Source organism: Ascaphus truei, chromosome 17, assembly GCF_040206685.1.
Source record: "Ascaphus truei isolate aAscTru1 chromosome 17, aAscTru1.hap1, whole genome shotgun sequence".
In the NCBI taxonomy this organism is placed as follows: Eukaryota; Metazoa; Chordata; class Amphibia; order Anura; family Ascaphidae; genus Ascaphus; species Ascaphus truei.
The window spans coordinates 18,851,385-18,912,602 of record NC_134499.1 but is presented as its reverse complement, the minus strand read 5'-3'; the positions used below and the strand labels follow the sequence as shown (position 1 = coordinate 18,912,602).

The 61,218-nt window shown below is 49.8% G+C and overlaps 1 protein-coding gene across 3 annotated transcripts; it reads right to left on the bottom strand.

The window, feature by feature from the left end:
* Positions 1-4,013: 4,013 nt before the first annotated feature.
* Positions 4,014-51,238, bottom strand: LOC142468065 (semaphorin-3F-like). Of its 3 annotated transcripts, none has more exons than XM_075574160.1 (15): positions 50,672-51,234; positions 44,479-44,617; positions 30,423-30,583; positions 28,412-28,474; positions 28,103-28,222; positions 25,227-25,320; positions 20,266-20,385; positions 20,031-20,170; positions 10,635-10,749; positions 9,873-9,942; positions 9,450-9,594; positions 8,148-8,370; positions 6,900-6,988; positions 5,686-5,727; positions 4,014-5,316 (listed from the first exon to the last, which is right to left on the bottom strand). In XM_075574160.1, exons 2-15 carry the CDS (start codon positions 44,585-44,587, stop codon positions 5,137-5,139), a joined length of 1,671 nt encoding a protein of 556 aa, XP_075430275.1. In that variant the 5' UTR covers positions 44,588-44,617; positions 50,672-51,234; the 3' UTR covers positions 4,014-5,136. The 3 variants fall into 3 exon arrangements, 2 of the variants coding, with proteins under 2 accessions (XP_075430275.1, XP_075430276.1); XM_075574161.1 differs by having other exon boundaries at positions 8,154-8,370; XR_012788574.1 differs by lacking the exon at positions 4,014-5,316 and having other exon boundaries at positions 8,167-8,370; positions 50,672-51,238.
* Positions 51,239-61,218: the final 9,980 nt, after the last annotated feature.

Sequence of the window (61,218 nt, the reverse complement as noted above, 5' to 3'; positions counted from 1 at the left end):
GGGGATTTCATTTCATGGACATTTAATTTCATTTTGCCCATCCCAGTAAGTGTTTATTTGTGATAATTTTGTAATTCAAGCTGTGTGTGTTCTTTATGTGAATAAATACAATTTATTTTATTTCATGCTTTATTCAATCAAAGGACCTAGATGGTAAAGTGTTAATAAGCTTGGTCTACCGTGACACTGATGACCCCCAAGATTGTGGGCCGTAGCCCAGTTGAGAAGCCGGACAAAATGCTTCACTTTACCTTGGGGCACCTGGTCCCATGCCCATGCCCATCATGCACCAGCGACCTCTGAGAAATCATGGGGCATGGGGTGTGCAGCAGCACTTGTGATTGGGGAAATGGGGCCACCAGCTATTAGTATACGACAAAAAAACAAAGAAGCTCAAGCTACATCAAATATGACAAAAATACACAGTGACATACCTATATATCTCTTGAAAAAGGGTAATTTAGTTAAACCCTTTGGTGAAAGCATTTTAAAACAGCGAGCCACATCAAGGCATGACCAAATATCACAGGTCCTCACACTAACTGATTGCAATTCTTTGTTACCTCTATAGTTAGAGGAAGAATGATCACATTGGATCTGTCTGAACCAGCTGCATGAAAAGACTTGTTAATTTGGGGAGGGGTGAGCTTAAACCTTGGAGGGGGGGCCACTGACCTCAAAAACAGCGGTCCATTCTGAAGGGGGAGGTGTTACAGAGGGGGCTGCCCAAGCCCGTCCCTCCCAGACCCCAGTACCTCCCTCCAAGAACCCAGCAACTCCCTTACCTCCTTCCCCCCTCCTCTCCCTGTGCAGACTCTGGGTTCTCGCGCCAGGGAGAGAGTTATTGTTTGTGAATCTGGGCCTTCCGATTGGCCCGCTATAAGCCCCGCTGCCTCCCGAATGATTGGCCCTGGAGCAGGGCTACGAGGTCAGCATGATACATGGTCCCCTGGTTGGCCTCCTCCCCTAGCAACAAGTACCTGGTTGTTCCATTTTGTGTACTGTACCCTCTAGATTAAACTCTTGGTTGATCGCTCTATTGTCGTGACTGAGTGTGAGCCCACAGGGTTTTGTGTAACTTGTGACCTACTCTATATGGTGATATTTGCTCAGACGCTACCCACTAGTGAGTTTAGCTATGGGTGTTACGGTATGTGCCTTGTGATTCGGTAACTTGCTGGGTGCTCTCTGGGAGTTTTAGAATTCTCTAGGTTAAGTGGAAATCCCAGTATCTCCAGAGACCACCAGGGTAATGGAGGTTGGGATCATTGTGATCTAGGTATCAGGGCAAGGTTGTGTAATCTGGCTCCCAGGCATAGGAGCGTGGCTCTTGGGGTTGGGCCCCAAGTCGTTCTGGGTGGTAACTACCCTCCTAGCAAAGTCAGGCTAGGAATCCAGTGTAGTAGAGTTTCTTCCGCCAGGGAGGTGATGGCCGTGCACTGCATACACTGAAGTGCCAAGGAGAGACTAATGCCTCTGGGTCAATTAAAAATCACGTTTATTGGAATCTGCAATCCATAGAACGCCGCCGCAAGTACCTCGAGGAGGACGCTCTGACACGTTTCGTGTTGACAGGCACTTTGTCAATGGCTAACCCTACATTAGAGCTTAATAGGATCAAGACCACTACGGATGAATTTATACTGGATTGTTTACACTTACCTTTGATGTCTGTCTTCACATCTAATTACTAGTGCATACTCACATGCTTACTAGCTCTGCTGTTGGGAGGTTCCCTCCACCTGTTTTTAGGAATCCAGTGTAAAGGGAGGATAATGTGGAATATGTCAATACATGAAACCCTTCTGTTACTTCGGGCAGTGCACTGCATTATTTTCCTACCTGTTCCTGCCATCACCTGGGAGATTGCACTATGCCTATGAAGATTCTGAGGTTGGATACTCCAGGAGAAACTGAGTGAGTTCACTTTGTGGGTCGCTGTAGCCCTTTTTTCTCTGATATATGGGACGTTGGTCTGTACTGTTTACTTATGGTGCCGCTGGCATTAGGTACTAGTCCCCTAACCCTATTAGGGCTTCGTTATGCTATATGCTTACATTGAAGGAGTTTATCCTAAACCTCAGTTTATTATGCCAAACAGGACTTGTTTTTTCTGATGCTCTGGCTTTCTACACAATACATGAAACCAGCCTCATATTTTTGTGCCTTTAACCCAAATAAGAAATATCAAATCAAACGTTTTATAAATTGCCATACACAATACGTGATTTATCTTTTGACATACGGATGTGGAAAGCACTATGGGGGCTATGCACTAAGCAGTGATAAGTCGTTTTAACAGCGCAAAGTGCTCTTAGAACGTGAAGTTCCGCCGAGCGCTATTCACTAAGCCGCACAAACAGGCACTTTGCGCTCTAAAACTGACCTTTTCCTGGAAATTTTTCAAAGTCCAACTTTGCTCGTACGATGAGCTGTTTGCGCTGAATCCTGCCCTTCTGCGGGATTCACTAAGCAATGCAAACTTATCGTACGTGAAAGTTGCGCTGAATAAAGCTCACCAGCTAAAGGCAGGTGATAAAAAAGCAGGACTTATAAAAAATTCTTTGTTTACCTTTTTGCAGGCGCAAAACCCATACAACAGGCCGCCGGGTGTCCCAGGCTGACCCCGCAGGGGTCCCCGAGGGAGGCCGGGGGTCGTGCGGGTGTCCCCGGCTGACCCCGCGGCCGTCCCGGGGTCCCGTGGGCCTGCGGTACCAATGTTGTGCCTACAAAAATGCTAAACACTATTTCTAACTAAATACACCCCCCTAACACATTATTATACTGTATATGTTAGGGCGGAGGGGGGGGGGGATCGTGTATTGATGTTTGTTAAATCTTTTTTTAATATACATGTGTTTCATGGTGTAGATGTGCAGGGGGTCTCCGGAGCTGAACTCCTACTTCAGGAGCGACAGGCCCCGTTATGGGGTGCCGGTATCCCCTGCACTTTGAAGCGTCCGCGTCACGTGACCGGGACATTGAAATTCTGCAGGGGATACCGGCACCCCATAACGGGGCCTGTATCTCCAGAAGTAGGGGGTCCTCGGACCTGAAACCAAAGCTGTTCAGCTACGGAGACCCCCTGCTCATATACACTATTATTCAAATGTATTTATTTAGTGTACGATCACCTGTAACAGCCTTGCATGGAGATGGCAAATCTCCATGCAAATGTTACATGCGGCTTTTTTTGCTATCAGCTAGCGAACGTGAAGTTTAAGAACGCTAGCAGGGGGGAAAAAAGCAACACGTACGCTGTGGGTGTTTTGAGCACGTACGTTAAAAAATGGGCTCAAGGCCTTAGTGAATCGCGTCCCTGGCCTCACTTTTCAACAGATGTGCTTTTTTTGAACATCAGAACGCAAAGCCATTGAGCTTAGTGCATAGCCCCCCATGTGGGGAGAACCACAAGAGCATTTAAAACCAGAGTGATGGAACATCTAAGGCTAATAAAGAAAGAAGATCTTCCCCATTCGCTTTCAAAACACTTCACTGAATGTAGTCAAGGTGGTGTAGGCAATTTTTCCTTTCTGGGCATTTGAGAGAGTAACCTTCAAAGAAAGAGGTGGTAACCAATTGGATCTTTAAGCCCGGAGGGAAGTCTATTGGATCTTTATGTTGGAGAGCCATGTCCCATGCGGTCTAAACGCGGAATGGAATTTAAGCCACTTTCTAAGCTAGTACTTCTTTACAATATAATATTTTCCAATTCCCAATTGTTAGTGAGAAGGGTTTTGTTATACCTCAAATGTTCGATATATCATTCTGATTTATAGTAGCCAATTCTATATATACAATATTAATTGCGTTGATTTTGACAGTATGCTTTTTATGCTATATTCATGTATCCGATCCACGTTATTATTATTTTTTATATGGTGACCGAATCAAATTCCTTTTTATATCTCTCTTCAGCCTCCCACTCCCCTCTCTCCTCCCGCTTCCCCCCTTTACTTATGATGTGTCCAAAATGAATCATCTTATTATTATAAGGATTTACTATGCACATGTTGAGTGTTTATAGTATCTTTATTATGTTGTTATTGTGCAATAGTACATTCATTCCTGGAAGTATGAGGAGGGGTAGATGGTGCGATTAACTTTGTGTGTCTTTGTCCTTCTTGAGCTGTCAACATGTCTGTTTTATGTGGCACTTTCTATCGGAGGTGGCACGGCTGTGTATCGGGAGCTCTCCACTTTGTTGTTAGCGGAGAGCTGGTGTGCGCGCAGGAGCCTCTGCGCATGTGCACGAGTGGCGTGGTGATGTCATCTTGGTTTGGCGCCAAATTTGGAAACACGGCACACGGCTCTACTCCTGCTTCCTGGCTATTTCGGGTGATGGCACCCTGGGACATGAACGCGCGTGGCGTCATGACATCATCGCACTCCTAGATGAATCACGTGAGGGTGCGAAACGCATTGGAGGGTTCCTTACACGTCCTTTGGGTGATGTTTCATCAATAAATAGATATTTTTTTATTATATTCTCAACCTGGCTTCCTTGGCTGTGCGCTGATGGTTTCTCATATTTCTCTACTTGGAATCCAGGGTGTAGTCTGGGTCAGAGACCCCAGACGTGCGGGGCCAGTGTCTCAGGCATAAGAGCGTGGCTCTTGGGGTACGACCCCTAGTTATTCTAGGGGAGTAACTACCCTTCTAGGAAGGTCAGGCTAGGATTCCCTGGGTGTACTCTGGGTCAGTGTTCCCAGGATTGGGTGGGGAGTATCCCGGGTATAGGAGCGTGGTTCTTGGAGTGGGCCCTCTAATGGTTCTGTTGGGTAATGTTACCATCCTAGCACAGTGAGGCTAGGGATGGTAGTGGATGTTTTGGGGCATATTTTTGTCCTAGCCCGAGCGGGTATACCTCGCTGTCAGTAGGACTGAGGCACGTCCCCAGCGAGCGGAGTCTGGATAGACTCAGTATAACGGTGACCCGCTGTTTGAGTTACCGACGGTCTGGCACTCAGGCATGATCAGACCTCTCCGTGACTTCCGACCGTCACAGGGATATTAGATTGTAAGCTCTCCGTATACTTCTCACACCTCCTCCCCTTCTCACACCTTCCCACAGGGTCCACACCATCTCACGGCTCCACCTCCTCGCACCTCCCATCAAACTCCTCCCTCTTTCCCTCAGGTCCCTCCCCCTGCGCACGTCTGAGAGGAGGCGGAGTAAGGGGAGCAGTTCTTCCCGTCCCAGGCGCAGTAGGGGTCTCTGGCCAGGCAGCAGTCTGCATGCACCTCTCCGTACTTGTCACAGCGATGCAGAGCAAGGCGCGTCACGCCAGACACGGAAGCCACGTAAAGCTGGTGCTGTGAGAGGAGAAAACGAGTTGTAATCTAATTAATCTCCAGTCTGTAGGGTAAATAAACCTTAACCTCTCCCCCAGTCTGCAGGGTAAATAACCCTTAACCCCTCCCCCAGTCTGTAAGGTAAATAACCATTAACCTCTCCCCCAGTCTGTAAGGCAAATACCCCTTAACCCCTCTTCCTGTCTGTAGGGTAAATACCCCTTAACCCCTCCCCCAGTCTGTAAGGTAAATACCCCATAACCCCTCTCCCTGTCTGTAGGGTAAATACCCCTTAACCCCTCTCCCTGTCTGTAGGGTAAATACCCCTTAACCCCTCTCCCTGTCTGTAGAGTAATTACCCCTTAACCCCTCCCCCAGTCTGCCACTTACTCGCTTTGATGAGATTTTCATGGTTTTGATGGATGCAGGAACCTGGGAGACAGAGAGGGAGATGTTACTCTGTTACTCACACAGGAGGGGGGTATGGGTGGCGGGGAGAGGGGCACCGTCTCGGGGGGAGGGGACAGGGGGACAGCGCCCGGCCGCGGGGACATACTCCATCCCTGTAACTGGCAAAGCTCATAAATTGACCATTGTACTGCAGGAGACTTCTGTGCAGGATACTGGGGACGGGCGGGGGGGAGGGGAGTAACGAGGCGGGAGACCCTAAACCCTCGAACTCAAGGGCTCAATGTAGGAGCGGGGTATAAGTACTGACACTGTCTTTGAAGTGGGAGGAACCCAGCGAATCATTACCTCCCTGTGCCTCAGTGTCAGGGTCACGCCCCCTCGGCACGTCATTCTGATCATCCACAGGGCTGCGCGCACCCCCGCCGCCACGCACCCCCCTTTACGCCAAGCGCTTCCCGCGCGTGCACCCCACTCTGCCATTAATGACGTGACCTCCCTCAGCTGCTTAACACCTGGATCTGAGGTCACTTCCTCCTTTTTACCTACTGCTAGTCCACTCCCCCTTGCCTCCTGGTCATTGGTTCACCTCCCTATTTATGTTCACCCACTCCTCTGTCTTGTTGCTGGGCATAGACAGCTGTTTCTGCGCCATGCTCATTGCAGCCTGACTATCTGTCTCTGTCTCGTCTTGATCTCTGCTGTGACCCTGCCCGTGCCTGACCCTGCCCGTGCCTGACCCTGCCCGTGCCTGACCCTGCCCGTGCCTGACCCTGCCCGTGCCTGACCCGTCTCTTCCTAATCCCTGGACTACAGCTTGTTATCGGATTTCTGCTCTCTCCATCCCACGACCTCGGCTACACGGACTACGGCGTTTCTACTCTCTCCAACCCCGGGCCACGGCAAGTACCCTCACCTACCCTGACCCGATTACACGTCACTGACCCTGCTATCCGGACCAGTCTCCGTGGTTTAGGGCGGTGGTTACATACTTCCCCACCTCAGCTCTGCGGTCTTGTCCAGGTTGTAGTGAGTATCCGTGACACTCAGGCAGCAACATATTAGGGTTGTATGACACACGCAAAAAGAAGTGGTTCCGAGTACAGCCAAACTGGCACGCTCCTATCCCCGCTCCCCCCCAACGCCCCCCACTTTATTAGCGCAGGCAGGACATAGCGCCAGGAAGTAGGTCTCACCTTAAAGACTTCCACCTCCTCCAGGATCAGCTCCTCCGTCTCCTTGTCGTCTTTGGGCAGAACGATCACTTTCTGTACGGTGCCCTGATCTGGGGCGGGCGGGGGAGGGGGGGACAGACGGTTACCATGGAGCGATGCTCTGCAGAAACTATGCTCTGTGGGGGCAGCGAGGGGCGACGCTCTGCGGGGGACGGATGGACAGACTGTTACTATGGAGCGATGCTCTGCAGAAACTATGCTATGCGAGGGCAGCGAGGGGTGATGCTCTACGGGGGGGGGCGGTTACTATGGAGCGATGCTCTGCAGGTCTCACTTGCATAGTTGGGATTGAGAAACTATATTCTCTGGGGGGAGGGCAGTGAAAAACTACACTGCGGGTGCCGGAGATCAGCAAGGGGCGACGCTCTGCAGGGGGCGGACGGGAAGCAAGGGGTGATGCTCTGTGGGGGAAGGGAGGGGCAATGCTCTGCAGGTGGAGGGCAGTGAGGGGCGATGCTCTGCAGAGGGAGGGCGATGCACTGCAGGGGGAGGGCCAACGCTCATCAGGGGGCGGGAGTGCTGCGAGGGGCAACGCTTTGCAGGAGGGCAGCAAGGGGCGACGCTCTGCAGGAGGGAGGGCAGCAAGGGGCGACGCTCTGTAGGGGACTTGAAGGCAGTGATTGCCCCGCTCTGCAGGGGGCGGGAGAGCAGCAAGGGGTGATGATCTGTGGGGGATGGGAGGGGCAACGCTCTGCAGGGGGAGGGCAGGGAGGGGCGATGCTCTGCAGAGGTGGCAGAAAGGGGTGATGCTCTGCAGGGGGAGGGTGATGCACTGCAGGGGGAGGGCCAACGCTCAACAAGGGGCGGGATTGCTGCGAGGGGTAACGCTCTTCAGGAGGGAGGGCAGCAAGGGTCAACGCTCTGAAGGGGGAAAAATCAGCAAGGGGGAGGGTGGGTAGGGGCGCCACTCTGCAGGGGGGAGGACGGTGAGAGGCGACACTGCAGGGGGGAGGTTGGCGATGGGCGCCGCTCTGCAGGGGGGAGGACGGTGAGAGGCGACACTGCAGGGGGGAGGGTGGCGATGGGCGCCGCTCTGCAGGGGGGAGGATGGTGAGAGGCGACACTGCAGGGGGGAGGGTGGCGATGGGCGATGCTCTGCAGGGGGGGAGGGCAGTGAGAGGCGACACTGCAGGGGGGAGGGTGGCGATGGGCGATGCTCTGCAGGGGGGAGGGGCAGCGATCTGCGGGGGGTTGAGAAGCCCATGTTACCTGTGCCCAGGAATAGCACCTCATATCGCACACCGAATGCGTCCACCTGGTCCACGGCGATGCTGGTGAACTTGTAGTTGACATTGGTCCGGACGAGCAGCGGATGACGATGCACGGGATACACCGCGTTGTACATCACCGGGTGCTTCTGTGTGAAATTTATCACCTCGTCTGGGTAATCCATGGTGGAATTCATAGAAGGGGTGAAGATGCCACCTGGACACTGGGGGGGAGCACAGGACGAGAGGTCAGAGCAGAAGAGGGAAAAGGTAACTCAAAGGGTGCGTTAGTGAAGTGCCATGAGCGGTAAAGGGGGGGGGGAGGTAATTGTGCCAGGTAGTAGCTGTAAGAAGGGGGTGGGCGGCTGGCTATGTCAGTCCGGGGATATAAAGAGAAAGGGGATGGGTGTTATCATGCCATTATTTGATCAAAGGATGTATACCAAAAGTCTCCTTTTTTCTTATAGATATTTACACCATACATATATATATATATATTCCCCATTGATTGCTATCCCTATGGGAGAAGCGCAGGGATTCACTTTCTGTTTTGCACATTTGTATGGCCATTTCCTTCACTAGCTGCATGCTCTTTACATGGAGAAGCGCAGTGATTATATTTGTTTTATGTTATCATGCCAGGCCAGGGTTATATTGAGGAGAGGGGGGTATATATAAGTAGGTGTTGTGGTGGTATAAGGTGGAGGAGTATATATATAAGGGGGTGCTCACTGTGCCAGGTATAAGGAGGGGGGGTAGAAGGTGTGTGGTGGGGTTCTCGCCGTGCCAGGCCGGGCGTATAGGGGGAGGCTATATATAAGGTGGTGTGGGGAGTAAATATAAAAGGTGGCCCGGGGGGAGGTATGATGGGGGTATAAGGTGTGTGGGGGGGGGTATAAGGTGTGGCGGTATAAGGAGGGGGGTTCTCACTGTGCAAGGACGGGGTATAAGGTGCGGCCGTATAATGAGGGGGGTATAAGGAAGGGGGGTTCTCATCGTGCCAGGCCAAGGGCATAAGTAGGGGGCTATAAGGTGTGGGGTTATAAGGAGGGGATTCTCACTGTGCCAGGCTGGGGATATAAGGTGCGGGGCTCTGAGGAGGGGGGGGGGATATCACTGTGCAAGGAGGGGGGTATAAGGTGTGGGGTTATAAGGTGTGGGTGTATAAGGAGGGGTTCTCACCGTGCCAGGGCAGGAATATAAGGTGTGGGGGTATCAGGAGGGGGTATAAGGAAAGGTTCTCATCATGCCAGGGCGGGAATATAAGGTGTGGGGGTATCATGAGGGGGGGGGGAGTACTCACCGTGCCAGGCCGGGGGTACGGGATTTTCCCAGAATATGGCACCCACTGGTAGTTTAGACCCTCCTTGTGAGCAAACGGCCCATTAAACACCAAGCGTATGTCAGCCATGGAGTACACACACACTGCGGAACCCTTAAACACCGAGCTGCAGAGGGGGGAGCGCAGCGTGAGGATAGAGCAGTACTGAGCATGGGGGGGTTGGGACAGGGTGGGGGGGGGGTTGGGACAGGGTGGGGGGGGGGTTGGGACAGGGTGGGGGGGGTTGGGACAGGGTGGGGGGGGTTGGGACAGGGTGGGGGGTTGGGACAGGGCGGGGGGGTTGGGACAGGGCGGGGGGGTTGGGACAGGGCGGGGGGGTTGGGACAGGGCGGGGGGGGGGGTTGGGACAGGACTACTGTACATGGCGGGGAAGACGTTACTCACCCAGAGGCGGAGAACACGGCGTATATCACAGGGTTTTTATTGTCTTGTGTCTGCTGGATGAAGACGTCCTCTGTTGGACAGACAGAGTGGGGTGAGCGGCAGCGACGGGGTTAACCCTATGCAGAGCAACGGGGTGCCCGACTCACTGGCAGGGAATGGGTTAACTTCCGAATTATAGCAGAGAAACCTTAAGCAATTAAAAGCTTATTCCCAACCCAAACACTCCCCCAGCACACACTCCCCCCCTCACACCCCACAATCACTCCCCCATCACACCCCACAAACACTCCCCTGCACACCCCACAAACACTCCCCCTGCACACCCCACAATCACTCCCCCAGCACACACTCCCAACCCAAACACTCCCCCAGCACACACTCCCCCCCCTCACACCCCACAATCACTCTCCCCCGCACACCCCACAATCACTCCCCCAGCACACACTCCCAACCCAAACACTCCCCCAGCACTCACTCCCCCCCTCACACCCCACAATCACTCTCCCCCGCACACCCCACAAACACTCCCCCTGCACACACCACAAACACTGCCCCAGCACACACTCCCCCCCTCATACCCCACAATCACTCCCCCCACCCCGGACACCCCAACCACTCCCCTCCGCACACGCCACAAATACCCCCCCCGCACACTCTTCCCCCCACACCTTACAAACCCTACCCCCTGCATCCTCCCTACAAACACCTCGTGCACCCCCACATGCAAACCCACTCCCCTGCACCTCCCCCCATGGTACGTACGCAATTCATCAAAATGCGTCTCGATTCCGTCAGCTCCGCGCACAGAGCAGACCAGTCTCGCTTTTAAGAATGTGCTCCATGTTTTATGCAGGCAACAGTTATGTCCGTCATCATTCTAAAGAGAGGGGGAGCGGTATAAGAGCGCTGGGTGAGGACAGAGCAGTGTAAGAGCGCTGGGTGTAGGGTGGAGCAGTGTAAGAGCGCTGGGTGAGGACAGAGCAGTGTAAGAGCGCTGGGTGCAGGGTGGAGCAGTGTAAGAGCGCTGGGTGAAGACAAAGCAGTGTAAGAGCGCTGAGTGTGGGGGGAGCAGAGTAAGAGCGCTGGGTGAGGACAGAGCAGTGTAAGAGCGCTAGGTGAGGACAGAGCAGTGTAAGAGCGCTGGGTGTGGGGGAGCAGTGTAAGAGCACCGAGTGTGGGGGGAGCAGTGTAAGAGCGCTGGGTGTGGGGGGGGGAGCAGTGTAAGAGCGCTGGGTGTGGGGGGAGCAGTGTAAGAGCGCTGGGTGTAGGGGGGAGCAGTGTAAGGGCGCTGGGTGGGGGGGAGCAGTGTAAGAGCGCTGGGTGCGGGGGGGGAACAGTATAAGAGCGCTGGGTGTGGGGGAGCAGTGTAAGAGCACCGAGTGTGGGGGGAGCAGTGTAAGAGCGCTGGGTGTGGGGGGGGGAGCAGTGTAAGAGCGCTGGGTGTGGGGGAGCAGTGTAAGAGCGCTGATTGCAGGGTGGAGCAGTGTAAGAGCGCTGGGTGCAGGGTGGAGCAGTGTAAGAGTGCTGATTGCAGGGTGGAGCAGTGTAACAGCGCAGGGTGCAGGGTGGAGCAGTGTAAGAGCGCTGGGTGCGAGGGGAGCAGTGTAAGAGCGCTGGGTGCAGGGGGAGCAGTGTAAGAGCGCTGGGTGCGAGGGGAGCAGTGTAAGAGCGCTGGGTGCAGGGTGGAGCAGTGTAAGAGCGCTGATTGCAGGGTGGAGCAGTGTAAGAGCGCTGGGTGCAGGGTGGAGCAGTGTAAGAGCGCTGGGTGCAGGGTGGAGCAGTGTAAGAGCGCTGGGTGTGGGGGGGGAGCAATGTAAGAGCGCTGGGTGCAGGGTGGAGCAGTGTAAGAGCGCTGATTGCAGGGTGGAGCAGTGTAAGAGCGCTGGGTGCAGGGTGGAGCAGTGTAAGAGCGCTGGGTGCAGGGTGGAGCAGTGTAAGAGCGCTGGGTGCAGGGTGGAGCAGTGTAAGAGCGCTGGGTGTGGGGGGGGAGCAATGTAAGAGCGCTGGGTGTGGTGGGAGCAGTGTAAGAGCGCTGGGTGCGGGCGGAGCAGTGTAAGAGCGCTGGGTGCGGGGGGAGCAGTGTAAGAGCGCTGGGTGCGGGGAGAGTAGTGTAAGAGCGCTGGGTGCGGGGGGGAGCAGTGTAAGAGCGCTGATTGCAGGGGGGAGCAGTGTAAGAGCGCTGGGTGTAGGGTGCAGCAGTGTAAGAGCGCTGGGTGCAGGGTGGAGCAGTGTAAGAGCGCTGCTTGCAGGGTGGAGCAGTGTAAGAGCGCTGGGTGCAGGGTGGAGCAGTGTAAGAGTGCTGATTGCAGGGTGGAGCAGTGTAACGGTGCAGGGTGGAGCAGTGTAAGAGCGCTGGGTGCGAGGGGAGCAGTGTAAGAGCGCTGGGTGCAGGGGGAGCAGTGTAAGAGCGCTGGGTGCGAGGGGAGCAGTGTAAGAGCGCTGGGTGCAGGGTGGAGCAGTGTAAGAGCGCTGATTGCAGGGTGGAGCAGTGTAAGAGCGCTGGGTGCAGGGTGGAGCAGTGTAAGAGTGCTGATTGCAGGGTGGAGCAGTGTAAGAGCGCAGGGTGGAGCAGTGTAAGAGCGCTGGGTGCGAGGGGAGCAGTGTAAGAGCGCTGGGTGCAGGGTGGAGCAGTGTAAGAGCGCTGATTGCAGGGTGGAGCAGTGTAAGAGCGCTGGGTGCAGGCTGGAGCAGTGTAAGAGCGCTGGGTGCAGGGTGGAGCAGTGTAAGAGCGCTGGGTGTGGGGGGGAAGCAATGTAAGTGCGCTGAGTGTGGTGGGAGCAGTGTAAGAGCGCTGGGTGCGGGGGGAGCAGTGTAAGAGCGCTGGGTGCGGGGGGAGTAGTGTAAGAGCGCTGGGTGCGGGGGGGAGCAGTGTAAGAGCGCTGATTGCAGGGGGGAGCAGTGTAAGAGCGCTGGGTGTAGGGTGGAGCAGTGTAAGAGTGCTGATTGCAGGGTGGAGCAGTGTAAGAGCGCTGGGTGCAGGGTGGAGCAGTGTAAGAGCGCTGATTGCAGGGTGGAGCAGTGTAAGAGCGCTGGGTGCAGGGTGGAGCAGTGTAAGAGTGCTGATTGCAGGGTGGAGCAGTGTAAGAGCGCAGGGTGCAGGGTGGAGCAGTGTAAGAGCGCTGGGTGCGAGGGGAGCAGTGTAAGAGCGCTGGGTGCAGGGGGAGCAGTGTAAGAGCGCTGGGTGCGAGGGGAGCAGTGTAAGAGCGCTGGGTGCAGGGTGGAGCAGTGTAAGAGCGCTGGGTGTGGGGGGGAGCAATGTAAGAGCGCTGGGTGTGGTGGGAGCAGTGTAAGAGCGCTGGGTGTGGGGGGGAGCAGTGTAAGAGCGCTGGGTGCAGGGGGAGCAGTGTAAGGGTGCTGGGTGTGGGGGGGGGAGCAGTGTAAGAGCGCTGGGTGCAGGGGGAGCAGTGTAAGAGCGCTGGGTGCGGGGGGAGCAGTGTAAGAGCGCTTGGTGCAGGGTGAAGCAGTGTAAGAGAGCAGGGTGCAGGGTGGAACAGTGTAAGAACGCTGGGTGTGGGGGGGGGAGCAGTGTAAGAGCGCTGGGTGCAGGGGGTACAGTGTAAGAGCGCTGGGTGTGGGGGGGGGGGAGCAGTGTAAAAGCGCTGGGTGCAGGGGGAGCAGTGTAAGAACGCTGGGTGTGGGGGGGGAGCAGTGTAAGAACGCTGGGTATGGGGGGGGAGCAGTGTAAGAACGCTGGGTGTGGGGGGAGCAGTGTAAGAGTGCTGGGTGCAGGGTGGAGCAGTGTAAGAGCGCTGGGTGCAGGGTGGAGCAGTGTAAGAGTGCTGGGTGCAGGGTGGAGCAGTGTAAGAGCACTGGGTGCAGGGTGGAGCAGTGTAAGAGCGCTGGGTGCGGGGGGAGCAGTGTAAGAGCACTGGGTGTAGGGTGGAGCAGTGTAAGAGCGCTGGGTGCAGGGTGGAGCAGTGTAAGAGAGCTGGGTGCAGGGTGGAGCAGTAAGAATGCTGGGTGTGGGGGGGGAGCAGTGTAAGAGCACTGGGTGCGGGGGGAGCAGTGTAAGAGCGCTGGGTGCGGGGGGGAGCAGTGTAAGAACGCTGGGTGTGGGGGGGGAGCAGTGTAAGAGCGCTGGGTGCGGGGGGAGCAGTGTAAGAGCACTGGGTGTAGGGTGGAGCAGTGTAAGAGCGCTGATTGCAGGGTGGAGCAGTGTAAGAGCGCTGGGTGCAGGGTGGAGCAGTGTAAGAGCGCTGGGTGCAGGGTGGAGCAGTGTAAGAGCGCTGGGTGCAGGGTGGAGCAGTGTAAGAGCGCTGGGTGCAGGGTGGAGTAGTGTAAGAGCGCTGGGTGCAGGGTGGAGCAGTGTAAGAGCGCTGGGTGCAGGGGGGCAGTGTAAGAGTGCTGGGTGTGCGAGGGGAGCAGTGTAAGAGCGCTGGATGCAGGGTGGAGCAGTGTAAGAGCGCTGGGTGCAGGGTGGAGTAGTGTAAGAGTGCTGGATGCAGGGTGGAGCAGTGTAAGAGCACTTGATGCAGGGTGGAGCAGTGTAAGAGCGCTGGGTGCAGGGGGGCAGTGTAAGAGCGCTGGGTGTGCGAGGGGAGCAGTGTAAGAGCGCTGGGTGTGCGAGGGGAGCAGTGTAAGAGCGCTGGGTGCAGTGGGGCAGTGTAAGAGTGCTGGGTGTGCGAGGGGAGCAGTGTAAGAGTGCTGGGTGCAGGGGGGCAGTGTAAGAGCGCTGGGTGCAGGGGGGGTAGTGTAAGAGCGCTGGATGCAGGGTGGAGCAGTGTAAGAGCGCTGGGTGCAGGGTGGAGCAGTGTAAGAGCGCAGGGTGCAGGGTGGAGCAGTGTAAGAGCGCTGGGTGCGAGGGGAGCAGTGTAAGAGCGCTGGGTGCAGGGGGAGCAGTGTAAGAGCGCTGGGTGCGAGGGGAGCAGTGTAAGAGCGCTGGGTGCAGGGTGGAGCAGTGTAAGAGCGCTGATTGCAGGGTGGAGCAGTGTAAGAGCGCTGGGTGCAGGGTGGAGCAGTGTAAGAGCGCTGGGTGCAAGGTGGAGCAGTGTAAGAGCGCTGGGTGTGGGGGGGGAGCAATGTAAGAGCGCTGGGTGCAGGGTGGAGCAGTGTAAGAGCGCTGATTGCAGGGTGGAGCAGTGTAAGAGCGCTGGGTGCAGGGTGGAGCAGTGTAAGAGCGCTGGGTGCAGGGTGGAGCAGTGTAAGAGCGCTGGGTGTGGGGGGGGAGCAATGTAAGAGCGCTGGGTGTGGTGGGAGCAGTGTAAGAGCGCTGGGTGCGGGCGGAGCAGTGTAAGAGCGCTGGGTGCGGGGGGAGCAGTGTAAGAGCGCTGGGTGCGGGGGGAGTAGTGTAAGAGCGCTGGGTGCGGGGGGAGCAGTGTAAGAGCGCTGATTGCAGGGGGGAGCAGTGTAAGAGCGCTGGGTGTAGGGTGCAGCAGTGTAAGAGCGCTGGGTGCAGGGTGGAGCAGTGTAAGAGCGCTGATTGCAGGGTGGAGCAGTGTAAGAGCGCTGGGTGCAGGGTGGAGCAGTGTAAGAGTGCTGATTGCAGGGTGGAGCAGTGTAACAGCGCAGGGTGCAGGGTGGAGCAGTGTAAGAGCGCTGGGTGCGAGGGGAGCAGTGTAAGAGCGCTGGGTGCAGGGGGAGCAGTGTAAGAGCGCTGGGTGCGAGGGGAGCAGTGTAAGAGCGCTGGGTGCAGGGTGGAGCAGTGTAAGAGTGCTGATTGCAGGGTGGAGCAGTGTAAGAGCGCTGGGTGCAGGGTGGAGCAGTGTAAGAGTGCTGATTGCAGGGTGGAGCAGTGTAAGAGCGCAGGGTGGAGCAGTGTAAGAGCGCTGGGTGCGAGGGGAGCAGTGTAAGAGCGCTGGGTGCAGGGGGAGCAGTGTAAGAGCGCTGGGTGCGAGGGGAGCAGTGTAAAAGCGCTGGGTGCAGGGTGGAGCAGTGTAAGAGCGCTGATTGCAGGGTGGAGCAGTGTAAGAGCGCTGGGTGCAGGGTGGAGCAGTGTAAGAGCGCTGGGTGCAGGGTGGAGCAGTGTAAGAGCGCTGGGTGTGGGGGGGGAGCAATGTAAGAGCGCTGAGTGTGGTGGGAGCAGTGTAAGAGCGCTGGGTGCGGGCGGAGCAGTGAAAGAGCGCTGGGTGCGGGGGGAGCAATGTAAGAGCGCTGGGTGTGGTGGGAGCAGTGTAAGAGCGCTGGGTGCGGGCGGAGCAGTGTAAGAGCGCTGGGTGCGGGGGGAGCAGTGTAAGAGCGCTGGGTGCGGGGGGAGTAGTGTAAGAGCGCTGGGTGCGGGGGGAGCAGTGTAAGAGCGCTGATTGCAGGGGGGAGCAGTGTAAGAGCGCTGGGTGCAGGGTGGAGCAGTGTAAGAGCACTGGGTGTGGGGGGGGAGCAATGTAAGAGCGCTGGGTGTGGTGGGAGCAGTGTAAGAGCGCTGGGTGCGGGCGGAGCAGTGTAAGAGCGCTGGGTGCGGGGGGAGCAGTGTAAGAGCGCTGGGTGCGGGGGGAGTAGTGTAAGAGCGCTGGGTGCGGGGGGAGCAGTGTAAGAGCGCTGATTGCAGGGGGGAGCAGTGTAAGAGCGCTGGGTGTAGGGTGCAGCAGTGTAAGAGCGCTGGGTGCAGGGTGGAGCAGTGTAAGAGCGCTGATTGCAGGGTGGAGCAGTGTAAGAGCGCTGGGTGCAGGGTGGAGCAGTGTAAGAGTGCTGATTGCAGGGTGGAGCAGTGTAACAGCGCAGGGTGCAGGGTGGAGCAGTGTAAGAGCGCTGGGTGCGAGGGGAGCAGTGTAAGAGCGCTGGGTGCAGGGGGGCAGTGTAAGAGCGCTGGGTGCGAGGGGAGCAGTGTAAGAGCGCTGGGTGCAGGGTGGAGCAGTGTAAGAGTGCTGATTGCAGGGTGGAGCAGTGTAAGAGCGCTGGGTGCAGGGTGGAGCAGTGTAAGAGTGCTGATTGCAGGGTGGAGCAGTGTAAGAGCGCAGGGTGGAGCAGTGTAAGAGCGCTGGGTGCGAGGGGAGCAGTGTAAGAGCGCTGGGTGCAGGGGGAGCAGTGTAAGAGCGCTGGGTGCGAGGGGAGCAGTGTAAGAGCGCTGGGTGCAGGGTGGAGCAGTGTAAGAGCGCTGATTGCAGGGTGGAGCAGTGTAAGAGCGCTGGGTGCAGGGTGGAGCAGTGTAAGAGCGCTGGGTGCAGGGTGGAGCAGTGTAAGAGCGCTGGGTGTGGGGGGGGAGCAATGTAAGAGCGCTGAGTGTGGTGGGAGCAGTGTAAGAGCGCTGGGTGCGGGCGGAGCAGTGTAAGAGCGCTGGGTGCGGGGGGAGCAGTGTAAGAGCACTGGGTGCGGGGGGAGTAGTGTAAGAGCGCTGGGTGCGGGGGGGAGCAGTGTAAGAGCGCTGATTGCAGGGGGGAGCAGTGTAAGAGCGCTGGGTGTAGGGTGGAGCAGTGTAAGAGTGCTGATTGCAGGGTGGAGCAGTGTAAGACCGCTGGGTGCAGGGTGGAGCAGTGTAAGAGCGCTGATTGCAGGGTGGAGCAGTGTAAGAGCGCTGGGTGCAGGGTGGAGCAGTGTAAGAGTGCTGATTGCAGGGTGGAGCAGTGTAACAGCGCAGGGTGCAGGGTGGAGCAGTGTAAGAGCGCTGGGTGCGAGGGGAGCAGTGTAAGAGCGCTGGGTGCAGGGGGAGCAGTGTAAGAGCGCTGGGTGCGAGGGGAGCAGTGTAAGAGCGCTGGGTGCAGGGTGGAGCAGTGTAAGAGCGCTGATTGCAGGGTGGAGCAGTGTAAGAGCGCTGGGTGCAGGGTGGAGCAGTGTAAGAGCGCTGATTGCAGGGTGGAGCAGTGTAAGAGCGCTGGGTGCAGGGTGGAGTAGTGTAAGAGCGCTGGGTGTGGGGGGGAGCAATGTAAGAGCGCTGGGTGTGGTGGGAGCAGTGTAAGAGCGCTGGGTGTGGGGGGGAGCAGTGTAAGAGCGCTGGGTGCAGGGGGAGCAGTGTAAGGGTGCTGGGTGTGGGGGGGGAGCAGTGTAAGAGCGCTGGGTGCAGGGGGAGCAGTGTAAGAGCGCTGGGTGCGGGGGGAGCAGTGTAAGAGCGCTTGGTGCAGGGTGGAACAGTGTAAGAACGCTGGGTGTGGGGGGGGGGAGCAGTGTAAGAGCGCTGGGTGCAGGGGGTACAGTGTAAGAGCGCTGGGTGTGGGGGGGGAGCAGTGTAAGAGCGCTGGGTGCATGGGGAGCAGTGTAAGAACGCTGGGTGTGGGGGGGGAGCAGTGTAAGAACGCTGGGTATGGGGGGGGAGCAGTGTAAGAACGCTGGGTGTGGGGGGAGCAGTGTAAGAGTGCTGGGTGCAGGGTGGAGCAGTGTAAGAGTGCTGGGTGCAGGGTGGAGCAGTGTAAGAGTGCTGGGTGCAGGGTGGAGCAGTGTAAGAGCGCTGGGTGCAGGGTGGAGTAGTGTAAGAGCGCTGGGTGCGGGGGGAGCAGTGTAAGAGCACTGGGTGTACGAGGGGAGCATTGTAAGAGCGCTGGGTGCAGGGTGGAGCAGTGTAAGAGAGCTGGGTGCAGGGTGGAGCAGTAAGAATGCTGGGTGTGGGGGGGGAGCAGTGTAAGAGCACTGGGTGCGGGGGGAGCAGTGTAAGAGCGCTGGGTGCGGGGGGGAGCAGTGTAAGAACGCTGGGTGTGGGGGGGGAGCAGTGTAAGAGCGCTGGGTGCGGGGGGAGCAGTGTAAGAGCGCTGGGTGTAGGGTGGAGCAGTGTAAGAGCGCTGATTGCAGGGTGGAGCAGTGTAAGAGCGCTGGGTGCAGGGTGGAGCAGTGTAAGAGCGCTGGGTGCAGGGTGGAGCAGTGTAAGAGCGCTGGGTGCAGGGTGGAGCAGTGTAAGAGCGCTGGGTGCAGGGTGGAGCAGTGTAAGAGCGCTGGGTGCAGGGTGGAGTAGTGTAAGAGCGCTGGGTGCAGGGTGGAGCAGTGTAAGAGCGCTGGGTGCAGGGGGGCAGTGTAAGAGTGCTGGGTGTGCGAGGGGAGCAGTGTAAGAGCGCTGGATGCAGGGTGGAGCAGTGTAAGAGCGCTGGGTGCAGGGTGGAGTAGTGTAAGAGTGCTGGATGCAGGGTGGAGCAGTGTAAGAGCACTTGATGCAGGGTGGAGCAGTGTAAGAGCGCTGGGTGCAGGGGGGCAGTGTAAGAGCGCTGAGTGTGCGAGGGGAGCAGTGTAAGAGCGCTGGGTGTGCGAGGGGAGCAGTGTAAGAGCGCTGGGTGCAGGGGGGCAGTGTAAGAGTGCTGGGTATGCGAGGGGAGCAGTGTAAGAGTGCTGGGTGCAGGGGGGCAGTGTAAGAGCGCTGGGTGCAGGGGGGGCAGTGTAAGAGCGCTGGATGCAGGGTGGAGCAGTGTAAGAGCGTTAGGTGCAGGGTGGAGCAGTGTGAGGGCGCTGGATGCAGGGGGGCAGTGTAAGAGCGCTGGGTGCAGGGGGGCAGTGTAAGAGCGCTGGATGCAGGGGGGCAGTGTAAGAGCGCTGGGTGCAGGGTGGAGCAGTGTAAGAGCGCTGGGTGCAGAGGGGCAGTGTAAGAGTGCTGGGGGGCAGTGTAAGAGCGCTGGGTACAGGGGGGCAGTGTAAGAGCACTGGATGCAGGGTGGAGCAGTGTAAGAGCACTGGGTGCAGGGGGGCAGAGTAAGAGTGCTGGGTGTGGTGGGGGAGCAGTGTAAGAGCGCTAGGTGTGCGAGGGGAGCAGTGTAAGAGCGCTGGGTGCAGGGGGGCAGTGTAAGAGTGCTGGGTGTGCGAGGGGAGCAGTGTAAGAGCGCTGGATGCAGGGTGGAGCAGTGTAAGAGCGCTGGGTGCAGGGGGGCAGTGTAAGAGCGCTGGGTGCAGGGGAGCAGTGTAAGAGCGCTGGGTGTGCGAGGGGAGCAGTGTAAGAGCGCTGGATGCAGGGTGGAGCAGTGTAAGAGCGCTGGATGCAGGGTGGAGCAGTGTAAGAGCGCTGGGTGCAGGGGGGCAGTGTAAGAGTGCTGGTTGTGCGAGGGGAGCAGTGTAAGAGCGCTGGATGCAGGGTGGAGCAGTGTAAGAGCGCTGGGTGCAGGGGAGCAGTGTAAGAGCGCTGGGTGTGCGAGGGGAGCAGTGTAAGAGCGCTGGATGCAGGGTGGAGCAGTGTAAGAGCGCTGGGTGCAGGGTGGAGCAGTGTAAGAGCGCTGGGTGCAGGGGGGCAGTGTAAGAGTGCTGGTTGTGCGAGGGGAGCAGTGTGAGAATGCTGGGTGTGGGGGGAGCAGGATAGGAATGGTACAGTATCCCATGACTCACCAGGCAGACACGCCCGATGCGGGAGTATATATTGGGGCTATGCCAGGTGTCCACGGATTTCTCCCGGAAGAAGAAGTAGAGTTTGTCGTCGTTCCGCTCCGCACTGTCCGGGATCAGCTGCACGTGGACAAACGCCGGGTCTGCACATACAGGACACGTCACACACAGGAACGTGCACAACCCCCTCTGTTAGAGGGCTCTGCAATGTGCGGTGTGGGGTGCACATGGTACTGACCGTTGATCCAGTGGGAGTTGTACTGTTCGGTTCTCATGGCGGACCGCTTACTCATGGTGCGGACGATGGCAGCGTCTCTGCCCATAAAATCTATATACACACCGGAGTACAGCTCCTCGTCTGGGGGTGCGGGGGGAGGAGAGAAAGTGAGAGGGGGCACAGTGAGAACTGTGGGGGCAGTTTAGTGCAGGAATAGGAGGGGCAGTTTATTACAGGGGTATTGACAGCTGGGCACCTCGTTAGCTGTATTGGAGGCTTGTTACAGTGGTTTTTCTGTCTGTTCCACAGTTGGCAATGTGCAGTGATACTCAGCCCAGCTCTATGCCGCAGCATGAGTGACGCTCAGAGCACTGGCTCTCAGCCCGGCAGCTCCTCCTAAGAAAGGCAGAGGTCCCAAGATGGGGCCGTCGCCCGCATAATGGCTGTTGTGCCTCCAGAGGGTTGGTAGCTGTGATGGCCGGCTCTCCTCACCTTCTCCCCCTCATCACGAGGGTTTAAGATTTGCGCAGCGGGGTAGGGGCGATGACGACGACTCGTATAGAGTATTTAAACCCTGTGCGTGCTCAAACCCAGCACTGACGCCCCAGCAGCTCCCCGCAGCATACCTCATGGAGCATGCCAGCAGCTCACGGCAGCCCAGAACGAGTTTGGGGCATACTTGAGCATGGAGTGGTGTGCGGGTCCATGGCCACCTGACTGGGCGGACACCGGGCTAACGAAGGACATGGCTTTCCTGGAGCTGTTCCCCATTATAGTGGCAGATGAGTTATGGGCCAAGGAGTTGTCACAGGCATATAATATTCTGGTCGGACAATGTGGAGGTAGTAGAGGCAGTTGTCGGCCTATCGGCAACGTCACCACTGGTGATAAGGTTATTGCGCAGGCTGGTCCTGCAGTGCATGCTGGGGAATGTAAACTTTAAAGCAGAGCATGTCCCAGGGAAGCTTAATATAATCGCAGATGCATTATCTCGCTTCAACTGGCCGGCATTTAGGCGGGCAGTCCCAGGCACGCGGGAAAGAGGCTTGACCTGCCCAAATTGTCTGTATGAGTTAGGGCAGAGGGATTAATGGAGTTTGGTGCAGCAATCGCTAGCCCCCTGTACATGGAAATTGTATAATAACGCATGGCAGCAGTTGCGCATTTTCTGGACGGCCGCCCAAGGTTAGCGGTAAGGTTAGCAGAACCCATCAACGAATCAATTTTGGACTTAACCAGAATCAGATGGGCATGTCACGGTCAAGAGCAGGGTGTACACTAGCGGGCCTCACATTTTTTCTTCACTTCCAGTGGCGGGTAGATGTCAGCAAGGACTTCCTCCTGCGGCGGATACTTATTGGTTGGGGCAGAGGGGAGCGCAAGCCGGGGGATAAGAGGGAGCCGGTAACAGAGCTTGAACAAGGCGGCAGAGTCAGCCTGCCCAGGGCTAGTTAAAGTTTATTTAAAGTGGCTTTCACTTTCCCCTCTTTTGGAGCCTTTAGAGTAGGGGACCTTTTAGCAGCATCAAACACTATCAGGCACACTGGCCTGTTCGGAGATGTGATTATAGGGGAGGATACTGTGCCATGCCGCATACACAGGTCAATGCCGCATTCCTTCGCTCCTTCCCCCTCTCATACTCTCCAGCCGAGCACCTCCTCCGCGATCCTTCCCCCACGCTCTGGTACTCTCGAGACTGTGTTACAGAGGGCGCGCGCACCTGCTCTACTTACCAACCCTCCCCAGGTACTGGCTCCGCCCCCTGGAGCTTGCAGACTATTACCCTTGAGTACCTTCCTGTCTCCTCCCCTGATCCCTCACACCTATCCCTACAAGCTCCCAGTCAAACCCCTGCTCCACCCCTTCCTGCTACTTGTCCTCCCTCCTTTATAACCCCAGTCTGTCCTCTCTTTCCTTGCTCTGCATAGCTTTCCTGTGGCTCCTGTGTGTGCAGTGTCTATGCCCAGCTCCCTTGTCTGTTTCAGCTCTGGTTCCTGTCCCTGCTTCTGTTTGGATTCCCTTGGTTGAACTTGAACTCTGCTTTGGACTTTGACTTCGCTGCCTTCTCCTGCCCTTGAACTCTCGCTTTCGGACATCACTACGCTGCTCTCTCCAATCCCTGGACTCTGGCTCTTGGACAATACCTTCCGACCTCTGGCGCCCCGGACGCAGCAAGTATAACGGTAACCCTTACTCACCAGGCCGGCAACGCAATTACCACACTCCGGGCACGCCCTCACTGCTGTGGGTGCTTGTTAAACCCTTACCCACCTCAGTACTGGGGATTGGCCAGGCCTGCGGGCATACAGGCGTTACAATATGTTTGACTCAGTGCATGCTCTAGTTAGAGCTAGGGTCTAGCCTAGTAATACCCTCCATCATATGAGTAAAGCTGACTCTCTATATATGTGCAGAATTTATACTTGCTAAAGGGACAGGCTCCGCTTAAAGTTTCAAACTTATGAGTGAAGGACCTTTACTGTTATGCACTCAGGCTCCAACACACCTATAGTGTGTCACACCCCTTGAGCCCTGGTTTATCCCCTTGAAAGGATACTTTTTTTTCTACTTGTATGTATTTATGTTGCAACTTAGCTCCTTATACTCTGCTCTGTATATTCAGAATGTATCTAATTACTAGTGTAGCAGCGAAGTATATTCAATACAATGTAGTGCAGTCTAATGGAGTTAAATACATTTTAACAATCAGACACTAACATCTAGAGACTAAAGTGTTTATAGATCATATTAAATGTAGTCAGTGTTTGATATCTCAAGTTATTGTGTATTTTCTCCCTTCTGGTCTCATTATGTGATAATAACAACATTATTTCACCAGTTATTATGTTTTAAAGAAGTTTTTTTTATACTTGATTAATGCTTAATTGTTTTCCTATGCCCCGCAAACAACTGTGTCTGCTGCATTTTCCTAATCAGTCAGTCTATTTAAATGTACTTGCTTCCGGTAAGGGGCTGTGCTCTTGCTGGCGCATAGAGATTCAACTCCTCTAACCAAATTTCAGCATTTTAAACGCTGCCTAGAAACAGGAGGCATAGACGCCACCAACTTTGGGACCCCCTCATTTAGGATTGGGGCAGCAATGGTAGCTTCCGAGCAGGGTCTGCCTATCGCGCAGTTTAAGGACCTGGGAAGGTGGAAATCAAATGCTTACAAGGGTTACATTGCATTAGGTCCAGGCAGGTGAGCAATTAAGATAATCGTGCAGTTCTAACGTGCTTTCTGTCTTCACTGTGGGGGAAAGCAGGCGCAGCGCGGGAAGTCTGGCTGATAGGCCATTCTTTCATGTACTGGGCCCGGGAGCGGGCAGCGAGCACGCTGGGTCTGCAGCAGGGAATCCCACGAGGGAGGATGAACATACGATGGCTGGGTAAGAGAGGAATGTGCTGGAGAGATTTGGTGCAAACCACCACAAGTGCGCTGGCTGTCTATGGCAAGAAGCCCCACGTGATAATGATCCACCTGGGCGGGAACGATATGGTGTCCACCAAGTCTTTGGACTTAATCCGCCAGATTTAAAACCCCCTGGAATGATGCAGTCATTATTTGGTCAGAGATTATACCTCGGCTGGTATGGAGGGGGGCGCGCAGTTGGGTGGGCATCGAGAAAGCGAGAAGTGAACAGAGACATCCATAAGTTCATCCTCTCTTGCGGGGAGCTGACTGTGAAGCATGTGGAATTTGGGGACAGGGGGCATACGTGGCATAGGAGGGACAGGGTGCACCTGGCGGATGAGGGCATGGAAATTTTATTAATAACATACGCAGGCCTTTGCAAGCGATCAGCAGTCAGGGTTTAGGGTCACAGTTTGGTGTGTGGGGTGAGTTACCAGTAAGTAGTCTTAATGGGGCCTCTGGGTGGCGGAACTGTCTCCAGGCATCGTAGGAACACCGCGAATACCCAAAATGAGGCTCCACCCGATGTAGTTGGGCCCCAGATAGAGGTCCCCCTGAAAAAATTGTGCAGGCCGGAGGCACCGACGCAGGTGGTCTGACGATGTACCACTGGCACAAGTCTTAGGAAGCTGGGCTTTAACCAATGCGGTTAGGCCCAGATGGCCAGAAAGGGGGACCAAGGGTGAACGAATGACAGGGCGGTTTGGAGATGGCTCCCACCAGATGGTAGGATAGGGCGGTTTGGAGAAGGGCTCCCACCAGATGCTAGGATAGGGCGGTTTGGAGAAGGGCTCCCACCAGATGCTAGGATAGGGCGGTTTGGAGAAGGGCTCCCACCAGAAGACAATTGACTAGTGACTGGCTGACAGTTTATTTTCAAATATTGTTAAGGCAATAAAGCTGTGGTCAAAATGTTTACTTCCACAAAACTGTGTTGTCTCAGTTTGTAGGTGGGGGTGCAAGTAAATCTCGCGGTAGCCACGATAAGCCTTTAATTACGAAGTCTCGACTTGGGATTGTAACGCAGCCTCACAGGTGAGGGGGGGATCACACCGCGGATTTCTCTCGGGGTGGGGCGCGTGGATTAGCGGGGAGTGAGATCTGGCAGTCTGCCCCCTCCCTCCGGAAACTGCAGCTGCTTCAGGTCACTCTGCATTAACCCTTCACTCCTTAAAGGCCTCACTCAGAAGTGGCGTATGGAGGGAGGCTGCTGAAAAGTGTGAAATTGTGTGTGCAACGGGGTAAGTGCACGTGTGTGCAAGAATTAGCAAAGGTGAGAATGAGTGATGAAGAGTTCCAGTGAGCGAGTGAGGGTTTCACGAGCGAGGGCAAAAGTGAGGGTGGAAGGGAGCAAGGGTCTCAGCAAGCGAGGGTGGAAGTGAGCGATTGAGGGTGGAAGTGAGAGATTGAGGGTGGAAGTGAGCGATTGAGGGTGGAAGTGAGCGATTGAGGGTGGAAGTGAGTGGGTATGAGAGAATTAGTGAAGGTGAGAATGAGGGTGCATGCGGTAGGATGGAGGTGAGTGACAGAGCTGTGTGTGTGGGGTGAGTATAGGAGTGTCACTTACTGACAATTGCTGACACAGTGTCCAGCTTGGGGTTGTACGCGCACTTCCCCTTCCCCGACTCCACGCTGCCTCTATCCAGGTTAAACACGTAATCCTGCGGGGGGAGGGGGAGAGATGAGTAGGGGGGGACACACCTCGGGGACCCCCACACTGCGATGCTCTGCAAGGCCCTCCGGCACACCCTCCTCCTGCATCCCTCACTGGAGTGAACCCCTTCCCCGACTGCAGGTCACAGTATGATCCAGTCCTGGGTTTGCTGCTCCTCTGCACGGAAGAAAGCCCGAATGATGGATCCTTACACCCTGAGAGACATTGGCAGGGAGAACGCCTTTGAATAGTGTCATTCGATAGCCAACCAGCAGTATAATTTTGGGTCAGCGTTACAAACTAAAACTTTAATATTTCAGCACACCTGGGACTCCCAAACCCCCCCTTGCTCTTGCGGTCAGCATGACTGACCTAGGCAGGGGCGCAGACAGATTTGGGGCCAGGACTACAGTTCTGACTGGGCCCCACCCCCATCCCCAGGCTCCATTTCACACCTCGTGAGCCCCCTCTGCTTCTCTCCCTCTTCCCATGAATTTCTTTCTCCTCCCACCCTCCATTAATTACCCCACTCACTCAAACCCCCCGCCTCAAATGTAATTCTCTCCCCTGCGTCTCACTCTTACTCCCTCTTTTCCTCACTCACCCCCTTTCTCCTCTCACTCTCCCCCCTCCGACAATTCCCCACACAAAATGTACAAAAAACTCCACCCCCAATGCAAAAATCTTCCCACCCCAATACATGCAAAAAAATCCCCACCCCCAAATATATACAGCCCTCCCAACCACCCAAATATATATATAAACCCCTCCAAATATATATAAACCCCCCCAAATATATATAACCTGCCCAAATACATACAAACAAAAAACACCTCACCAATACATATAACCCCCCTATACATATATATAAAAAATATATATATTAAAAGGCTCTCCAATGCTCATATATAAAAAAACCAATGCATCTAAAAAAACAAACCAGTACATATTTTTTTTATGAAATCATTACATATTAAAAAAACCCCAGTACATATTAAAACTCCATGTATATACAAAAGAAAGTTTAATTAACCGCTCGACCCTAATAAAATAATTAGATCATATTAACCCCCCCCCCCCCAAGTACATATTTAAAAAACCCAATACATATTTAAAAAAAATAGACTTACCTTGGTGATCGTCAGGCCGGGGGGGCAACTGCCAAGGAAGGGGCGTCTGGGGGGGGGAGTGACTGCCGAGGAGGGGGCTTCTGAGGGGGGGGGCGACTGCCGAGGAGGGGGCTGCCGGGGGGGAGTGACTGTCGAGGAGGGTTCTTGTATACCTCATCGAGTCCCGATACAGACTCAGTGTGTGACCCGCTGTGGTCACGGAGCATTTGTGGGGCTATACTAAGCCTTTGGACACCCACATGTGCTCTCTATACATTTGCAAGCCCTACATGCTGCATTAATGGTCCGTAGCACTGCTATAATTATATCACCAAGTGTATAGTCAAGCCTGTTATATGCTCGGAGAGCAGACTCAGTACATATATGCAGTACCTATCACCTGAGATCAGACTCCAAAAGACTATTCATGGTCCCAAGACTCAACAAAGTATCCGGACGTTCCTCCTTCTCCTTCCGTGCACCCCAAAACTGGAACAACCTACCAGAGACTCTCATATCCACCACCAGCTTAAGTTCTTTCAAATCTAAGACTGTCTCACACTTTAATCTGGTCTGTAACTGTTTCATACGCTCATAATATATATTTTCTTTAACTGTGCATGCAATGTCTTGTATATAATGTATACCTTGTTCATTTATGTAACTGTATTTGTAACCATGTATTATTTTGTTTTACTCTGTGCCCAGGACATACTTGAAAACGAGAGGTAACTCTCAATGTATTACTTCCTGGTAAAATATTTTATAAATAAAATAAATAAATATATAGGGTCAGTATATAGAGGGACGAGATTTGGCTGCATTTATGCTAAAAATGTTACATTTACAAGCCTAAACTAACTGATATAAGGTATTACTACGAACTAACTCTCTATCATATACCAAATGGCATGATCCACTGCTAAGCATACTGTATATGAAGATCATTTGATTTCCTATCCACTGTATGATAGTTCACTGAATTGCTGCCTACTCTAACAGCCACCTCTGAATGTTTTTTTTTTAATAGTTTTGAATGATGTATATATGTGTGTTTTTAATAAGTATTTAGACTAATAAAACTTTATTTTCTTGGGACTTTTTGGTACAAGGGTCATTAATTCCCTATACATTTGTTAACATAGGTAATTTTTCCTATTGGAATATTGTCGTCCAGAATAATTTATCCAGCATTGAGTGCCGGGTGCTATGGGGATACTTTTTTGATCCCTCTTGGATAAACACTGTTATACATAGATATCTTTATCCCTTCCGAGCACCTGCTTATTTGAATTAGAATTTATATTGCATTATTGGACGAGCGGTCTCATCCCCTTTATAGTTCACTGCTCCATTAACCCTTTCCTGACAGAGAGACCTGCAGAGCATCGCTCCATTAACCCAATTATGACCAAAAGCTGCAGAGGTTCACCCAAGCACCGCCGTGCTCAGGAGTGAGTAGTGCTGCGGCAGAGTATTGTGCTGAGGTGGGAAGTACTTCTGCAGAGCGTTGCGCTAGGTGGGAGGTGTTGCTGCAGAGTGCTGCGATAGGTGGAACTGCAGCAGAGCATTGCGCTGGGGGGGCGGTGCTGCTGCAGAGCGTTGCGCTGGGGGGGCGGTGCTGCTGCAGAGCGTTGCGCTGGGGGGCGGTGCTGCTGCAGAGCGTTGCTCCCCTGGTACCTGCGCTTTGCGCCCGTGGTTGATGTAGGCGCACACTGGGTTATACGCTCCGGTACCGCAGACGTACAGATGTGTCCGGTTCCAAGGCTGGATCAGGCGGATAAAGTTACCGCATTCTCCCTGTGAGGGGGGGGGGGGGGAGAAATGGGGGGATACAGGTGTGGGGGGGAGGGAGTGAGGGGAAAGAGAAAGAGAGATTGAGTGAGGGGAGGAGTTGTGTGTGCTATTTGTCTTTGGTTCTTTAATTGCCCTGTACTACTGCTCTCGCTGTGTTTGCAATGCATGCTGGTCCTTGTAGTCCATACTCACATTACGGTCTTTCCCAAATACCACACACTCTTCTATCCGCTGCTGGGACGCCGGCCAGTGAATCTGCAAACACAGAGAGCAATGAGCGGGACCCCCGGGGGGCAGGCAGGAGGAGAGATAAGCGAGAAAGAGAGCCAATGTTTCGGCCAAACTAGGTATTCCTCAGAATAACGAACAGTGACAGATGTAACCTATTACAGGGGCCCTCCACAATATAACCTTGTTACCTATTTGCGGTTTATGCATTAAACTGCGATAGTGCCGGTCGGGACAAATTAACTTCAATAAAAGTTTCCATACGATAGTGCCCCGATCGGCACCACCAGTGAATACCTTTTTTCCATACCGTAAGAATTAATGCGGGAACACAGAAATCCAGAATATCAGCTCCTTCCGTTTATCCGTCAGACGGATTTCTTATGACATTGCTAACCATGGACAGAGCAGGGAGAACTATCTACCTGCGGACTTGAGGACTGACAAACAGTCTGATCACCGGGAGACATTGGATATAGATTGGAAAAACCCTGCAGAGCTTTTGTTGATCATGGAAATGTCACGTTTTTAGAAAAAACTCTTAAAAGAGTTACATTTTCCGATGGGTCAATCAGCGGCATTTATTGTACTCAACTTGTCCCTGGCCTTCATCCTGGTCACTGGTGTCCTGGGCAGGACTAACCCCTTTAGTATTAAGCCCACAACAAGATGCATACACCGGAGGTGACACCTCGGTGACGTCACCTGGGTCCCCCTGTGCTGAGCAGAGGTCAAACTGGTTTAACAAATTGAAATGGTGCTTCAAATTCAGGATTGATGAAACATTAAGACAAACCTTAAATCTCAACTCTTAAATGAAGCGCTCAAATAGAGTGACCAGGACTGGCCAACTCCAGTCCATGAACCGGTCAGGGTCACCAACAGGGCAGGTTTTAAGGATATCCCTGCTTCAGCACAAGGGGTGCAGTCATTGACTGAGCCACCTGTGCTGAAGCAGGGATAACCTGAATATCTGACCTGTTGGAGGCCCTTGAGGACTAGAGTTGGCCACCACTGGCCTAGACTTATGGCTACTGTCCCACACCCAAAGTCACTCCTATGAGGCACTGCCATCAACACCACTTATTCCCTCACCTGCTGTCTCCCATCATACCACTTATATTGTAAGCTCCCCAGGGCAGGGATTTCCTGTCCTGTTGTTTGATTTTGTTTGTTGCACTTATATGCACTATAATTCCCTATACTGTATTGTCTCTTTTGTTAAGCGCTGAATAGAGATACTGTATACATCCATTAAGTTATTTGGATCATGTTTTAATTAGTTTCTAAATAAATAGAATACAGAAAGGGACAGAAGATTCCCAAAGCAAATCAACATTTCCTCTTTAATTACAGAGTGGATCCTTGAGTGCGCAGGTACTAAAGGAGTAATACTGCTGTGTTTTAAATAAAATAAAAACGTAGTGGGGCTCAGCGACCTCTAGTACCGCGTCACTTCGAAATCTAATGCTAAACTACGATGAATGAAGAGTAATGGTGTTGAACCGGCAGTGCAGCGCCTCCGTGTGCTTGGGCTAAAGATACTGTACATCATCAACGTATCCTATAGAAAGTGATCAGGGATATTACACAACGGGGCAAAGGCAGCACACGGGAAGGACACATGGCTGCATGGGTGATGTCCCCGGTCATACTACATACACAGGGAAATCACACCCACTGATACCAATGTTTGCTACCCTGAGGAAAGCCCTGCTGGGGCGTAATGTTGTTTCCTGGTTCTCTGGATTTGGAGGGCAGTAAAGCACAGGGGAGGGCAATAATACATGGTGCAGGGGGCAGTAATATACGCGGTGCAGGGGGGTAGTAATACGTGCAGGGGGGGCAGTAATACACACGTGCAGGAGGATGGTAGTAATACACACGTGCAGGGGGGGTATTAATACACGCGGTGCAGGGGGGGCAGTAAACACAGTGCTGGGGGAGTGTGGTCTCCCACACCCAGGGTACTTACAAGGAGCGGTTCGCGGTTGATATCCTGCAGGTCCAGGGACAGGATGAAGTCCTTGCTCCCCACGTACATTCGGTCGTGATCCTCATCCTTCAGCAGTATGCGATAATCCGTCGTGTTCAGCAGGAAGGTGAGGAAGTGTGCTGTGCCGGAGGCCTTGAGCTCTGCAAGGGCAGCGAGGGGTTAAACCAGGGATCCAGGCAGAATGGGTACATTCAGGTCAGAGCAGGGGTTAATTAAGACCGGAGAGGGGGGTAGGGGTTATTTCAGGTCGGAGGGGAGGGGGTTAATTCAGGTTGGAGAGGGGAAGGGGTTTATTCAGGTCGGAGAGGGATTACATTGACCTAGAGAGGAAGGGGAGGAATTAAACGCACAAGAGACTGGAAAGGGTTAAGGAGGAAGAGGTCGCAGTTCCGAGCGCTGCACGCAGGTGTCTGAAGGACTTGCAGGTTAATTAGATGTTTAAAGCCCCCCTGGGTGACCTCGGAGGCAGCAAGACGTGTCCAATTAAACTGGCTAACGAGACCCAGCCGCCTTTTATAGGAACAAACAAACAGGGACACACAGAGACCAGACCTCTAGGACCTGACAGTGCAGGGACACAGAGACCAGACCTCTAGGACCTGACAGTGCAGGGACACAGAGGCCAGACCTCTAGGACCTGACAGTGCAGGGACACAGAGACCAGACCTCTAGGACCTGACAGTGCAGGGACACAGAGACCAGACCTCTAGGACCTGACAGTGCAGCTACACACAGAGAACAGACCTCTAGGACCTGACAGTGCAGCGACACACAGAGGCCAGACCTCTAGGACCAGGCAGTGCAGGGACACACGGAGGCCAGACCTCTAGGTCCAAACAGTGCAGGGACACACAGAGGCCAGACCTCTAGGACCAGACAGTGCAGGAACACACAGAGGCCAGACCTCTAGGACCAGATAGTGCAGGGACACACAGAGACCAGACAGTGCAGGGACACAGAGCCCGACACCTCTATGACAAGGCAAATCAGGAACACAGAGCCCGACACCTCTTGAGCCAGAAAGCACTGGGAAAAAGAATACCACACCTAGAATCAATTCCAGACCTTTTACCTGCTTAATTGATGATGAAATAACGAAGGAATAGCCCACACCACTCCATGAAACAACAGCTTTTGAGTCAATTATCCAATTACTTTTGGTCCCTTGAAAAAGAGGGGGCTACATATTAAAGAGATGTAATTCCTTAACCCTTCCTCCAATTTGGATGTGAATACCCTCAAATTAAAGCTGATAGACTGCACTTTTAGCCCATATTCATTATTTAACTGTAACTTGAATTTATTTTGGTACACAGCCGAAATAACAAAACTAGTATCAGTGTCCAATTATTTCCGGACCTAACTGTATATATATGTGTATATATGTGTATATGTATATATATATGTATATATATATATATATATATATATATATATATATATATATATATATATAACACAGACACCCGAATAAGATGGAAAGGAATCACAAGAGATGAGTGAGACAGGAGGGGACATATTTACTAAGTGATGTTATTCCATAGAACACCTTCCTGTGCAGAGTGTGCAGAGTGTGCAGAGCATGTGTGTGTGCAGAGCATGTGTGTGCAGAGCATCTATATATGTGTGTGTGTGTGCAGAGGAATGAAGTAATGAGGCGGTGCAGCTGCCTTGGGAAGAAGTGTAAACCCGGACTGCTCTCTTCACGTACAAAAATACTTTAATGGCGCATAAAAACAGCAAGAGTCACCTCTTACGCGTTTCACGCGGCTAACTGCGCTTTATCAAAGAGTACAGCACACTGACAAACAGGATACCTAAAATACCCACAAAGCCCCTGATCCAAGACCAATCGGCACATAGAGAACAAGAAACGCCCCGCACCTGAGGTATCTGTAACCTCCTCTATTCTCAATCACAGGTGAGGGATGTGTCACACGGAGCAGAGAAGCTGTTGATACACTAAACATAAACAAAACCCGGGCAAAGGATAGTGACAGCGATATCTTTGAACAAGTGATGAATAAATAAAAGTCCATCTTGAATAGCTTATAACACTCTCCCGTATCCAGCATAAACCATATAAAAACATAAATCAATACTGAAAATAACCACAACAACAACACTTTGCTGAAATACAAATCCTGAATGAAATAATGCTATAGTAACAAATAATCTTCAATAGCACAAGATATGGAGAAATCGTATAGACGACAAAATTATTCATAACATGTAAATAATTTATGATTAATAATTGAAAAAATATATCTATTTGACATTAAAAGAAAATATATATTGATTAATAGAATATATCTGCATCCAATGCAAACCAATTGATTGCTAAAGATGTGCATTCGATCCAGATAGAATAACTTTAAACACTAACAAACTATAATATTAGGAATAAATAAAATTAATTAATAAATACAATGCCGTGAAAGCCACCTGATCCCCAAAATAAAAATAAAAATGAAAAAATGAATGAAACTATAACTAAAGCCCCAATGTACAATTGTAGAGTATTAATTAAAAAAGATTCCAACGCAAAAGCAAATTTATATTTTAACTGATACATACTTTTCCTTTTACTAACTACATATAATAGTAGCAGGCCCGCCAACAGGGGGGGGGGGCGTCTGCCAGGGTTGGCGTCCCAGGTCCTTGGTGGCCGTTAATAATTAAATAAATAAATGTAAAAAACGCAGTGTGACTGCACCCTGTGGCAGGTCTCTCTGACGGCAGCGCCGGAAGTCAGCTGGGCTAAGCTGCCGGCGTGAGAGGGAGGCCTAGCGCGTGCGTGAGCAGCCTCAGCATGGGACAGACTGCAGCGGGATGGGGCCGGCAGCAACTGCTGTGACCTGCTGTCGGGCCCCACCGCAGTAACTGCCCTCCCGAAGCACCGCCAGCCACCTCCCCACCCCTGCAACAACTGTCCCTCTGCACCCACCGGCACACCACGTCCTCCCCCCTGCAGCCAACGACCCTCCCAAAGCCACGGCACACTGCTCCCCCACAGCCACTTTCACACCGGTCCCCCGCATCCACCGGGCCTGACCTGAGACCATCCTCAAGGTAAGTCTGATTTTTATATGTATTGGGGTGTATTTTATATATGTATGGGGGGGGGGTGTATATGTACTGCATTTATTTTAACCATTGACTGGACAAAAGTTAATATAATAACAATGTAGAGGGAGAGGGGGATTGGCCCCGGTATTAAAGGGGTTGCACCCCATATGGCCACCACCAGGGAGGCAAGGGATTAACTGGACTGCGGTCCAGAAATGTGGTTTTCCCCTTGCTGCAATATCCAAATGTGTAATCCCCTGTTATAATGTATTATCACCATGACAGTGTCTGCACCACACACACACTGGGATCCATCCGGGAGGAGAAGGGTTAATAGTTAGGAAGTGATTATAGCCCTTTGTTCCATGTTCCCGCCTTTTCAGGCTCCATTTTGCAGGGTCCCATAGGTTGCCATTGCAGCTCCATTCATTCCAATGGCGGATCTGGCGGTTTTGGCTCGTTTCCATCAAAGACCAGCAGGTGGCGTCCGAGAGGAGGAGCGGCGGTTTCCCTTTGTAAGTCAATGGAGCCATTGACTTCAATGGGGATTCCTCGACGTCGACCTCCAGGAACGAGTTGGCAGCCATCCAAACCGCAAAAGCGGATACAATGTCTGAAAAAGAGCTTTATCCCTATTAGGTCAAGGTCAACGACAATTGGCGTGGGAATCCTAAGTTCTAGGGCACCCAGACATAAAATTCTTTTTGCCCCTAGCTCTTATGCACCCCCACACACGACCACCACTGGGTCCAAGAATCCAGGACCCCCAGAAAGGGTCACACTAGCCAAGCGGGTCGCGCCATTGACTCCAATGGCGGAGGAAAGAGCAGCGCGAAAAAACGGCTAAGTCCGAAACCATGAAAAGTGGAAGCCCATATCTCCAGTTCTGGGAGGACCAGAGGGCTGGGATTTGGGTCGCATGTAGCCACTGTTCCAGCATGAATGCATGGCCATTTCCAACCCTCTCCGACCAACCAGACGTAGTGTGGGCAACTGTAAAGATTGGTGATTTTCCCCATAGACTCCAATGGCGGCATTACTCCATTGAAAGGCTAGGGCGGAGCAGCCCCATAGACCCCAATGGCGGAGTTGCCCCATTGAAAGTCTATGGCGACGGAACCCATTGACTTAACGGCTGAGTTGCTCCATTAAAAGCCTATGGCGGCGGAGCCCGTTGATGTCAATTGGAAAAGAGTGAAAAGCAGAGATTCATTTTTAAAGCGGAGAATCCTGTGTTTAAGAGCTAAAAGTTTTAAACTGCATTTGTGTATCTCCGGTCTGGAAGGTCGCAGCGGGCTGAAACTTGGCCACCATGGAGAGTCACTCCCGGCATGAAAGACTGGTCCGTTTCAACCCGCTCGGCCCAAGAGAACAGATTATTTTAATATGTCTTAATATTAAAAACTGCATTGCGTTTCAAAGCGGGGATAAAAGCCAGCGAAGATTCCTGCAATCTGTGGAATGTAAATGATCAGGGGGGCGACCTAATGTCTACAACAGACCCCTTGATCAAAGGCTCAGCCACCCTAGCTGCATACATTAGGGCAGAGAAATGCATGGCTTGAGTGGTCTGTAAGTGTTATAACTCACACCTACACACAAAGAGTTTCCTGACCAGATCCTCCATCTGGTCGACAGGCCGGCGCCCCTGACTTTTGTATGGGGCTACAGAAATAAGGCCCCCAGGGCCCCAGTACGCATGTGCCATCTAGCTGGGGGGCATGGGTTATCAATGTTCCCACGTTAGAGATTGGGTGCAGGTAATTGTTCTCCAATAGCCTGCACTCAATGATAGATATAGGACTGGAATTATATATAAAGTGGTGTCAGCCTATATCCTTTGTCTTCATTCTTACCAACTGATTGATGCCTGATTGCTGTTGAATTGCTAATCGAGTTCCAGATTACTTCTTCATTCCCATCCCCCTAAGTAAGTGTTATCTTCTTGTCTGTTATTTGTACTATCTGTTGTGTTCACCTACAGTATCCAAGGAATAAATTCTCTTTATTATATCTAAAGTCGTGTTCAGTTCAACCAAGTTATTTGGTGTATATTATATCCTATCACAAGTTACCGTGACAAACAAGTGAAATAAAAAGTGAATAGGAAAGCAATAGCAAGTGAATGTGCCGATAGATTATGGTAATTAATTAAGGCATATGAAGGTATTGAGGAAGTTGGTATTGAGGTATGAAAGGTTTATATGCTGAAATTGGGATGCAAGTATATTATTTGGAAGCATAAAAGATTGTCAGAAAATTGTTACAGGATAGGGGACAGAAAGAGTTATAATTGTAAAAAGTCAGGACATTTTGCAGTAATTGCAGAGCAGCCCTACGAGAGAGAATCAGAGGAACCAAGGTTATTCTCAAACAGATTGTTTTTTGTCTAAACCAAAACGGGTTTTCCCCACCAGGATTTGGAATCTCAGATTCTCAAGTATTGCAAGTCCCAGTGAAAAACCCATGCAAGTCCCAGTGAAAAACACATGCAAGTCCCAATGAAAAACACATGCAAGTCCCAGTGGAAAAAAAACATGCCACCGCGTGTAAAAAGTTTGTTTGAATCCCTATGTGTGTCTGTAGTAGTAGAAATCTTCGTATTTTATGAGGTTTTTGTGGCTAAAGTTAGGCATGGCATGCCCGGCTGACTGAAGCGGCAGAAATCAGGTATGTGAGAATAAGCCTTATTCTCCATTTCCCCACAGCAATAAGTGGTTATAAGTCATTTCCTGATACAAACTCGGTGCCGTCAATTAAATTATTGCGCCCTTGACAAACAGCTGTAAAAAATGGATTTGAATACCCTAAATAATTTTTCCTGAATGATTTCCTGCGTGAAAGATAAACCATGCTAATTATCACGTGTACACAAATCGCCATCCAAGAACTTGCAAGTGCTTTCAAAAAACACGAATATTATTAATTGTTCACAATGAAGTTTAAAAGGCTAAAAGGTGTACACCCTTTATAATACGAAGTGAACAACACTCAAAAATGAGAGTTTGAGTGTCCGTAGAAGGATAAGAGAACGAAAAAGAATGGGCATATGATAAATTAGCCCGGTCACTGGTAAACATTTTTTTAAAGTTTGCTTGTTCTGGCTAGACGAATTAGTTTTTTAAACCAGGAGATATTCTTTTCATTCTGCTCAAATGTCCACAAGAAAGAAAATCAGAATAGCAGCAGCACGGACCGCGCCCCCCTTCTCCATCTTGAGGAATGTGCAAAGATACATCCCAGATATGAAAGTTAACTCAAAACTCTGGAGCATCAAATTACTTTTTAAGAGCAAGTTATTTATGTGAAGAAAGAAAGATAAGGAAATTGTTATTAATTTATTTGCAGGATGAAATTGTTTTGTAATAGGTGAGAAATGTTTGTTTTGTTTGTTATTTTTGTGAAGTTGGTTGGCTGTGTATGAGAGAAGTTTTGTGTCTGTGTTCTGTATTGTGTTTTCTGTTTGTGTGTAAACCAGTTAACACATTTCAATTTTATTTCTATAGGATTAGGATATGTTTGGGAATATTTAAAAAAAAATGCTGGTAAAAGCTCACACGTACTGTTTAAATTATATATTGTGTGTTTATAAGTTATCTGACCTCTTCTTTACAAATGTCCCGTTGTTTTTATTTTTGGGAGGCCATATAAAATGTAGTCTTTGGTGCTTTGGAAAAAAGCTTCATTTTTAACTTTGAGCTAATTTTACAACCCAGTAATTAATATTTAGAATACGGAGAAGCTGTTATCTGCTATCTGTCTGGCAGCTCAAGGTCATTTAGCGATACACCCAGAAGTTTGATGGCTTAGTGCCCGGGATGAACAAACTCTGAAATTATTTTTTAATCAAATGGAATAAAGCTGAGTGTCTTTAAAAGTATAACGCTGGCAGTGTGCTCGGCACTTTACAAAGAGATTATATTATAAGAAATTAGTTTGGAGACCTATTCAAAATCATTTGTCTATTAACTGAATATGTGATGTATTTTATAACTTTTACCATTTTTTCCAAAGGTTTTTTTTTTCAAATTTGTAATATTTATTGTTTTGTGGACACATCATTTTGCAGACAATGAAATTTGTATAAAAATGTACAGGGATGATGTGGCCTTAATTTTACAGTTTTAATTGACACACTGAAAAGTGCTTGCAAGAATTCTAGGCTACCCAGAGGAGTCTATTGGCCCTGTGGTAGGTGGGCTTACAGAGTCTTACCATGTGGATGGACAGGATCTTGTTACTTCGGAAAAGTGGTCCCTGCTTTTACAATCACCAAAGAATTACCTACAGGTAATCTCAGAAACAAAAGAAAAACACCCAATTCTTCAGGGCTGAAAAGTAGTTTATGGAAAGAAAAGTTTTGGGCTAGTTTATTTCCAAATGTAGGAGTGGGGTTACTATATGACAGGCTTAATACTCTAGCAGATGTATTAGATGATGTTCTCAATCACACAACTATAGCCATTGCATTATTAAACCAAGAACATGTCCAGATTAGGCTTATGGCCGTACAAAACAAAATGGCCTCAGACCGTGTTTTAGCATCAAAAGGAGGGGTATGTGCCCTAATTTAAGAACAATGCTGTGTTTTCATTCAAGATCAGAGTGGCAAGGTACAGCATAAATTAGATGAAATTAAAAAAAGACTTAGGAAAGGAGGTGACACAGAATGTGATCCTTTGGGGCTTGGTGGATGGCTGGGATCACTGGGAGCGAAAGTGATGAATGCTTTACTGTGTGTGCTAGTGGTACTTGTTGTCATATATGTGTGTGTCACTTGCTGCAAAGGTATGATCCACAAATGTGCTACCCCCTCTTCAGACCTGATGCCACTGTTTGCAGATCCAAGCTACAGCAGTCCCTTGAAGAAAGAAGATGCCAAGTGCAGTGATCTAACTCTAGAAGACATCCTGGCCGCAGCGCCATACGAGACTATGACAGTAAAGGGCACGCGCCCTCTTCCTCTGAGTTATACCAATGAGCATTATCAGATGATGGAGCACCCCAAAATACAATATGTGTCTCCCTATGTGTCTCTGGACTAACATCATGCCAATAATTCTCAAAAGCAATGTTTTAAGAATAAGAGGAGGGTCTGAGAAAGTTGAGAAAATGACATTAGGGAAGGAATCTGGAGTAAACAGCACTAAGATCTCAGCAGCCATTTTGGCAGACTATTCTTGTCAGCCATTTTGTCTTGTTTGTTATAAGTTTTGTCTGTCATTAATTTTGTTTTAGGCTGTGTTTGTCGACTGTGAAGATTTATTTAAGGTGTGCGGTAAACAGCTAACAAAGACAAAGTCATCAAGCCAGTGTTTTGATGGGATTTCCCCTGACCACTGACCAACAGTTTGTGTATCTAGGCAAAATAAATCCTAGAACATTTAACCACCGAGGGGAAAAGACGCCAGGCAAGGCCCGGGTTTATCCGAACAATTTGTTTTTTCAGGACTCAATATTATTTTTTAATGTTTTAGAGTGTGTCTTTAAGATGTATGCCCTGCTAGGCAAGATCCGCCTCACCATCCAGATGATGATAAGGGATGATCGGTTTTGCAACATTTGTAATGTTTATTGTTTTGTGGACATATCATTTTGCAGACAATCCTACAATCTTGCACAATGCTACAGGGGTTAATGGGTCACAAGGGAATATTTACAATGATTCCCTGCCATACTCTAGTGGCCCCCAACAACACAAGAGAGAATTACATTTAACCCCTTGGGAAAAAGACAATACATTTATTGACATTTGCAGATCTATATATATTAAATCTGGGGTAAATGAATCCTGCTGGGTGTGTGGATATATACCACTTACACAAACAGGTAGTGATACCTTACACTAATGCCGAATTTAGAAAAGGAAATGTCAATTTGAATTTGTTTACGGTGAACTTTTCTAAACTTTTAAACCGAATTCCACTGGTAAATGAGGTTCCAGTAAGTGGATTTTATATAAATTAAACTGGGAACAACAATCAATTTATGGGTCCGGTGCCTCCACCAACCAATGAAACTTCTGTAAAAATGTATTTACAGCCCGGAGCTAAAAATGTACAGGGAGGATATGGCCTTAATTTTACAACTACATCCATTAACTTACTTAACCAAGAACAGGTACAGATTAGATTAATGGCCCTACAGAATAGAATGGCTCTAGACTATATTTTAGCATCAAAGGGTGGCGTATGCACCTCGTTAAAGAGCAATGTTGTGTCTTTATTAGAAATCAAAGTGGTAAGATTGAGCATGAGCTAGAGAAGAACGCAGAGAATAAGGAAAAGTGGAGATGAGAGATGGGATCCGTTAGGAATTAGCAAATTGTTTGGTTCCCTAGGAGCGAAGCTAATGAATGGATTTGTCTGTGTGCTTGCAGTTCTGGTTGTTTTGTATGTCTGTGTCATGTGCAGTAAATCCCTACTGCAAAGGTGTGTAACAACCTCTGCCCAGACCATGCCACTGATCACAGACGGCACCGCAGAAGATGTAATCTGAGAAGGAAAAGTCTGTCTCCCTCAATGGAGTACAGATGAAGATGATGGCAGAAAAAACAATCTGGCTGATATGATAGCCAGCAGCTCTGTGAGTTTCCAGATCTATCAAAGTCATGCAATCTTGGACCCTCCAGGCCAGCACAACGTTTCTGAGTTTTATCTGAATTAGCCTTAAAATACTATGTTTTTAAGAATAAAAAGAGAGGACTGTGAAGATTGAGATAAGGTGTGTGGCTCAAGCTATATGAAGACAGGCTATCATCACCACCATTTTGGCGCAGCAGCCATTTTGAGTGTTTGCTTTTATATATGTGTATCTGTTTATTTGTGTATAAAAGTAATGCTGCAGAGCATCGCTCCTGGCAAAGACTAACCCTTGCATAATTCCTAACTAGTCATGGAATTGAAATAATTGCATTTGTAAGAGTTTTTCCAGCAAAGTCATTTTGGCTGAGCTCCGCTTCTCTTATCTTGCAGCCCTAGCAGAGGGCTGAGCGTTCACTCTCTAAGTCAGGAGGTTAAGAGGCCAACATTGCAGTGAAATATATAGGATAACGTATAGCTTGCGAAGCATATTTATGCATGAATAAGGATTTTTATAGTCATCATACTGTTTTTTTATCTCTAAGCCAGCCCCCTTGAGGGGCTTATTACTCATTTTGAAATGTATAAAAATGTGATGCCAAGCAATATGTTTTCAGAGGAATTAGTTCATTTTGAATTCTTTCTCTCATTTGTACCTTGGTGCAATAAACTCACGTTGATACTTTGAACCCTTGACTCATTGATATTATTTCTACGCTTTCACACTTCCATTTTGTAAGGTGCTGTTTTCTTGTATGTTTGAACGTGTGAAGCGGAGATTGGAATATTGCTCTTCCAGCTAATTCTCTTGTTCCTTGAAATGTAACCAGCTGCAAACGATGGAAGTGATGGGAGTTAGAAGGGAGTATGATAAAAAGTCCAGACAATAATGAGGGACCTTGGTAGAATTAGCCGGAGTCTGAGATAAGCACAGTTTCTCACATTGTAAATATTATTGTTAGGTGAATGGATAGCTAAGACATCAATTCTCATGATTAACCCCCTGAAAGAAAGTATCAACAATGATGTAGAGGAAAGGTTACTGAGCTGGTATAATGATTTTTGCTGACTTACACGTATACATTTTGTTTCTTTATTATACAATTATGTTATTTCTTGTGACGCACAAATTGTCCCATAAAGGTGTGGGAGCTTTAATTTTTAGGGTATAAATGTATCTCATACCGTATTACCTATCAGAGAGCTTTTGTTTAGAAGCTGTCTCCTGTGTGCACCTGTTACACAAATAAACTCACGTGTCATTCTGTAATTAACCCTCAGATTGTATTTTTTATTTACGCCTTTCACATGAGCGTAGCAAATATATACAATAAGCGACAGAGAAGCCCAATGCTACATCCAATATGACAAAAATACACAGTAAAATACTTATACATTCTCTGGGAAAAAGGTAATTTAGTTTAACCCTTTGGCCAAAGCAGTGTAAGCCTGCGAGCCACGACAAGGCAGACCCTGTTCACAAGTCCTAACACTACCAGATAAAATACTAATATACAGCAAATCTTTTTCATTCTACTGGATATAGATCCAATGTTGGTCTTTCTCCCTCCTAATAGAGGTAAATGAGAATTTAATCCTAATAGAGGTATATTAGTATTTTACTGTGTATTTTTATCATATTGGATGTATATTTTTATATGTATTTGGGGGGGTCGGGTATTTTATATATGTATTGGGGAGGTGGGGGTATTTTTATATGTATTTTAGGTCAGGTATTTTTTTATGTATTGGGGAGGTGGGGGTATTTTTATATGTTTTGGGAGGACATGTTTTTTTTTATATGTATTTGGAGGGTCTTGCATTTTTTAGCATTGTGTCCTGTATTTTTGGACACGCCACCTGGCAACTCTAGCAGCTGTGTGTGTCCCCCCCCCCAGCCATCCTGCAGCCACCGGCCTAGCACCCCCCCTTCCCCGTAGCAACGGCACCCCCTTCGCAGCCACAGGCCATCCCGCAGCAACGGCCCCCCCAGTAGCAGCCAGCGCTCCCTCCCAGTAGCAGCCACTGCCCCCACCCAGTAGCAACCACCACAACCGCCCCCCCCCCCAGTAGCAGCCACCGGCCCACTGCCCATCCCGCAGCCACAACCCCAACCCCCCCAGCAGCAACGCCCCCCCCCCCCGTAGCAACAGCCCCCATTTGCAGCCACCGGCCCACAGCCAATCCCGCAGACACCCCCACAGCCACCGGCCCCCCCACAGCCACCGGTCCACCCCTGACCTGAGACGATCCACAAGGTAAGTCTGATTTTTATTTGTATTGGGGTGTATTTTTTATATGTATTGGAGGGAGGGGTTGGGGTATGGAAGAGATGAGGGATGGGAAGAGAGGAGGGAAAGAGTGGAGGGGGGAGGAAGAGAGGAAGGGGAGGAAGAGAGGATGGGGGGAAAGAGAGGATAGGGGGAAAGAGCGGATGGTGGGAAGAGAGGATGGGGAGGAAAGGGGGAAGTGAGGAGGGGGAAGAGAGGAGGGGAGAGAGTGGAGGGAGAAGAGTGGAGGGGGAGAGATGAGGGGGAAAGAGGAGGGGGGAGAGCTGAGGGGGAAAGAGGAGGGGGGAGAGCTGAGGGGGGAATGAGGGAAAAGGGAGGGGGAAAAGAGAGGAGTAGGAGAAAGAGAGGAGGGGGAGAAAGAGAGGAGGGGAGTAGAAAGGAGGGGAGGAAGATAGGAGGGGGGGAAGAGGAGGGGGAATGAGAGGAGGGGAGGGGGTAATAGGAGTTGGAAGATGAGGAGGGAGAAAGAGGAGGCGGGAAAGAGGAGGGGGAGAGAGGAGGTGGGAGAGAGGAGGGGGGAGAGAGGAGTGGGGGAAAGAGGAGGGGAAAAGAGAGAAGGGGAAGTGAGGAGGGGGGAAAGAGAGGAGGGGGTGAAAGAGAGAAGGGGGCAAAAGAAAGGAGGGGAGAAGAGGGGATGTAAGGAAAGAGGAGGGGGAGGGAAGAGAGGAGGTGGGGATGGAACAGAGGAGGGGGAAGAGATGAGGGGAGACAGAGACAGAAAGAGAAGGCAGAGAGAGGGGGAGAAAGAAAGGGAGGGAGATTGGGGCAGGGGAGTTATGACACAGCGAAAGGTAGAGATTTAGAGGGGGGAGAGAGAGACAGAGAGACTGTCCTGGAACCTCTCTGCATGTTTAGTTTCTCTGTTCTGAGGCAGCCATTGCTGCTCAGTGTAAGCTGCAACATTGTTGCTACAAACGTTGTCTATATATGTATGTCTTTATTTATTTAGCGCCATTAATGCACACAGCGCTTCACAACAGTAATCCATGCGACAATCATATAAATAACTATCATGGAACAAGAACTGCACTTCTGTTTCACCCCCCCCCCCTTTTCCTTGCAGCCCTGCTTGTCAGCTTCTTAGTGCCAGCTGTATGTGTTTGGCTCTGTACACAAACACAGTGCTTGTGTGATAAATACAGTGCCATTTCCCCTCTCCCAGCAGCTTGCTGTATTAGAGATGCAACATTATTGCTACATGTTGTAGCTCCCCCAGACACTCCTGTGAGTTGCCATAGCAGCCCCAGCCTTTCTCTCAAATGGGCTAGTCTGCTTTCTCCCCCTCTGCTCTGCCCACAGATGGTCTGTCCCCAGACTATCTTACTACCCAGCATACATTGGCACTTCCTTTCCACCACACCGCTGGACGAGTGAGTACCTTGCTGTAACCCGTGTAATGGTACTGCAGGATTATCTTTTCACCTCCCTTTACTACTAAGCACACACAGAGATATTTAGACCTACACCTCTACACAAGAGACTGTTTTTTTCCCTGCTTTCTCCAAATAAAGTAAGAAAAGAAACAGACCTTGTCGTGCTTGGAAAGAGGGCCGAGTTGACACTATCTGAGCTAAGTCATCTTACACGTCACCCTCTGGCTTCCAGAATAATAACAAATAATATAAATAACACAAAAAGGGGAGAAGTGCTTCAGACATAAAAGTAACATTTAGGAAAAGGAGTCCCTGCTCTGATGAGCTTTCCCCCATAGTTTTTGCCAGTTTCCTTTGCAACCTCCCTGTGCTCAAAACATGAGATGGTTTGCCCATACTCCCCTGCCATGTTACAGTAATTGGTATACTCCTCTGTATATATTCTGTTTGTACAGACTATTATACTTCCTTCACATGGAGTACATTAAAGCACTAGTGTTTGCACTAGAGTTGCCAAGAGGTAAAATCACTGAACGCTTTCTGGAACTTTTTACTTGAACGCCTCGCGGATCTCCTCTGCACTGAAGGAGTTGCGAGACCATTTCCAGCTCTTTAAAAGATGACGGGGCTCCGCCATGCAAAACATAACGGAATTATGCAGGTCTAACACAAATGCGTCCGCAAATTTAAAAACCCCAAACCCCCGAACCCCAAACCTTACCTTCAAAGGAAAGCTGCACGCGGGGGGTGGGGGGCGCGGTATCCTTGGCGACGGTGTAACAGAGGGTTAGCAGGACGCAGGTCCAGACGTGCGGGTTCCAGCAGCTCATGGTGACGAGATAAGAGGGAGCTCCAGGGCCCTGTCAGACACAAAGCAGGAAGAAATCCAATTACCTGCCTTATCTCGGCTCTGCCGCACTACCGACCCCGAACTCGCGCCCCCCGTCCCCGCTATAATACATCAGGAAACCTCCTCCCCACGCTATGAAACCTTTCAGTCCCATGCGATATAACGCAGCTGATCTCTTCTCCGGCGGGGGGAAGACGACTTCATGGCCACAGAGAGAAGCGGTGCAATAATGGTATTGAAAGAATTAACGAACCCCCAAAATCCAACCAATTTCTGGAAGGAGAGCGGAGAGGTCACCTCCCAGGGCTGAAATCTGGGGGTTCTGGGCTGCAGAGTGAGAGGGATGGGGGGGGGGGGGCAGGGTGCTGGTAGCTCTGTACTGTATATACACACATCAAGGAGAGTTCACCCTGAGATATAACAATCACACTCAGTGCCAACGATGAGTTGGATCAGTGATGGCCAACTCCAGTCCTCAAGGGCCACAAACAGGCCAGGTTTTTTGGATATCCCTGCTTCAGCACAGGTGGCTCAATCAGTGGCTCAGTCTTCGATTGAGCCACAGGGCTGAAGCAGGGACATCCTGAAAACTAACCTGTTGGTGGCCCTTGAGGACTGGAGTTCGCCACCCCTGTGTTAGGGGCTCAGGGACTGAAGGGGTTAACAGAGACCCCCTGTCATGATAATATCATGAGATATTATGTATTTTAATTCCTCTGGTGCTGAAGAGGTTAATGAGCTACCATTTTAAGTTAAAATACAATATTTGGGGTTTCTGACTTGTCATGAATCTGTGGGAGCTTCAAAAGGGCTTGATTTGAAGTTGGGTGCGAAAAGTACAAAGAGAGGGTTTCTTGTATGTTAACTCAGTGGTGCTCAAACTGGGGTGCGGGAGATTTTTCTGGGGGACACGGGCGGTTGCAGAGGCCCCGCGCTCTTCCCCCATGCATTTAAATTAATGCCGGAGAATCACGTGAGGCCTTTGCAAACTGTACTTACCTTGCTTCAGCCGACTGTGTGATACGTCACCATGGCAATGCAGCGTCAAATGACACAGCGGGATCATGTGACGTGACGTGATGTCACATGACGCAGGGTCATGGCGTGACTTCACATGACCCCCGCACGCCAGAAAGGAAGGAAGAGGGGAAGGCGCCAGAGGTGTAAATAAAATATTGTTCTCCTGACACTAACATAGACAGGACACTAGTTAAGGGATTTCAAAGCATTACTCTGCTGGGGGTTTATGGGTGGCCATGGGTGCGTCTACAAAATTATTGAACATGAGAGGGACGTTATTAAAAATTGAGCATATCACGTGACGTCCTCTGCCGAACATGCTAAAAATTACATATGTGTATCCGTGGAACCGAGTCGCACATAATGATTACAGACAAGTGAGGTCTAGCAGGTACTAAGAGACAGATATTAATATTTCTCTTAAATTTAGGATTACAATGTTCATATATAGTCTCATTGTGTCCGCCACCTGTGCCTGAATGTATTGATGTGTCTCACGTGTGAGTAAGTATTACAGAAGTTAAGTTATGAGTACATTTAAATATGGAAAATTAGTTTTAAACGTAATTTGGTAGGAGGTGTTTTACTCTGTCGCAAAAAACAAAAAATCAAGGAATATGACAATTAGATTTCAACAGAGGTGCGTTTGGACTGAACGCGTGATTTCTCATATTCCTGAACCAGTGACCTCTCTGGAGAAAATCTATGGCATTTGGTAATGTATATGATTTTCTGATATGTTTTACACTTATTTTAAGAAGCTGTTCTGCATTTTATTGTAATTGTATGTTTCTTGTAATACCTTTTCTGTAAACCAAGCACTGTATTTATATATATAAATTTAAATTTATACAAACATTTAAAATAAGTAATGCTTTGGGCTCTGACTGAACTGTTGCACGCTCTGGGGAGAGTATTTACGTTTCGGACACATTTTGCTACAACTGATTTTGTGTGTTAAAGCAGGGGGGCGCAAACTTTTTTCCCTGCGCCCCCCTGACGGCTGTCCACTCGCTCCCGCGCCCCCCCCAACCCCAACTTACCCGCGCTCCGGCGTAATGACGTCACGTTGCCATAGCAACGTGACGTCACATGACCTCACAGCGTCATTTTGACGCCGCGTTGCCATGGCGCCGCAGGGAGGAAGCCGCCGGAGCCTAGGTAAGTAAGGTTTACAGAGGCCCTGCAGCTCCCCCGGCACTTAATTTAAGTGCCTTCGGGAAGCGCGCGGGGCCTCTGTAAACCCCGCGCCCCCCGTCGGCAGTGTCGCGCCCCCCCTGGGGGTCGCGCCCCACAGTTTGCGCACCGCTGTGTTAAAGTGTATAGTTTTTTCTATAATTCACAGGGACCTGGGACCCAAGCAAATATTAATTGGACATCTTCTGTTTGCATTACTACCTCAGGTGGTGGCAGGGAATAGATATGATTTGCAAATGAGTAGGGGTTAATTTTAACTCACTAGAAGTACCTTGCGGAGGAGAAAAGTGAGTTGGCTAGAGTAGCCATGTGTATTAACCCTGGTTGCATATCTAAGTCACGTGCTCACTTTTGTTCTGTTCGTGACGGTGGTATATTGGGACGAATGTAGGAGAGATAGACCTCATTTGAGGGACCTTTTCGGAGGTGAAGTGTGTGGCAGCTTGCGGGTTGTGATTTGATCCTGGTCCTGTAGAGGAGATATTGTCCATTTGACGGACCTCTGCAGAGGTGAAAAGTGGGCATACTGTCAAGCTGTCTTCTATCTGCCTGTGCCCCAGGAAACCAGCACTGGGCATACTGTCACACTGTCTTCTATCTGCCTGTGCCCCGGGAAACCAGCACTGGGCATACTGTCACGCTGTCTTCTATCTGCCTGTGCCCCGGGAAACCAGCACTGGGCATACTGTCACACTGTCTTCTATCTGCCTGTGCCCCGGGAAACCAGCACTGGGCATACTGTCACGCTGTCTTCTATCTGCCTGTGCCCCGGGAAACCAGCACTGGGCATACTGTCACACTTCTATCTGCCTGTGCCCCGGGAAACCAGCACTGGGCATACTGTCACACTTCTATCCGGCTGTACCCCGGGAAACCAGCACTGGGCATACTGTCACACTTCTATCTGGCTGTACCCCGGGAAACCAGCACTGGGCATACTGTCACGCTGTCTTCTATCCGGCTGTACCCCGGGAAACCAGCACTGGGCATACTGTCACACTTCTATCCGACTGTACCCCGGGAAACCAGCACTGGGCATACTGTCACACTTCTATCCGGCTGTACCCCGGGAAACCAGCACTGGGCATACTGTCACACTTCTATCCGACTGTACCCCGGGAAACCAGCACTGGGCATACTGTCACACCTATCCGGCTGTAACCCGGGAAACCAGCACTGGGCATACTGTCACACTTCTATCCGACTGTACCCCGGGAAACCAGCACTGGGCATACTGTCACACCTATCCGGCTGTACCCCGGGAAACCAGCACTGGGCATACTGTCACACTTCTATCCGGCTGTAACCCAGGAAACCAGCACTGGGCATACTGTCACACTTCTATCCGGCTGTAACCCAGGAAACCAGCACTGGGCATACTGTCACACTTCTATCCGGCTGTACCCCGGGAAACCAGCACTGGGCATACTGTCACACTTCTATCCGGCTGTACCCCGGGAAACCAGCACTGGGCATACTGTCACACTGCTATCCGGCTGTAACCCAGGAAACCAGCACTGGGCATACTGTCACACTTCTATCCGGCTGTACCCCGGGAAACCAGCACTGGGCATACTGTCACACTTCTATCCGGCTGTACCCCGGGAAACCAGCACTGGGCATACTGTCACACTTCTATCTGGCTGTACCCCGGGAAACCAGCACTGGGCATACTGTCACTGTCTCTTCTATCCGTCTGTAACCTCGGAAACCAGCATTGGGCATACTGTCACACTGTCTTCTATCCGACTGTACCCTTTAGTGGTGTATTTTCTGTGTACTCAGACACTCAACAGCACCCTTACATGTGGAATGGGGGGAGTAACCCTTTAGTGAGGAGGTGGGGGAGAGTAACCCTTTATTTAGAGGGGGGCAGTAACCCTTTAGTGAAGAGGAAGGGGAGAGTAACCCTTTAGTGAATGGGGGAGAGAGTAACCCTTTCGTGAGAGAAGGAGGGGAGTAACCCTTTAGTGAAGAGGAGGGGGGAGAGTAAACCTTTAGTGATGGGGGGAGGGAGAGTAACCATTTAGTGAAGACGAGGGGGGAGTAACCCTTAAGTGAGGTGGGGCAGTAACCCTTTAGTGAGGAGGAGAGGGGGAGAATACCCCTTTAGTAAGGGGGGCAGTAACCCTTTAGTGAGGAGATGGGGGGTAACCCTTTAGTGAGGAGGAGGGGGGAGTAACCCTTTAGCGAGGAGGGGGGGAGTAACCCTTTAGTGAGGAGGAGGATGGGGAGAGTAACCCTTTAGTGAGGAGGAGGGGGGAGTAACCCTTTAGTGAGGAGATGGGGGGTAACCCTTTAGTGAGGAGGAGGATGGGGAGAGTAACCCTTTAGTGAGGAGGAGGGGGGGAGTAACCCTTTAGTGAGGAGGAGGGGGGAGTAACCCTTTAGCGAGGAGGGGGGGAGTAACCCTTTAGTGAGGAGGAGGGGGGAGTAACCCTTTAGTGAGGAGGAGGGGGGGAGTAACCCTTTAGCGAGGAGGGGGGGAGTAACCCTTTAGTGAGGGGGAGAGTAATCCTTTAGTGACGAGGGGAGGAATAACCCTTTAGTGAGGAGGAGGGGAGAGTAAACATTTAGTGAGGAGGGGGGGGAGTAACCCTTTAGTGAGGAGAGGGGGGAGTAACCCTTTAGTGAGGAGGAGGGGGGAGTAACCCTTTAGTGAGGAGGAGGAGGGAGTAACCCTTTAGTGAGGAGATGGGGGGAGTAACCCTTTAGTGAGGAGGAGGGGGGGAGTAACCCTTTAGTGAGGAGGAGGGGGGGGAGTAACCCTTTAGTGAGGAGGAGGGTGTGGGAGTAACCCTTTAGTGAGGAGGAGGGGGGAGTAACCCTTTAGTGAGGAGGAGGAGGGAGTAACCCTTTAGTGAGGACACCTCTCTTGAAATGAATAATTAGTCACAAAGATCTTTTCTTGACATGCTGCATTTTGTAGCTAAAATAAACATTGGCCTGAGAGGAAGAGGGGGGAGGGAGGGTATGAGAGAGGGGGGCAGTAAGAGCTGTGTGTGGTTGGGTGCAGTTATAGAGCTGTGTGGGGGGCAGTGGTAGAGCTGTGTGGGGGGGGGGGGCAGTGGTTGAGCTGTGTGTGGGGGGGCAGTGGTAGAGCTGTGTGTGGGGGGGCAGTGATAGAGCTGTGTGTGTGGGGGGGCAGTGATAGAGCTGTTGTGGGGGAGCGGCACAGGAATAGTAGGGGGAGTGTTTAAACTGTATAGGTGATATCAGGCACAGGAATAGCAGAGTGTGTGATAGTTGCGCAGGAATAGCAGAGTGTGTGATAGTTGCGCAGGAATAGCAGTGTGTGTGATAGTTGCACAGGAATAGTAGAGTGTGTGATAGTTGCGCAGGAATAGCAGAGCGTGTGATAGTTGCGCAGGAATAATAGTGTGTGATAGTTGCGCAGGAATAGCAGTGTGTGATAGTTGCGCAGGAATAGTAGAGTGTGTGATAGTTGCGCAGGAATAGCAGAGCGTGTGATAGTTGCGCAGGAATAGCAGAGACAGTATGTATTACTTGGTTGGAATTACACGCCAGGTCTCAGCATCCCTTGGCCTGTTTTAGTGCAGAGCTCATTAATTATTCAGCACAGGACTGATGCCTGAAATGGATCACCTTTCAGGGAAAAAGGGGGGGGGGGTCCCACACGATGCACAGGGAGCAGGACTAGAGGGCCAAGAATGCATTGCACCTACAGAACCAGTGATATCAGGACTATAGGGCCCATAATGCATTGCACATACAGAAACAGAGAGCGCAGGACTACAAGGCCCAGAATGCATTGTAACACAAGGTTAGATTTCAATTTGATTATCGTGACTACCTTCTTTCAATAAATAAGTAACGAATAACATACCGTTACAGGGGGTCAGAAGCAGAGGCGTGCACTCCTCTATATCACACCTTTTTCCTGTATCCTTGATCGGAGACACCCGCCTTCTCTGTGCCCGTTAAGTGAAGTAGCCAGGCAACCTTGGTGCTGACCCTGTCTCCGTCCGTGGTCTTAAGTACTTTTGGTAATTCTGGACGTCCTTCCTTTATCCTCACAATTAACCAAATTTTTCCTTCTGAACTGGAACCGATATCTTAGAAGTCTTTCAATTCTGGATCGGCACAGACAAAGTTGACAGTCTGGAATAAGGTGTAGAGAAACCCACTTTCCTTTTGGGAGACACAATAACTCACCACCTTTAGCTGTTAGTCTGTGCCCGCATTCTCTACCATTATCTTAGAAAAATGTGGGCGATGTAATAATCAGGAATCAGGTTTGCAGTTTCATTCAGCACTCTTTATTTCTTCAATCAGCTCAGCGATTCAGCAAGGATACAACATTCAAAATACTTCTATTCAAGGTAGCAAGAATCTGAAGAAGGTTGTGGCTTATGCCTGCGATAGTACTTTTTATACCCTTAGATCAAAGATATAGAAATCACTGTCTCAGCTAACTCGCTTTTGCAAACTAAATTACGTACTTGTTTACATACTTGTTTTTCTGTTATTAGCATCAAGTACCTTATATCAGGAACGATAGGAACTTACAAAAACAAGTGTTATCGTTAAAATGTGTGTCATAATGCTTGGTTTCAAGTTGTTCCTGATACCAATAACATTGTTCCTGATACCAATAACATTGTATACTATTAGTTTCAAACTGCCCATAAGATTCCTTATGAGAGAAACAACTTAAAATATCTTAACCTATTGAGTGATATATATATATATATATATATATATATATGCAAAGCCAGCAGTACAACCAACTTCACACTGGTTGAAACATGTCTGTGAACGGTTTCTCTGGCTTTGCATCTGATTCCCATGCTGTGCTTTAAAGCTGTGTTAACAGCGAGCATTAGCTTATATGGGCTCCATGTAACAATGGATTTTCAGACAAAAGGTGACACATTGTGTGCTCATTTGCATGTCATTTCCCAGAATCCCTTGCTGCAGTGAAAGCGCTGTATGCTGGGTGATAATGGTGAAAGGCAGGGTTGCAGACCTGCCTAAGGGCTGTTATATAGTGAGTGCGGCCGTGCAAGCGCGTGTGCCTGTTCGAAGGCGCGTGCAAGTGCCCCATGCTTTTGGAGTGTATGCTGTGAGCTGTGAAGATACTGTGTGTGTGTGTGTGTGTGTGTGTGTGTGTGTGTGTGTGTGTGTGTGTGTGTGTGTGTGTGTGTGTGTAATTTATTATTTATTAAAAAAAAACATTTGTAAAAATAAAACATTTGTACAGACACACAAATACATACACACACATATACATACATACACACATATACATATATATACACACACACACACATATACATACATTCAGCGCTGGTAGTGGACCACGAAAAGATGATTTTTCTCGTCTTCCCCGCTGTCTATCGGCTCCCCGCTCCCCGCCGTGCGCGAGCGCACTGCCCTTGTATAGAAGGGCTGACTAACCTCAGTCATCTATAACTGCCGTGCGCGCGCACGGCGTAGCACGAGGCTGCACTATATAACAGCTCTTAGACATGTGAATGTGCTCACAAGTGATCTTTTTATTTGATATATGTAATACGGTGGAGGTTTCTTGTTGCCTATTTTACCCACTGTAACAGGGGAGTTATCCTTGTTCAGGTAATGTGCCTCTAATCCAGCAGTGTGGTGGTTAACTGCTAGGAGTCAATTAACAAACACCACCTGCCAGATTAGATGGTTTAGAAAAGCCTGTCTTTTGAGACAGGAAGTGAGACTCCTTAGCTCACACCTGAGCTGAACTTGGAGACAAACAGTCTTGAGCCCTGCCAAAAGAAACAGCAGAGCTGCTTTCAAGACACAGGGGAAACTTCTAAACCTGAACGCTGACACACCCTGAGGAAAAGGGAGCTGAACCAGGGACAGAGAAGATTTTCCCTCCAAACCACAAGGAACAGATACGACTTTCATTTATGAGACTTCTTATATCTGCTTAATTCATGCTATATGTTTGTGGCTGGGAGACATGCTTATCTAAGGGAGTTGTAAACTGCATAGTATTTTACTAGAAATACTCCCAAGTGAATAGAAGCTTTGTTTACCCCTTGTTTGGATGGTTTCCTGATGTTAAGGAAACAGGCGCAATAAAAGGCTTATTTAATTTCACTATAATCAGTCTCCCTTGCATACCTCCGTGAGCGTCCGCCTACATATGGTGTCCGAAGTGGGACGAGAGGTGGTCTTTGAAGTTAGAAAGGACCGGAGATTTGTTCTGTGAAATTTTTTTTATGCTTTTTGCCTACAAACATGTAAATGGGGGAGACCAGGCGCTTACCTTTAGTATCAGATAATGATGACACCAATAAATGTGGTTACTCTCTTGTGTTGCAGAGTTTTTGCTTAGGGTCCCTTCTGCTTCAACCCCTAAAGGGATAATCCGAAGCCCTTATGGAAAACGTGAGAACAAATAGAGTAGGGGGAGCGAGGGATCAGTAGACATACACCAATAAAATCAATGACGATATATCATGCATACAGTAAACTCAATGCAGTGGGATTGGGACAGGAACTAAAAGATAGTAATATACGGTAGAATATTACAGATACTTACACGGCCGTGTGTAAGTACAATCCAAAGAAGGTATCTTTGTGACTGAATATTGACCCCTCCACAAACTCATTTGGGGAGGGGTCAATATTCAGTCACAAAGATACCTTCTTTGGATTGTACTTACACACGGCCGTGTAAGTATCTGTAATATTCTACCGTATATTACTATCTTTTAGTTCCTGTCCCAATCCCACTGCATTGAGTTTACTGTATGCATGATATATCGTCATTGATTTTATTGGTGTATGTCTACTGATCCCTCGCTCCCCCTACTCTATTTGTTCTCACGTTTTGCCTACAAACAGTCTGAGCAACTTAAAAAAAAAAAAAAAAAATCATGCAGCAGAGATCAGAGTTAAAGTGATAAAGGCAGGAAATCTACACTGCACTGAAACTTACAAAACCACAGATGGGCTCTTTTCCCCAATCCCAAGAGGAGAGAGAGAGAGACTGCTGAAGCAGGTAAAACCTTATTTGCCTATCACAATAAAGTGTAATATGGTCATTGAAATAGGGGGTTTGCCTTCCAGCCATAGTCAGGGTTCAAGAAGTGAGTTAGCCCTTGAAAGGGATAGGCGTTTGTTATTTTCAAATGTTTCGCTGAAGCAGTGAATACAGATGGTGACCCATGAGCGGTACTGATTCTGCAAGTAAAGGCTGCCACACCGCATAGGACTAGCAGTTGTGAATGGAGTAGAAAAATGGGAAAATTGATGCAAGACTGTGCTGAAGCAGGGGAATTTTCAGTAAACAAGTGCTGAGGGTAAAATTGCCTACTAGAAAAAAAGGAATTGCTGAACGGTGTAAAAGGTATCCCAAAGTGTGAAGAGTGAATGTCATAATACCCAAAGTTGAGACTGAACTCAAGCAGAAAACCACATTATTTGGCTGAAGCAGAGAGATTGCACCTAGCAAGTTAATGGTGTAAAGCAAACAGAAGTTTTTACAGAACAACTACACATTCAGCATACCTAATGAGAGATTATACCTAGCAAGTAAATGGTGTAAAGCAAATAGACGTTTTTACCTCGCAACTGCACATCTTGCATACCTGATGATAGAAAATGCACGCACAGTATTGCTGATATTGTAAAACTTACCCAAGAAAGAAAATGTCTACAGAGATGCCTGTGAGAGCTACGACCTCTACAAGCAAAATATGCCCACCTGTAGGACTACCACAATTGGGGGTTCTAGCAAATACAGTGGCAACAGCTGCAATAGCGCCTCCTGAGGTCAGGAAGAAAATTACACCTGATAGCCTAAAAATGGAGGACAAGATGCAGCATTCCTGTAATGAACCCTACCCCACGGAAGAGTGGCCCTTCCAGTCCAATAAAGAGGAAGACATCACTTACGGGGAACCCGAACCGAGTCACAGCCACAAAACACCCCAAGAATGGTGGGGGTGCCTGAACTCGGCACGAACCGAAAAGACCGCTCCCCTTGACGAATATGATCAGCAGGAGAAAGAGCGGGAGCAGTAGATCACCGAATATTTCTATCAGCTATTACAGTTGCAAGAAAAGCCGGGTGGATCCAGTGACGCTGCTAAAATTTCAAATGAAGATGGAGACCCCAGTATCCCTGAAGGGACGGTGTCATCTAAAACAAAAAGGTGAAAAAAGAAAAAGAAAAGCGGTTCTTCATGTACCGTGGAAGGAACAGACACGTCCGCAGATCCTGTGGAGAAAAAAGGGGACCGAGATGCCCTGCAGCCTAGAGAAAATTGAGAATTCGTCCCGCAGATAACCGAATATCCAGAAGGCCCAAGGCAGAAGTCGTGTACCCCAAAGAAGTGTCTGTCCGGTGCCAACAGTGTGGAACCCTCAACCAGTCATCCCAGGGAAGCGGAGCCGAAACCAGTGAGTGACGATCCCTTGACCAGCCCTGAATATGCCCTGAAAATTGCCAGGCATAACTGTGATCTACTTCGAGAACAATTGAAACTTGAGAGAAAAGATAATGCTGAGTTACAGAAGACGGTCCTGGCAATGTACTCTGAAACTGGAACAGAATTGGACGATCTCAAGACTGAGCTAGATACTGCAAATGCTACTATTTCCGGCATGGATGAAAAGCAAAGCCAATCTGATAAAATAATGACTAAGCTGAAGCGGAAGTATGAGGAGGCACTAAAGCAGATGACAGTCTTTCAGCAAGAGGTTCACACTCTTCGCGTAGAGCTGAATGCCTCACTACAGGAGGTCAACAATGTCCGGACAGAGGTGGACGTATCTCAGAATGAGGTTCAGACACTCCGCAGAGCACTGGATGCCTCACATCATGAGACCAACAGCTGCCGCACAGATCTGGAAGTTTCCAGAAAGGAACTACACAGTCTCACTGAGGAGCTGGACATTTCTATAGAAACAATTGTCAATCTTAATACAGATCTCCAAGTCTCCCAGAAGGAGCTTCAGACCCTCAACCTAGAGAAGGATGTCTCACGCCAGGAGACTGTCATTCTCAAAGCAGATGTGCGTAAATGGAAGGAGGACGGCAAGGAGGCCCTGAATAGTACAGAGACTGAAAAAGGAGAAAATTTAAGATTACAAAGAAAAAAATTAAAACTCAAAGAAGAAAATTTTAATTTGACAAACGACGTCAAGGAAAAAAATGAAAAGCTGCACGAGCTTAAAGAAATAAATAGACTTTTGGAAGGTGAGAAGTTTGAAGCAGAGCACCGACTGCAGAACCAACTGCAAGGTCTGCGTACGCACCTCGAGAAGGCCGAGGAGAGGCAGCGAACTCTGCAGGAAGACAATCTGCAGGCTGTTAAAGAAATGCAAGTGCTGCAGGAACGACTGATTACCCAGTAGCATCACCAAAGCAACGCTAAAGCAACGCTAAAGGCCAAGCTTAGAACCCAGGTGACGCGGCACAAAAGGGAGCACAAGAAGGTCCAGAAACTGAAACAAGTAACTGTGGCCCAAGCAAAGAAGTTCATAGTGCTTCACAATGCAATAAAAATGTGGAAGCAAGCTCAGAGAAAGCAAAGCATGCAGATAAATTCCCTGAGAAGAGACTGGCAAGACGCACTCAAAAAACAGGGATCTCTCGCGGATGAGATTACAGTCCTACAAGGACAAGTATTGACCCTGACTAAGCGTCAGTATCCCACAGCCTCAAAAACCCATGAAGACAAGGGTACAGTGAGAGCTGGGAATACCGCTCATCTGAAAGACAAGGTTGCAAAATTTGAACCACCTAAGCAAGCACTAGCAAAACCTTCAGCCACCCAACAGGCAACAAAAGAAGGTACACGTGCTGAATCAAAACCAGAAGAATCCTTAGCTGATGAAGCTGAAAAGATGGGACATTCTCTGGAAGTGGGTGTGGAATTGCAAATTAACCCCAAAGAGGCTGAACTAGCAACCCCATTGAGTGGGAAAAGGGCAGAGAGACAGCTTCAAGAGCGGAAAACTGAAAGGGCTGTTTTTAAATGCTCTGCAACTGCTGCCATACAGTCTGCCTACAATGAGATGAGCACCCGACGCAAGGGAAATCTCATGACCGCGCACGTAGCAAAAAGACTATACTTAGAAAAAGTTCTCCTCGAGCGACTGAGGAGTGCTGATTTCAAGCACCTTTGGGAGGAGACACGAATAAACTGGAGAAAGGGCTCCAATCCCAGCAGGACTGAGGGTTCTCTTCCTCCATCCACTCTCATTCAAGTCACAGAGATATCTAGAATGAGAGTGGAAGGATGGGCTTTGGTCGTGGCAAGCCCGAGCTTCCCACAAACAGGGGAGGTATGTAACAGGGGAGTTATCACTGTTCATGTAATATGCCTCTAATCCAGCAGTGTGGTGGTTAACTGCTGGTAGTCAATTAACAAACACCACCTGCCTGATTAGATGGCTTAGAAAAGCCTGTCTTTTGAGACAGGAAATGAGACTCCTTAGCTCACACCTGAGCTGAACTTGGAGACAAACAGTCTTGAGCCCTGCCAGAAGAAACAGCAGAGCTGCTTTCAAGACACAGGGGAAACTTCTAAACCTGAACGCTGACACACCCTGAGGAAAAAGGAGCTGAACCAGGGACAGAGAAGATTTTCCCTCCAAACCACAAGGAACAGATAAGACTTTCATTTATGAGACTTCTTATATCTGCTTAATTCATGCTATATGTTTGGGGCTGGGAGACATGCTTATCTAAAGGAGTTGTGAACTGCATAGTATTTCACTAGAAATACTCCCAAGTGAATAGAAGCTTTGTTTACCTCTTGTTTGGATGGTTTCCTGATGTTAAGGAAACAGGCGCAATAAAAGGCTTATTTAATTTCACTATAATCAGTCTCCCTTGCATACCTCCGTGAGCGTCTGCCTACACCCACCATAACTTAAAACGTGATGGTTGGTGTATATATATATATCTCGAGAATTAGGGTTGCAGACCTGTCTAAGACATGTGAATGTGCTCACAAGAAATATTTTTATATGATATATGTATATATATATATATATATATATATATATATATATATATATATATATGAGAGAAAACACAGAGTATACCGCATCAACACAGTACGTAACTGTTGCCCAAAAACTGTCTTAATATATGATGATATGTCAATTGACAGTGGTGCTTAAGGATAATAAATGTGTAACGCAACAAAAAAGTATCCTTGTAGTAAAGCACACGGGCATACCAAGAGAATGATAACAAAACAAAATGTATTAGTATGGGGATAAGAGCAAGGGGAGAAGGATTAAAAGAAGAGGGGGACTCACAACTACCAATACATATATTCCATGAGGCAAAGGCACATAAAATGGTCAAAATAATCACCAATGGTTATCAGCACAAACAGCCAGAATATATAGAAGCACAAAAAATGGTGGCTCTGTAACAGGCATGCATCTATCTAGTTACACAAACTGCAGACTTGTGCACAAGACGTGAAAAATTGCCTATGTTGAAGCAATGAATGCAAAATAAAGACAACAATGCCTAGAATGATTGCAGAGTAAGGAATAGGAACATTGCATCACAATATTTAAAGATGCACATACATCACCAAATGAGCGTAGATGTTGAGGACCAAAATATGTGTAGCCCCCTGTAAACAGCACGGGCTACTAAATCTTCCTACTACTGTGGTAAGCCCTGTTAAAGGCAGGCCCCAGTAGTAATCATGGGTTTTCCCCCCTTGCAAAGCCCTGCCTGCGTGATGATACAAGCCTGTCTCTGCTGCGGTCTATGCAGAGGGGAGGTCTTATGGATGTCACGAGGGGCGGGGCTGACCAAACTTAGTAGCCGTTCCTGTGTGCTCTGTAGTCAGTTCGGTTCTAAGTCTAAGAGAGTGAGTGTTGTTCAGGAGGAGAGAGAGTCTGGAATGAGTTGTCCAGGAGGTCCGATGAAAGGTTGGAGTGTCTGGCTGGACAGTCAGATAGACCAGAAAAGTGCACCAAAGTGTACCAAAGAAGGTGCACTATAGAGTCCCTTTTTAGGCGCACCGCACAAGACGCATGCGCAGTATACAAACCACACTCTTGCTAGGCTCTATTGACACAGTACAAGTGCTTTACTGAGCTACCGTAGAACATAGCATTGTCAGCACCTCTCTATTAATGTTTATTTAGGAGCAAGCACTCACCCATACATCTATAGGGACCAACAAGATAGGTCCACAACACTATCAACATCACCAAGAACCACCAAGATGTGTCCCCCCAATGTGGACACAGGTACAACACTAGTATAACATAGATCGCATACCCCATTACTGACAGCATTCACCAATCTGAGACTAAGGGGGAGGTTTAAAAGCGATCACTTTGTGTGTACTAACACCAGTACCTTACTATATATACCCACCTCTTACATGGACAAGGTCATGTGACGGACGATAAATAGCTTGTTTGGCCAGGATACCTAGCACACTAGAGCTCAGTGTGATTTCTGGCGGAGTTTTAATAGACGTTAGCTGTCTATCTTTTATCTAAGTATATGGCATTTTACTATTTACTGTATACTGTTTTATCACACGTTTGCACAGCAATTTAATAAATTTCACTACATTCACTACATCCACCCCTGACCATCTATACTATAAAGGTCTGCGGTGCGCCTAAAAAGGGACTCTATAGTGCACCTTCTTTGGTACACTTTTCTGGTCTATTGTACATTTCCCTAGGCAGCACGCTTTTACCAACCAGGGGTTAGAGCGAGGTTCCTCTCTATATCTTCTGGACAGTCAGATAGTAAGAGAGAGAGTGTAGCTAGGTTCCTGAGGAGTAGGGCCTAGTAGTTCAGAGGTGAATCCATGCCACTCACCCTGCTTAGGGGGTGAGGGAAGAGCTAGTCCCACCCGTAGCGCCCTTGGCTGCGGGTGGAGGCAGGGAGAAAGATACCCTTCAGACTATCCTGCGGAGAACGATCTGGTGGGAGAGGAGGAGGAGGCATATCGTGTATCTGTATTGCTGTGCTGCTATTACTGCTCTGCCGACAGTGAGTACAATAAAGACTCTGTTGCTTTCAACATTGTGCCGAGTGATTCTGAAGTGTTCACCCCGGGACCAAGGGGGTTCTTCTATAAGGGTCTCTTCCCACATCCCTGGGAATTATAGAAGATGGAGGCGCTGCACCATTAAGACCACATGGAGGCCAATACCTCAGAAGCCTGGTCCTGTCTCCCCCATAACATCACGGGAAGCTCAGGCCCTCCTGTTCCAAACAGGTATGCACCACCCACAACCATGTAATCTGCCCTCACGCACCCTAGATACATCAGTTGAGTCTAGGGGGGGGGGGCAAGGGTTACATATGGATAGCAAGAGACTCCTGTACTGGAAAGAGGCAGGGGTCCCACTCCACGGACTCCCACTCCCTCTCCCTCTCTCTGTCACCCTCTCCCTCTCACTGTCGCCCTCTCCCTCTCTCTGTTGCTCTCTGTCTTTGTCTCTCATTCTCTCTGTGTGTGTGTGTGTGCCGCCCTCTGTGTGTGTGTGCCGCTCTCTCTCTTTCTCTTTCTCTCTCTCGCTGTGTCTCTCTCTGTCTCTCTCTCTGTCTCTCTCTGTCTCTCTCTCTCTCTGTCTCTCTATCTCTCTCTCTGTCTCTGTCTCTCTGTCTCTCTGTCTCTCTCTGTCTCTCTCTCTCACTCACTCTCTGTCTCTCTCTCACCCACACTCTCTCTCTCACACTCTGGATCTCTTATTTACCCTATATATCTTAACTGCCCTATACCTACACCGAAAAAACCTATACTGCTTTCTTCCAGATCTAATTCTCGAGCTTCACACGGAAGACATCGAAATCCTCCCTAACCCAGAAGACCGGTAAGGAACACCTCCCCTCCAATGTATCACAGTGCGGGAATGATGGGCATCCCTGAGGAAGGTCACGTCTTGCTGACCGAAACATTGGATGCAGTGCCGTGTATTTCTTATGTGAACACAGTTCTTTTGTACCAACCTGGCTGTTTGCTGTCTCTTTTTCCCGGACCAACATCTGGTAAAAATTCATTTTATCTGTGGTGGGCACACTTAGCAGCCCCAGTTCACATGCAGAGTGGGCTCTGTGTCACTATGACACTATTCGATCCAAGTCAAGCAATAGAAAAAATTCAGTCTGGCAAAGGCAAAAAAGTGGCAAGTCTGTCTCACCATCAGGATCCTGGAATAGCGTCTCTTCTGCAGGTAGAGGAGCCCGTTCCTGAGCTACAGTTTGAAGTTAAAATACAATATTTGGGGTTTCTGACTTGTCACGAATCTGTGTGAGCTCCAAAAGGGCTTGATTGAAGTTGGGTGCGAAAAGTACAAAGAGTGGGTTTATTGTATGTATACAACAAAAAGCAGACAAAAATGCCCAAAGCTACTTCCAATGTGACAAAAATATAC

Coding starts and splice junctions, on each gene's coding strand:
- LOC142468065 (XM_075574160.1), bottom strand. CDS start 44,587: ATGAGCTGCTGGAACCCGCACGTCTGGACCTGCGTCCTGCTAACCCTC. Junction 8,371..9,449: donor CGTACCCCCGGCCTGGCACG/GTGAGTACTCCC, acceptor GCTCCCCCCCAG/TGTCCAGGTGGCATCTTCAC. Junction 5,317..5,685: donor TGAAAATCTCATCAAAGCGA/GTAAGTGGCAGA, acceptor CTCCTCTCACAG/CACCAGCTTTACGTGGCTTC.